At 41.2% G+C, this 52,921-nt stretch overlaps 2 protein-coding genes across 3 annotated transcripts; both read left to right on the forward strand.

The window, feature by feature from the left end:
* Nucleotides 1-2,966: 2,966 nt before the first annotated feature.
* On the forward strand, nucleotides 2,967-35,301 carry obscna (obscurin, cytoskeletal calmodulin and titin-interacting RhoGEF a; the record flags this gene model as incomplete). Its single annotated transcript, XM_030784375.1, is given in 73 exon segments — nucleotides 2,967-3,237; nucleotides 3,361-3,522; nucleotides 3,765-3,869; nucleotides 3,949-4,215; nucleotides 4,400-4,669; nucleotides 4,793-5,059; nucleotides 5,320-5,583; nucleotides 5,710-5,976; nucleotides 6,088-6,357; nucleotides 6,445-6,711; nucleotides 6,973-7,239; nucleotides 7,344-7,616; nucleotides 7,765-8,028; nucleotides 8,137-8,403; nucleotides 8,515-8,781; nucleotides 8,923-9,189; nucleotides 9,414-9,680; nucleotides 9,791-10,057; nucleotides 10,222-10,488; nucleotides 10,576-10,842; nucleotides 10,977-11,243; nucleotides 11,466-11,732; nucleotides 11,982-12,248; nucleotides 12,508-12,774; nucleotides 12,895-13,161; nucleotides 13,428-13,697; nucleotides 14,029-14,307; nucleotides 14,417-14,674; nucleotides 14,829-15,273; nucleotides 15,275-15,606; nucleotides 15,854-16,120; nucleotides 16,333-16,599; nucleotides 17,052-17,318; nucleotides 17,496-17,762; nucleotides 17,893-18,159; nucleotides 18,290-20,287; nucleotides 20,429-20,486; nucleotides 20,641-20,744; nucleotides 20,862-20,971; nucleotides 21,048-21,248; nucleotides 21,325-21,419; nucleotides 21,659-21,832; nucleotides 21,982-22,141; nucleotides 22,379-22,486; nucleotides 22,576-22,740; nucleotides 22,885-23,043; nucleotides 23,311-23,488; nucleotides 23,586-23,699; nucleotides 23,834-24,001; nucleotides 24,124-24,226; nucleotides 24,346-24,475; nucleotides 24,665-24,770; nucleotides 27,180-27,292; nucleotides 27,547-27,715; nucleotides 27,858-27,975; nucleotides 28,074-28,274; nucleotides 28,402-28,462; nucleotides 28,565-28,642; nucleotides 29,260-29,432; nucleotides 29,561-29,587; nucleotides 29,787-29,939; nucleotides 30,040-30,085; nucleotides 30,214-30,291; nucleotides 30,436-32,206; nucleotides 32,453-32,596; nucleotides 32,704-32,826; nucleotides 33,014-33,181; nucleotides 33,356-33,461; nucleotides 33,635-33,874; nucleotides 34,012-34,235; nucleotides 34,418-34,514; nucleotides 34,743-34,892; nucleotides 35,124-35,301. Coding segments are annotated over 73 exon segments (17,886 nt in total), but the record flags the coding sequence as incomplete, so codon positions are not given.
* A 1,954-nt stretch (nucleotides 35,302-37,255) lies between these two features.
* Nucleotides 37,256-42,566, forward strand: dmap1 (DNA methyltransferase 1 associated protein 1). Of its 2 annotated transcripts, none has more exons than XM_030784827.1 (10): nucleotides 37,256-37,354; nucleotides 37,743-37,834; nucleotides 37,920-38,130; nucleotides 38,260-38,418; nucleotides 38,593-38,760; nucleotides 39,156-39,341; nucleotides 40,241-40,312; nucleotides 40,963-41,035; nucleotides 41,424-41,707; nucleotides 41,967-42,566. In XM_030784827.1, exons 1-10 carry the CDS (start codon nucleotides 37,256-37,258, stop codon nucleotides 42,024-42,026), a joined length of 1,404 nt encoding a protein of 467 aa, XP_030640687.1. In that variant the 3' UTR covers nucleotides 42,027-42,566. The 2 variants fall into 2 exon arrangements, with proteins under 2 accessions (XP_030640687.1, XP_030640688.1); XM_030784828.1 differs by having other exon boundaries at nucleotides 37,935-38,130.
* Nucleotides 42,567-52,921: the final 10,355 nt, after the last annotated feature.

Here is a 52,921-nt window from a genome sequence, read left to right on the forward strand (position 1 = left end):
TGATGCTGGATAGACATTTCACTCTGACAAGCTTTACAGTGAAGTGAGGATTACTGCAGAGCTTCACAGTCTCTCTCACACATGTGCCCGTCAATCATACAGCATGAAAAGAACAACACTGAAGTCTCGTTTCCTCATCTAATACTTCAGAAGGAGAATTCAATTCAATTTTATTGTTATTAACACAATGTACAGACACATGTGTACATGAAAAGAGTGAAAATTATGAATAAACTTGAAACTAACATAAACTAATGAATGAATAAATAAACATAGCACTGTTTCGGGAGCCGCAAAAGCTGCTGCAACCTGTGCACTGCGAAACCGGAAGAAGAAGACCTCACAAGACACTTATATCCTAGCTGATAATCAGTTCTTTCAGACTGAATGTTCCTAGTTGATACTGAAATGCTGTTGTAATAATGTCTACAAGATGTGAAAGGGTCACATGATGGTTTTTTTTTTTTTTTTTTTGTGCTACCAGTATCCTTGATGAATTCACTGAATCCAAAGACAAGTCAAGATTGCTTTGATTTTTGGGCTTATCAGTCAAGCACATACATACTGCACCTAAAGCAGTCTGTGATCTTACTCTTTTGAGGCTTGAGAGTTTTCAGCAGGAGTCCTATACATCTTGTCATGTGACAGGTCCAATAACAGTGCTCGCTCTGGGCGCATTGCACACTTATATGGAGATTTAGTCAGAGGGTTGGGCCAGCGAGTGAAGCCATGGGGAAATGACACAGAGGATCCCCCTTAATCTCTCTTGACCTTTCAACTCAGGCCATCCTGGCGAGTCTCCCAGGAATATGGCTCAAAGTGAAAGAACTTCAGCTACCGTCGATTTTATGGAATGTGGGTCACCTCTAAATATGTACGTCTTTGGAAGAAAAAAACATGTCATTGTTGGCAAAAGCTTGACATGTGTTTGATACAACACCGATCTATCGGATTTACATTATTGCAAAAAGAGTTGTGATTCGCTTACAAGCCCTAAGTTGTGTCAAAAATGTTGAATTTCTCCACAGAAACAAAGCCATACCGAAGGGCTTTGATCTGATTTATTCCCTGATTTTGTGTTGAGTGTTCATTAACTGGCAGATTTGTGACATCTGCATCTGCGCACTCCCCAGAATGTGTGTTTTTTCTTTTATGTGAAGACAGTTTTCTTTAACTCTGATGTGCACAAATGAGATTACACATGAATACATTTTTTTCACTATTTCAGAGTAATAACTGAACATTATTATAGAAACATACAGAATACAGAAGCAAAATCTAATAAAAATGGGAAGTTGTTTTGATTTTAACTTCCTCAAATAATGATAACGGTGACTGTAGATGAGATTTGGCAGAGCCTACAGCAATGTTGCTGTCTTTATGTATAAATACATGAGGCTATTTTGGAGAAGAGAGTGTGAGGAGAGACATGTCAGCTGTTTGGCATTAGGCTTTACCAACATTGAAAAAAAGAAAAAAGTCCCCCAGGCGTCCGTTTCACGGGATGGGGATAGAACACTGACCTAGGCAGGCAAAACTCTGGCCAAACTTTTGTTGTTAATCTTTGGGGATTTGCATGAAAGAAGACAGAGCTTGGATAAACTTCTTATGTCTATAAGCATTTTGTTCTCATTATTTTCCCCAGTGAGAGGTGTCATTTTTGGATCTTTGTGTGAGGATGGTTTCAAATTCCCATGATTCAGCTGAGAACAGTAGGTGAGTAGAACTCAGGGTTGTAATTTTTCTTTTTTCCTTTCCTTTTTTTTAAGCCTAGAACAATTTGACAGAAATCAAACGATGTCTCCTGTATTTGTGTCAACGCTTGTCTTATTATTGATTTTTATGATTTCTGCTTTTCAAAGCATTTGTGTATTTAAGTTAACAATAAATAAATCAAGAATGGTTGACCGTTTACAGCTTTCGCAAGCTTTCACACAACCCGAATGGAATCAAAATTCACTTTTAGTGATATTTTCCTCTAGTGTTAATTGTTGAAACAGGAGGACTTCATTTTGTTGAGTTTGAGTCCACGTATTCATGAAATGACAGGATTTGATGGGCCATGACACATGAGTTCATTAAGCTCAGTGCAGCAAATGCGTTGCTATGGTGCTGATGTTATTATCCAATTACCATATAGAATGAGTAACTCAAAGCAGTTACTGAAAGCTCATTCATGTTTTTTTTTTTTTTTGCAAATAAAGAGCCTGCCTTGTAATATAGCAGAGTTGAACAATAACAGTCTGTCACATGAGAAGCTGAAAAAATTTTTAACTGCCAAGCCATGCAGACATCTCCATCAGTATTATTGAAGTTGCAGGTGCCAACTCTGTCCTTAATCTGTCCAAATCTTCCTAGAATGTTAGTGAGTGCTACAGCTGTAATCTAGAAGCAGTAGAATGACTTTTGTCCAAAAATAAACATCTGTTACATATTCTGTGCCTTTTGTTTTGCAACCGCTAGTAGTTGATTTGTTTCTACTACCATGGTTCTTGCTGAAAGTAGCATACGAGCTAATACAATTTACCACAATGAGAAACTGCTGGATATGTTACGTTAAAGTCATTTTATGGAGATGTTTTCAGGTTAAACAAGATGAAAGTGAATCTTAAACTCTTTTTTCAAAGTTCGGTGAAGCCCCATGGTGACTGAAGCAAACATTTTCTGACAGTCTGTGAGAGGCATCATGAATGGGAGACCAAACATGGAATGTAAGGATCACTTTGATTTCTATCCTGTCACATTTGTGCTTCCATACAGATTCCACTGCGAACTTAACTGAAAAGCATTTGTTCAATTTAAAATGAGTTAAATGAAATGAAATGAAATTATAATTGTCAGTTTTTGTTAATCAAGTTGTATCTATGTCCCCTCGTGTCATTTGATCAGTCCTAAGTGTGTAAGTGTGTACAACATGTTTAAAAAATCATTAATGACTTATATGCAAACACTTTTTTGTCTTCATTTCAGTGAAAAAGATCCAGGTAGTTAAGGGCCTTGAGGATATAACAGTGTCTGAGACAGAATCCTGCTCATTTGAGGTAGCCCTTAGCCATGCATATGTGCAGGGCCTATGGACCAAGGATGGAGTCAGGTTCAAATCAAAGCCTACCTGCCGTATTGGTGCACAGGGAAAAAGGCACACTCTCACCCTGACACGGGTCACTCTGGCTGACATGGGCTTGATCTGCTTCCAGGCTGATGGGATTCAAACCTCTGCTACTCTCACTGTCATAGGTATTAACAATCAATGACATCTTGGAGTTTTCTCTACAAAAAAAAAAAACATGAAAGTAGTCACTGAAAATAGTTCTCTTTTTGATTTTGCTGTCACCCACTGTTCATTATGTTCCTTTCCAGCCAGAGACATAAAGATCTTGAAAGAACTGTCTCATGTATGTGTAACTGAAAAGGAGAGTGCAACATTTGTGTGTGAGGTCAACTTTGATGATGTCGATGGAAAATGGTACAGGAACGATAGCAGACTAAAAAATGGGGACACTATTAAATTCAGAAAAGAGGGTGAGTGCGTTTTTCAAGTGAACATGCATGTAAAAGAACATGTATGTATAAAGATCTCTCATAATTTTGATGTAGATTTCAACATACGTTAAGAACAGCTCATGTGTGTATATTCATGATGACAAGATATTTTGCATTAAAGTTGGTTACCAACTGGGTAAGGTTCAGAGGGAAGGAAACAAATAATATCTGTAGTTACACACTCGTATAACATCACGGACATGTCTTCTTGCTAAATATAGGGAAAACTCATTCGCTGACCTTCAAGGCTGTCAAACCTGAAGATGCTGGTGAAATCAGATTCACAGCAGAGCGGGTTTCCTCAACAGCAATGTTAAGAGTGGAAGGTAATGGTCACACACAACTGTATCATTGTAGCTGATGCCTGCAAATATCATTCATGTTTGACTTAACTTGTTATTACAGAACTCCCAGTTCAGATAGTGAAGCCCCTCAAGGTTAAGATTGCCATGTACAAACATCGTGCCCTGCTGGAATGCCAGGTCTCCCGTGCAAATGCAGAAGTGACATGGTACAAAAATAGACGTGAAATCATGCCCAACAGGAAGTACCAAGTGCACAGTGATGGAGTCTATAGGCAGCTCACTATTGATGATGTAGGCTCATCTGATGAGGACATCTTCACCTGCGATGCTGTTGATGATAAAACATCCTGCCAACTACTGGTGGAGGGTGAGATACTCAACTCATATTTGATTAATCTGCAGAGGGGATTTCTATGTTCAAATGCTAGGGAACTGATTGTGGTCTGTGTGTTCTCTGGAACATTTATTGTGGCCAAAATTTGAAATAACTGTAACAAAAATCCTTTTGAGCAAGGGCGCTTATACAGCAGGAATGATGTCCATCCTTGCAGAGCAGGCCATCAGTATTGTGCATGGGTTGAAGTCAGTGGAGGTCATGGAGCCTAGCCCGGCCCGTTTCCAGGTGCACACCAGCATCAAGTGTGAGAGACCACCAAAGTGGACTCTGAATGGGGAACTCCTGATTCCCAGTCAGGAGGTCAGGATTGAGAGGGAAGGAACTCTGCACCGACTCACCTTTACCAACACCAACAGTAACATGTGTGGAACGGTGCAGTTCACTTCTGGCAAAAGTAAGTCAACTGCACAACTAACGGTTACAGGTAAGAACACAGCACTTTCAGACACACTGAGCCAGCTGAACATATTTAATATATTTTCTTCAGATTATTCAAGTAAGAATTGCTTTATGGTACATGTCTTGGGCCCGTATCCTACCTCTGCAGAGCGTCCATTGGTGGTTGTCCAGCCCATTGTGGATGTGGAGGCCAAAGAGAACAGCTCAGTTATTCTGAGCTGTGGGTTTGCCCCCTCACCTAGAGTGGTACGTTGGTTCAAAGGTAGAACCCTCTTACAGAACTCGAGCAAGTACATCATGAAGCAGGAGAAGAACAGTGCTCAGATGACCATCCAGGGCCTAAAGGCAGCTGATTCTGGAGAGTACAGCTGTGTAGCTGGGGGGTCAGAAAGCAAGGGCAGGGTCAGTGTGGAAGGTGAGGGATAATGTGGATTAAAAAGACATACAATGTGTATTGATTTAGTTAAAATGATTTGTAAAAACAGCAATTTCAACTGTCAGTTTGAATTACATGATGGATAAGACCACATGGCAAAAAATGCTCTACTAACACAAATTTGCTGTGAGACACAACTGGTTTCAAAGCATATTTTTTCAAGCATGGAAGAGCTGTTTTTTATGTGTTTTTTAACTTTTGTTTTGCTTATTGTGTAACTGATATGCTATGTACTACAGTAAAAAGACTGAAGATAGTAAGGCACCTGGACCATGTGGAAGTGGAAGAAGATGGCACAGCAGTGTTTACATGTGAACTGAACCATGAGTCTCCCAGTGTTCAGTGGCTTCTCAATGATAAAGTGCTTCACACTAATCACATCAATAAGATCCAGAGCAATGGAAAGGTGCATAGCCTCATCCTCAAACGCTTGCTCCCTCAGGAGAGCAGAATTACCTTCAAAACCATTGGGCTCAGTGAGTCCACTTTTCTTAGGGTCAAAGGTAAGGTTGTCATCAGCACTGAAAGGTACAATGGGATCTTTCGTGAGGACTTACTTTCTTAATTGATATGTCTCCTATGTAAAATGTCCACTGACTAAAAGGGGATGTTGTGTCTGTGTCTTTTAGAAAGACCAGCTGTATTCCTCCGGTCTTTGGAGGATGTGGTGGGGGAAGAACGTGGTAAAGCCTGCTTACAATGTGAAGTCTCTAAATCCAATGTATCCCCCATTTGGAGGAAAGATGGTACAGTCCTGAAAGCCACTGACAAGCTTGAGCTTCTCCACATGGGAAAGTCCCTGGCCCTGATCATTCATAAACTTAGCAAAGATGATGCAGGAGAATATACCTGTGATCTGGGAACCAGCCAGACTAAGGCCAAACTCACTGTTCGTGGTAAATCTTTTTTTTTTTTTTTCCCCATCATCATCATGTTGTTCTTGTTACTAAACTTAAGATAAGGGCTGCACTTTTAATATTTTGATCTTAATTCCATGTTCTGTCAAGACCTGCATATCACTATTACTAAGCGCCTGAGGACAACAACTGTCCTTGAGGGGGAGGACTGCACTTTTGAGTGTGTAGTGTCTCATGAGCTCATTGACGAGGCTTTATGGACCTTGAACAATCAACCTGTTATCAGCAATGGCCGGATTTTTGTTGCCAGTAAGGGTCGTAGATACATAATGATCATCCAAGATGTGATTGTGTCTGATGCCGGGGAAGTTGTATTCACCATAAAAGAACTAAGCTGTAGGACCATGCTATTCGTCAAAGGTAAGTGCTTAGCTCTTTTATGAGTTCTTGAGAGAGATCCATAGACCAAGTTGAATGACTTGGTCTTAATGTGTCTTTTCTTCTCAGAAAAGCCTGTGAGGGTGTTCAGGGATATGCTAAATGTTAAGGCAACTCCAGGAGAGGATGCAGAGCTTAGCTGTGAGATAACAAAGCCTGAGGCTACAGTAAAGTGGCTAAAAAATGGACGCTTCATAAGAGTGAGCCCAAAGTTTGAAATCAGCCAAAAGAACCACCTGGTAAGACTGATTGTCCACAATGCAACAGTCATGGACTCTGGAGAGTACTGCTGTGAGGCAGATGGGATTGCCACCAGAGCAAGGTTAGAAGTTAGAGGTAAGAAACTTTTCATCTGTTTCTTTGCATATTACCATTCAAATTTGGAAATGAAGATAATTTCAGCAATAACATAAGAGTTGGATTTACTTAATGGATTATTACACAGTCAGACTTTTCACAGTTTTCAAGAGTAAATATATAGTCCAGTCCCTTGAACACTATATTACGAGAAGGACACAATTTTAATTTCAATTGTAATAATAAATAGTATGTGTGATGTATTTAAAGTGGAAATCACAGAACCCTCGTACCATTTAGATCTACAGCACACATTCGCCAAGGAGCTACGGGATGTCTGTGCAGAGGAGAAGAGCATGGTGATTCTGGAGTGTGAGACTAGGCGGCCAGCCACAAAAGTGACCTGGCTGAAGGGTATGGTGGTTCTCAGTGCTGGCAAGAAATATTTGATGAAGCAGAAGGGAGTTGTTCTCTCGCTCACCATCTTCAGTTTGGAACGGAACGACAGTGATGTCTACACCTGTGATGTGGGAACGATGCAGAGCAGGGCCTTACTCACAGTACATGGTGAGATCAGAGAGAAAGAGCAAAATAGGACTACAAATCACAGAGTATCTGCCCTTGTTACATTTTCTGAAGTAATTTATTACATTTCTTGTTTGTTCCCACAGGGCAGAAAGTAATCATTCTGGATGAACTTGAGGACATCGAGTGTTTAGAGAGGGACACAGCAATCTTCAAGTGCAGAATATGTCCAAGTGACTACACTGATGTTAAATGGTATCTTGATGAGACCCAGCTCTACATCAATGACCTTAATGAGATCAAAATGATTCCAGGAGGATACCATACCCTTACCATCAAACATCTGGAACGCAAAGACACTGGCACCATCACCTTTGAAGCTGGAGACAAGAGATCTTATGCCTCACTATTAGTCAGAGGTAAGTGATGTCGGAAACAATGGCAAAGATTTAAAATGAGACCACTGACTTTCAGACATGTATAGAGGAATGTAAAATCTAACTGAAAAATCGGCCAGATTTGAACTTGGTAATCTCTGTGGAATCTGACCTAAGCCTATATTTATAGAGAGACGCCCCACAATTGTCAAAGCACTGGAGGACACAGAGGCAATTGAAGGAGGCAGTTTAGTACTGACATGCAAGACCTCCAAGCCATGCCACATCGTGTGGTATAAAGATGGGTGCTTAGTATGGTGTTCCTCTAAGTTCTTTGCAAGTCGCTCAGGAAATGAAGCAAAACTGACTATCCATGATATCAGAGAGTCTGATGCAGGAGTATATGAGTGCGACGCAGGGTCAGTGAGTACCAAGGCTACTGTCACAGTTAAAGGTATGGATCTATCTCTCTTGAATGTCATATGGAAATTCAGTGTGCAGATTCTGTCACGTGGCGTTGATTGGACATTGCTTTTTGAAACATTTGCTGTTCTTCTTTAAGCTGTACCTGCTGAGTTTACTAGAAAGCTCCAGAATCAGGATGCAAAAGAGGATGAGAGTGTGACATTGGCTTGTGAATTCTCCATACCTGGAATTCCATTCATATGGAGAAGAGGAGCAGAAACACTGAGATGTGGTGAGAAGTATCAAATGAAACAGAGGAAGTCTTACATCTCTCTTACGATCAACAATTTGAAGCCGGAGGATACGGGAAACTACACTTGCATTTGCCGGGACCAAAGAACAATGGGCACAGTCACAGTCCATGGTAAAGTGGAGTGGTAGGATTGGACTGTTCAAAACAATTTTTGGTAAGCAAAGTTTCAAAACAAAATTTGCAGAATTGTTTCAGACAACAGTCTTTATCTATTTCTTTCAGCTTCACCTATAACCTTCATAAAAGAGCTGAAGAATCAAGAGGCTGAGGAAGGGAAGAACGTGACACTACGTTGTGAGCTCTCCAAAGCTGGAGCTCCAGTGGAGTGGTGGAAAGGAGAGGAACTGCTGAAGTCTGGGGAAAAGTATCAGATGAGGCAAGTAGTATCTATAATGGAGCTGATTATCAGGAATGCACTGCCTGAGGACAGTGGCATCTATCGCTGTGTGTGCGGAGAACAGAGAACCTCAGCTACCATCAAAGTGAAAGGTAAACATCGTAAATATATTCAATTGCGAAATATCACAGATATGTTTAATTGTGAAACACAGTGTAATGGACAAACTGAGAGGGAATAAACTTTGAATCCTGGGGCACATGATTTAGCACCGTGTTTATGTGTTTCTTCAGCTCAGCCCATTACTTTCACACAAAAACTAAAAAACCAAGTTGGAGAAGAGGGTAATAGTATCACCCTCCGTTGTGAGCTTTCAAAAACTGGAGCTCCTGTGGAATGGAGAAAAGGAGAGGAGGTGCTCAAATCTGGAGAAAAGTATCAGATGAGACAAAGAGACTCTGTTTTGGAACTGAAGATCTTCGACCTGAGACGTGAGGACAACGGGGTCTACAGCTGTTCATGTGGCAGTCTTAAAACAGGAGCCAGTCTTACAGTTATCAGTAAGTGAACCATAGTATTACTGTAGTGATTACTCTATTTATTAATGAGCAGTGTTCTTGTACTCGGCATATTTTAGGAAAATGTTACATAATATTTTTAATCAATGGATGGGTTCACAACATTATTATGAAGCTTTTAACAAGGCTCAAAACAGAACAGAACAAACTACTTGTTAAAAAATAAGCAAATAAAAATTTTACCACTATTGCTCTCTGTTGTGCAGGTCAACCTGTGACATTTAAGGAAAGGCTGAAGAACCAGGTGGTAGAAGAGGGTAAGACTGTGACCCTGTGCTGTGAACTCTCCAAAGCTGGTGTTCTTGTGGAGTGGTGGAATGGAGAGGAGCAGTTACAGTCTGGAGAAAAATATCAGATGAGGCAGAGGGGTTCGACAGTCGAGCTGATTATTAGTGAAGTAGTTCCAGAGGACAGTGGAATATACAGATGTGTATATGGAGATCAGAAGACCAAAGCCACCATTAAAGTTGTTGGTAGGAATTGCATGCTTCAGTATACATTGTTCTGTAAGGCATGCCAAAATAATTCTTTTGCAAAATTCTCAAGCACAGCTGATTTAGTATGTCATAATATGGTCGTTCAGGTGTGCCTGCCACGTTCAAACAAAATTTGAAGAATCAGGAAGCCTTAGAGGGAAATAATGTGATCCTACGCTGTGAGCTCTCTAAAACTAGAGTTCCAGTGGAATGGTGGAAGGGTGACGAGCAGCTCATACCTGGAGGAAAGTACGAGATGAGACAGAGTAGAACGAGTGCAGAGATGGAAATTAAGAATGTTGTCCCAGAGGATGGTGGAGTGTACAGCTGTGTCACAGGAAACCAAAGGACTACAGCTGAAATTAAAGTTAAGGGTATGTTCAAAATTAATTTCAGTCAAGTACATGAAAGACTTCTTGTATCACCTCCGATTAACTTTCAGATAGCAAAATAAAATAGTACATATAACAGATGTCAGAGGACAATACATGTATCATAAAATTAACTTTGCCTGTTAATTATGTCCATGTTTCCACAGGTCTTCCAGTAACATTCAAACAAGAACTCCAGGATCAGATATCCAAAGAGGGGGGTAGTGCAGTGTTTAGCTGTGAGCTGTCCAAACCTGGGGCCCCTGTTGAATGGAGGAAAGGAAGAGTAATTCTGGGGTCTGGAGAAAAATATGAGATGAGACAAGATGGCAAGTTTACTAAACTTGTGATACATGACATTGGAGAAGACGACTCTGGAAAATATTCATGTAAAAGCAAGGATGCACAGTCCACTGCTGAACTTACAGTAGAGGGTAAGACCGTTCGTATTAGGAATTTGAAAAAAAAAAAAAAAGTACAGCTTCTTTGTGACATTGTTTTCATCTGCCCTTCATTTTTAGCACTCCCCGCCACTTTTAAACAAATGCTGAACGGCCAGAAAACTGAGGAGGGTAACAGCATAAATTTACGCTGTGTGCTGTCGAAAGCTGGCGTTCGTGTAGAGTGGCGAAAAGGAGAGGAAATACTAAGATCTGGGGAAAAGTATCAGCTGAGGCAGAAGGATGCATCTGCAGAGCTGTTCATTAGAAAAGCATTGCCTGAAGATAGTGGAGTGTATAGCTGTGTGTGTGGAGACCAGAAGACTGAAGCCACCGTAAAAGTCGATGGTAGGATGTGTTACTTTTTCCACGAAAGTGTCACTAAATGGGATTAATACACAGTGTGGTATATTCTGGTTACTAGATATTTTGGGGGTATCAGAGAGTCCTAAAGGGATGACTCTTGTCATGATTTTCCGCAGCTCTCCCTGTCACTTTCAAACAAGAACTGAAGAACCAAGAGGTTCAAGAGGGAAACAGTGTCACCTTACGCTGTGAGCTTTCAAAGGCAGGAGTAGCAGTTGACTGGTACAAGGGAGAGGAACTTCTCAACTCTGGAGAGAAGTATCAGATGAGACAAATGGGAGCTAAGATGGAACTGGTTATTAGAAAGGCAACCCCTGAGGATAGTGGAGCCTACAGTTGTGTGTTCACAGACCAGAAGACTGAAGCCACCATCAAAATCAATGGTATGGAGGCCGTTTGATGATGTAGAGCAGAGTGTATATCTTTATTTTGCCCATCTCTATATGCCACAGATTAGGTGAAGTCTTCCAGGTAGAATAGTGTCTTTAAGACTTAGCATGACTCTAACCTTGTATGTTTTTTTGAATTTCTGCTGCAGAGGATTTGGGCTAGTCAGCTGCCTGACATTTTATTCTGTTAATTAATGTAATCCCATATTTTCACAGCTCTCCCTGTGACTTTCAAACAAAATCTGAGGAGCCAAGAAGTTGTCGAAGGCAACTCTGTCACTTTGCGCTGTGAACTTTCCAAACCGGGAGCTGTAGTAAAGTGGTGGAAGGGCCAAGAGGCTCTGAGGCTTGATGAAAAGTACCAGATGAGAACTGAAGGAAGAACTGCTGAAATGCTCATTAAGTACTTGTCACTGGAGGACACTGGGAAGTACTGCTGTACCGTTGGAGACCAAAAGACAACTGCTGAAGTCAAAGTGAAAGGTTAGTTCCATTAGAACCATTTGTAATGGCCGTCATTTTTAAAATTTGCATTTTTTTCATTTCATTTCATTTTACTATTGCTCTTTGTTATTGCACATAGAAATTTTAAATGCCCCCCCCCCCCCCCCCCCCCCCCCCTAAATATGAATGAAATATAATATACATAAAGCACAGTGAATAACAACATTATGCTGAAATTCCCCCAAAGAGATTAATTCTTAATCATGAAAACTATGTGCCGGTCTCCAGCTCTTCCTGTCACATTCAAACGAGAGCTCCAAAACCAGGTATCCAAAGAGGGTAGCAGTGCAGAGTTTTGCTGCGAGCTCTCTAAACCTGGAGCTCCAGTTGAGTGGAGGAAAGGAAGAGTTGTTCTGAAGTCCGGGGACAAATACGAAATGAGGCAAGAGGGTAAATTCACCAAACTTGTAATACAGAACGTCGAAGAAAGTGACTCAGGAAAGTATACCTGTAAAAGTAAGGATTCTGAATCCACTGCAGATCTCACTGTCAAGGGTAAGACAGATTAGTTTTTATCAGAACAATTTAACTAATCTCACATAATGTTTTGAAGAAAATTGTTCTTTTGAATGAATTCTTTTGCAATGTGTGCAATATATTTGCCTTTCAAATAAACTCAGGTAATCTAATGGGAGAAACCTTTTTTGGTAGAATATTTTGTAAAGTACACAGTTGATTTGCAATTCGCCAAAGTTTGGTGAAGTTTCGTGACATACTGATGTGTATATCATTTGCTATTGGTGTCTATCCTTAGTTCCACCTATCACCTTCAAAGTCAAGCTGAAGAACCAAGAGGTGGAAGAGGAGAACACTATCAGCTTACTCTGTGAGCTCTCTAAGGCTGGAGTGCCAGTGGAATGGAGAAAAGGTGAGGAGCTTCTCAAGCCTGGAGTGAAGTATCAGATGAAGCAAAGGGATGCGACAATGGAGCTGATTATTAAGAGAGCCATGCCAGAGGACAGTGGGATCTATAGCTGTGTTTGTGGAGATCAGAAGACTAAAGCCACCATCAAAGTGACTGGTAAAATCAAGCTACTTATGATATCTGCATGCTCTGACATTGTCACTTAATCCATAGCAGCAACTTCAAAAATGTAATGAAACTTTTTTTTCTGTTGGGTGTCTTGCTCTTAACCTTCAGCTACACCAGTGACATTCAAGCAAAATCTGAAGAACCAAGAGGCACCTGAGGGCGGTGTTGTAGTCCTGCGCTGTGAGCTTTCTAAAGCTGGGGTTCCAGTGGACTGGTTGAAAGGTGAAGAATCACTTGCCTCTGGTGGCAAATACCTAATAAAACAGGAGGGACAGATTGCTGAGTTAAAAATAAAGAATGTTCTTCCTAAAGATGTTGGGGAATACAGCTGTGTAATTGGAGATCAAAAGACCACTGCTGAAGTGAATGTACGAGGTAAGTTTTATATTGTTTGCCTTGTTTTTCTGTTCATGTGCACATAACCAGTTACACGAAGCAAATTTTGCAAACTGAAATTGCTTGGATTACAAACTAAATTTCATGCAAAACTGAGGTATATGTAGTGGAGAAGATTATGAGGTAAAATTCTGTGTAACTTTAATGTGGAATTGTCTTCCTACTTCCTAGCAACTGAAAAATGCAACAAAGCTTATGTACTGCAATGACTGTGAGACACTGTTTTTTTTTTTTTTTTTTTGCAGCTGCTCCCTCTGTGTACTTTGAGAAGGAACTGGAAAATCAGGAGATGACTGAGGGCAACTCTGTCCTCTTCAGTTGCCTGCTCTCCAGCCCCAATGTCCCAGTGACGTGGAGGAAAGACTCAAATCTAATCACACAGGGTGGACGATTTACCTTGCAGCAGAAAGGCTCAACTCAGCAGCTAGAGATCAGAAGTGTGACAGCAGAGGATGCTGGTGTGTACACTTGCAGCACAAGGGGCAAGAAGACTTCGGCAACACTCAAAGTCATAGGTAAATTCTGCTTATCCCAATCATTCCTTCCCCAGTACATGGAGTTTTCTGACCATTAAAACTGAAACAGGAGGTGAGAGTTATTTTTATTGGTATGAACAGTTATGAAGCCGTGGACATAGGCAGAAATTTAACATTCAGCCTTTCTTGAGACCTGTCCAGCTGTGTAAGGTATTTGCTCACAAATCGTTTTCATAAGGCCAATATCTTTGTTTGTTTGAGTTTTGATTGAAATTAGGGGCTTGTTTATATAGCATACCTTTAGCAACAGTTCTTGCTCTTGTCCACAGCAGCGATATTCATTCTAATTTTGTTTATATCTCCCTCCCAGAGCGAGTGAGGATTGTGAGAGGACTAAGGGACATCACAGTTACAGCAGGGGAGGATGCCCACTTTGTATGTGAACTATCACATGAGGATATCAAAGATGGAGTGTGGTGGCTTGGCTCCAGCATCCTGCAGAAGAATGAGATGAATCAAATGAGCTGTCGAGGATGTGAACATCACCTGATCCTCACCATGACCACTGCAGAAGAGTCAGGAGTGGTCACTTTCACAGTGGGTGAAGAAAAGACATCTGCCCGTCTACGAGTCATGAGCAAACCCAAAGGTGAGACTGAGGACAGAGATAGCCTTAAGTTTGTTTTGGCTTTTAGTAAAATTACACAGGTGTTTCTGTTCAACTGTTTATTAATTGTGGCTCATTATCTCCTCTCTAGTGTTGATTGAGGAGAAATTGAAGGACACTGTCATTTATGAAGGTGAGACAGCCACCTTGTGCTGCATCACCTCTGATGACCGAACCCCTGTTACTTGGAAAAGGAACAATGTGACTCTCTTGGCTGGCGAGAAGTTTGAGCCACGTAAAGAGGGGAAGCGCAACCTTCTCCTGATTCATAGTGTAGGAAAAGAGGATGCTGGGCTGTATATGTGTGATACAGGAGATATGCAGTGTAGTGCTGCCCTTACTGTCAAAGGTAAAGAACAACACCTAGTTTCATTTTATTTTAGCTCTCCCTTGAAAGAGCTGTGTCAGTACATCAACCACACCTGAAATTTACTATATTTAAAGTAAAATACAGTAAATGCAGATTCTATTGTATATAAACATGACTCTTTTTTTTACCCTAGAACATCCTCCATTCTTCTGTGAGGAGCTCCAAAGCCAGGACAGAGAAGAGGGTGAATCTGCCTTCATGAGATGTGCGCTCTCGAAACCTCCCGTTCAAGTACAGTGGAAGAAAGGGATGGTGTTTCTGAAACCTGGGAAAAAATATGAGATGACACAGGAGGGTTGTGAACTTCAGCTTCAAATTCATGATCTTAACATTCAGGACACTGGTGTTTACAAATGCTGTGCGGATGGCCTGGAGACAGCAGCTTCTATTGTCGTTAAGGGTATGCATGTCTTACTGCGCTCTATCATATGGCTCTGTTTCGCAATAATGATTCAAAAGCATTATGGGTGTTGTGAGAGCAAAATAATATTTCCTACTTAATATTCAGAGATCATTCATCCAGTTCTAGTAACAGAGTAAGACCTTAACATATTGTTTCAATGTGTAGATTTACTTTGTTATATATTTAATTAGGATTTGTTACTGGGCTCTAGAGATTTTGCATAGTTCACTTTTTTTTCCAGAGCAACCCTTGTTTTTCTGTGAGAAGCTCCAAAGCCAGGAGTTTGAAGAGGGTGAAAGTGCTTTTCTGTGTTGTGAGCTCTCAAAACCCGGAGTTGCAGTGCAGTGGAGGAAAGGAGCAGTACTGCTGAAACCTGGCGAGAAATATAAGATGAAGCAGGAGGGTTGTGAATTACAGCTTCAAATCCACAATCTGAGTTGTCAAGATAGTGGTGTGTATAAATGCTGCGCGGGGGACCTGGAGACAACAGCGTCTATTACAGTAAAAGGTAAATCAACTCCACCCGAAAATGTACTTTTAAGAAAACAAATCAAAGACGATGTGTCTGCCATTATTTCCTTCTCGATTTACTGGAAATATCTCATCGTCATCATCAGTTTTATAGATTCTCATTTCAATCAATAGAACCAGTTCTATGGATTGATTTTCATCTTAAAACATAAAACGTGGGGTAAAAAAATGTCAAGAATTTTTGCCGAAAACATTGTCCGTGGCCGCTTTCCTTCTGTTTCCAGAGCAACCTCTCTTCTTCCGAGAAGAGCTTCAGAGCCAACAGGTAGAGGAGGGCGGGGCTGCTTTCCTATGCTGTGAGCTGTCGAAACCTGGAGTTGTGGTGCAATGGAAGAAAGGAGCATTGCTACTGAAGCCAGGGAAGAAGTATGAGATGAAACAGGAGGGCTGTGGACTTCAACTTCAAATCCATGATCTTACCAGTCAGGATAGTGGTGTTTACAAATGCTGTGTTGGTAGGCTGGTCACTACAGCTTCAGTTAAAGTCAAAGGTATATACAGTTTGCTGAACTAAATGAATTCTTCTTCACCGAATAGCAAATACAGTATAAACAATTCTATATATTCTTGTTGTTATCCAAAAGATAGTCTTGTCAAGTAAAACGGATGCTTTTATTCTTTTTGATATTTACACTGTCCAGTGAATAATGAGTCCCACAGGTGTTACACCATGATTGAAATATGATTGCTTTGTTGTTTCCAGAGCAACAACTTTTCTTCTGCAAAGATCTCCAAAGCCAAGAGATAGAGGAGGGTAAAACCGCCTCCCTGTGCTGTGCACTTTCTAAAGCTGGAGTTCCTGCCCAGTGGAAGAAAGGAACATTGCTTCTAAAGCCTGGGAAGAAATATGAAATGAAGCAGGACGGCTCTGAGCTTCAACTTCTGATCCATGATCTGAGCAGTCAAGACAGTGGTGTCTATAAATGTTGTGCAAGTGGTCAGGTATCCACAGCATCTATTGTAGTGAAAGGTATATATTGTATTTCCAAAATATTTGTCTATCTAGATGTAGGATTGTCACATTCACTCTACTTTTGCTGTTGCTCAAACAGTTTGATATGTTCAACTACTATATTGCTTGAAAGCTTACATTTTACTGAAATAATAAAACAGACTATTTTTCAGACAAATTCTTTCTTGCTTCTCTCCCCTGCTTTTACTTCAGATTAGATAAGTACATGGTATTCAACATCTATAAACACAATTTAGTTACTTACACCAGTGCATCTGATTGACGACATGTATACTTAAAATGAAGACTTGTTTTTTACAGCATACAAACTGTGAGTCAGTTGTGTTCTGACATATTATATCAGGCCATATGACTGTGTATCAGTGTATCATGACCTTTGCGTAAAAAACAGTATACTTTCACCTTACATTCACATTTTTTGGTATACTCGTTTCATTAATCTCTTTCAGAGAAACCTATGTTCTTCCAGAGAGAGCTCCAGAGCCTGGAGCTTGACGAGGGTGAGAGTGCTCTCCTGTGCTGTGAGATCTCAAAACCTGGAGCTGCAGTGCAGTGGAAGAAAGGATCGGTGCTACTGAAGCCTGGCAAAAAGTATGAGATGAAGCAGGAGGGTTGTGAACTTCAGCTTCAAATTTATGATCTGAATAGTCAGGACAGTGGTGTTTATAAATGCTGTGCTGAGAGTCTGGAGACAACAGCTTCTATTACTGTGAAAGGTATGAGGATTACATTTGATCTAACACTCTTTTTTTGCAAATGCACTCTTTCTGTGTAAATAGGACAACGTGAATTTGAGCACGTGTGAATAGAACAGTAGAAACATGGCGGCCCCATTTTTTACTAACTATTCAAAGAGATTTGGATATTGTATTCATTTCCTGTGCTTTTTCCAGAGCAACCCACATTCTTCCGAAAGGATCTCCAAAGCCAGGAATTTAATGAGGGCGAAAGTGCTTTCCTGCGCTGTGAGATTTCAAAACCTGGAGGTGCAGTGCAGTGGAAGAAAGGATCAGTGCCACTGAGGCCTGGCAAAAAGTATGAGATGAAGCAGGAGGGTTGTGAACTTCAGCTTCAAATCCATGATCTGAATAGTCAGGACAGTGGCGTTTATAAATGCTGTATTGGTGGCCTAGAGACAACAGCTTCTATTGCCATTAAAGGTATGTAGACTTTGAGAGAAACAAGGTATTCTTTATACGTGTGTTTTTTGTATGTGCACACAGGAAAACACAACATGGTTAAAGAAACACAGTTCAACAAGATATCATGTTTATTTCATGCTTTCTCCAGAGGAACCATTGGTCTTCTCTAAGGAGCTTCAGCATCAGGAGGTTGAGGAGGGTGAAAGTGCCTTACTTCACTGTGAGATCTCAAAACCTGGAGTTGCAGTGCAGTGGAAGAAAGGTGCAGAACTGCTGAAGCCTGGCAAGAAGTATGCAATGATGCAGGATGGCTGTGAACTTCATCTTCAAATTTATGACCTTAATATTCAGGACAGTGGTGTTTACAAATGCTGTGCAGTTGGACAGGAAACGACAGCATCGGTAGTAGTGCAAGGTACATGGATTCCTTTGATCAACAGCTGCACTGATTAAAGTACTGATTTTAATAATATGTTATTGCTTCAAATTGGATTTGCCTTATGCTAACCTGTTGCTTTGTACCATGTTTTGTTGTCATTTGGTAGCTCCACCAAGAAGCAAAAGTATTCCCCTGGTACCACCCCGTTCCAAAGGAAAGATTTCAAAGTCCAGGTCCATTTCTGATGAACAGGACATTGATTCTGAATCAAGGAAACAGGCTCTGACCATGGAACCAGCGGTGCAGACCATGACAGAGGCTAAAGAGGGTAAAAAACTGCACCTTGAAGAGAAAAAAATGAATGAAATTGAGATCAGGAAGAAAACCATAGTGAGACAAAATGTGAGTGATGAAACAGTCAAGGTGCCGAGTGAATCTAGTCTGCTCCCATCTCCTGCCCCAGATCCAGGAGACCAAAAAAGCATTAAGCCAGTTCCTCAAACAGTAACACATAAAGAGGCACATAAAAACCTTACCATCCAGCCTGAGGGGGTGATCACAGAGGATATTGACCATAGTGCTCCAAAAATGGATGTAAACTACCAGAAAAGAAGGATGTCAGTCACTCGAGAGGGAGAAATACCAGAGTTGTCCACCGAGCACAGCAAACAAGCTAAAGATCAAATAATAGCAGCTGATGTTGAGCAGAAAGCTCCTTGCATGGACACAAGTGCCCCTAAGGCTCCACCCCGCTCTAAAGGGAAGATATCACAGCCCAGTGCCCCTCATGGAAAACAAACCCCTGTTTTTGAGTCAAAGAAGGAATATGTAATCTGGGAACCATCTGTTAACACCATCTCAGAGGCATTGGAGGTGGACAGTTTGGAACTCGCTGAGAAGAAAACTGAGGAAATTGAGCACAAGAGAGCATTAGAAGCGCAAACTGTGACAGGTTATGACAAGCCAAATATGGCAAGTGACAGAAATCAGAAAAGTAGAAAAGAGGAGGAATTATTTAGTGGGGTTCTTTCCCCTGAGATCACGGTTTCAAGTGACTTGAAAAACAAGGAAAAGGCCGTCCATGAAGGAGAAATTGCCAATAAATTCGCTAACATCACCAGCACAACCAAGGATAAGATGCCACAGTATGCTGAGCAGAACATTTCAAACAGGGATGTAGAAGATCAGGAAAACAGGAAGGAAGAGATTCATAAAGATGAAGTTCCAGAAATAGAAACCAACCTCACCAATCAACATAAAGACGAGATGACAGAGGATATTGAGCAGAGAGTCACAGGTATGGATTTAAGTGTAAAGGATGAGCCAGTTACACAAGGAGTAAAACATGGGGAGACACATAAAATTGACACCATTCAACCTGAGGGGGCAGTCACAGAGGATATTGATCACAGTGCTCCAAAAATGGATGTTAACTACCAGAAAAGAAAAGCATCCGTCCTTGAGGGAACAGTTCCAAAGTTGTCCACCAAGTACAGGACACAAGCTCAAGAGCAGATACTAACAGGTGATGATGAGCAGGGAGCTGCATGCATGGACACAAGTGTCCCTATAGAAGTGATGCCTGAGGATACTGAACAGAAAGTCACAGGTATGGATCTAAGTGTGCAGGAAGAGTCAGAAATGCTTGAGGCAGCCATCAAGATCCAGGCTGCCTTCAAGGGTTACAAAACCCGCAAGGACATGCGGCCCGTCTTTAAGCAGGTTTTCAAGAACCAGACGGTTGGGATCAATGGCACTATTCGTCTTGAGTGCATTGTGGGGGGTAAGGTCAGTTTGGTGTGCTGGCTGAAGGATGGTGAAGAGATAAAGCCTGGGAAACAATATCACTTCAGCTACAATGAAGATGGTAGGTGCATACTTGTAATCACCAATGCTACTACCAAAGACACAGGGGTCTACACGTGTAAAGTGGACAACAAGTTTGGCACCATTAGCTACAATGGGAATGTAACAGTCAAATCTTCCCAGGAACCATCAGTTCAGAGCTCACAGAAACTAACACCAGACTCTGTCTCTGAGAATGAGACAGTTCTGAAATCAGACCTTGAAGGAGAGGCTCTGCGGCTGGTCTACAATCTACCTGTGGATGACACTTATAGCATGATCCAAGAGAAAAGGAAAAGTCTTATTTCAGCAAGTTCAGGTAAGTGATCACATCCGAAGAAAGAACTGTCCACAGCACAATGTAAATGAATTTCTATTAACAAAATTCCTGGACAGGATTTCTGATAAACTATGAGTTTGAATCCAACTTTCAGCAGATGATCTGTTTATCATTTTCTAGTCTCTTGTCCCTCTGATTATGACACTGCTCCTGATGTAGAACCAGGATATGTGTCTCGGTGAGTTTGACTTAATTGCTGAACCATAGTTATCTCAGTTCATGAATCAAACTTGCAGTATAATTAACAGGTGAATTCATTTAATTACCCATCCTATTTACAGAGATGATAATGCATTGTTTTGTGCATTTGCAATACTAATGTTTTCCCAAAGGGAGAAGGGAGTGGAAAAGACAAAAGCTAGCAGTCATATTTCAGAAGACCAAAGAAGTGTTGGCCCACTAACAGAAAAGACAGCTGCACAGTTGAAGGTCAAAGGTCAGTCAGGTTTTTTTTTTATTTGTTGTTTTTTTGCATCCATTGTCTAATGCTACAGCATTTGTTACTCTCTCTCTGTATTATGGATCTGAACATGTACATGTTTATTGATTGCAGGTGTTGAAATAATGCCCAGAACGCCTTCTCCCAAACATCCACACTCCCATAAGCTATCTGCCAAAATAGAGTCCCTATCTGAGTCAGATGGTGATGAGGAAAGAGGAGAGGTATATTGACTTACCCTATGCATATAATACCTTCAAGTTAACTGCATTTACTTGAAGGCCTTCTCTTGCTCTTTAGACGTTTGATATCTATGTGACCAAGGCCGACTGCCACCCCACTGGAGCCAACAAAGAAACATTTGTGCTGAAAGAGGGTCAGTATGTGGAAGTCCTAGACTCAGCCCATCCCGTGAGATGGTTGATCCGCACCAAACCAAGCAAAACCACCCCTTCCCGTCAAGGATGGGTATCTCCGGCTTACCTTGAGAAGAAAACGAAGGTATGATACTGCCCCAGAGTACATTTGTCCATTATCCATTTTTTATACTAACTGTTTCAATGATCTTCCCCTCAAGGAGCTGTTTTCATTGGCCCAAGAACAAGAGGGAAAAGACACTCCTGACAGAGGAAGGAAAAAGCCAACAAGGAATGAGTTCTGGGAAATTGTTAGGTGAGTCAGACTGACATTGAAAAATACGAAGAGGCTGTATTTGGTTGGAAAGCAGCATGGAAACAAAGTTAGTTGGCATCTGAAAAAAGGCAAAAAATCTCCAGTGTCCCAGGCATAATGATAATAATTGTAATTTTGCCTGCTTATAAGCATCTGTTTTTGTCTTATGTCTCTTTTTGCCCATGTGGCTGTTTTGTATTCGGTGCTCAAGCATCTAACTCCCCCTTGTCTCTTCTCAGCCAATTGATCAATGGTCTTCTCGACGGAGAAAAAGAATTTGTAGAGGAAATTAGCTTCTTCGTGGGTCACCACCTACAATACATCGAGACAGGCTCTCATGTTCCTCTCACTATCCTCAGTCAAAAAGAGTACATATTCCGCAATATCAGAGACATTGCCAACTTCCACAAAAGGTACAGATCAATTCAACTTATTATCCACTTTTCCGTTCAGTTTTCCAGTTCGTGGAATAATCCAGAAAAGACACTCATGCTCTTTAAACATTTACATGTGCTTTGTTGAATCTTCGTAAAAAAAACAACTGCTTTCCTCTATCTTACAGGCTTCTTCAACCCAAACTAAGGGAGTGCACCACAGATGATGATGTGGCTATGTGCTTTGTCAGCCATGCCTCAGACTTTGAGATGTATCTTCAGTACATGCTGAGTCAGTCACAAGCAGAAGCATACATCTCAGATAAAAACACACAGCATTTCTTCAAGGTATTGGCAAAATAGTACTTTCAAACTATCTAAAAGCAAAAAGTAATGGAAGTAGCTGGGGTTTACGACTGAGAGTAAATACATTTCTGTAACAGTGTTCGTTCCATGTCAGTTCATCTTGTCCTATTATACATAAGGATTGAAAGCTTAATGTTTATTCCAGGTAGTATAACATCAAGACAAAACATTAACATGATACCCTGGCCTCCTCATTTGTTCTCTGTCATTGTGCTTCAGCAATATGTAGACATTGAACTGAGCCATCTGAGATACAGAGTCTGCAGTGTCAGCACCTATTTACAGAGACCTTTGGAGAGAATACAAACATATAAGACCCTGCTCAAGGTTAGATCACAGCCCCTTGGTAATCATGAATCACAATAGTACACTGTTATATGAGAAGCAGTACTAAGTGTGGATTTATCCATTTGTAGGAGCTGATTAGAAACAAAGCTAAAAATGGCCAGAGTTGTTGTCTGCTCGAAGATGCCTTTTCAGTTGTGTCCAGCTTGCCCTGGCGTGCAGATAACTTGCTGCACATGTCCATGATAGAGAACTACCCTGCACCTCTACAAGCACTCGGAGAGCCAGTTCGTCAGGTACTCCATTTGTATTTCCGAAGTTATTAGCCTAGACTGTTTAGACCACTCCCAGCATATACCAGCGCCATCTGTAAGTAATGTTTAGTGTTCTGATTAATTACAACTATGAATTACCGATATGCTGGGTGTTTCACTCAACAGGGCACTTTTACTGTTTGGGAAGATTCTCCTGGAACCAAGTTATCCCTCAGAGGGCATCACCGCCATGTCTTTTTATTCAAAGACTGTGTCATTTTCTGCAAATTAAAGAGAGACCCGAGCACACATACAGAGGCTTATATATTCAAGACCAAAATGAAGGTACAATTTATGTTACATGCTGACGCCCAAACATTGTGCCAGATAATCAACTTCATAAGGGGAAAAAAGGGTTCAAATCGATCTAGTTTGCATTGCACTTTTGGCATTAGAACTTGTTACAAAGCAGCACAACAGATGCTTTGGCTCAACTTTTGTAGAGTATGTCCAGAATGTTGCTGGCAAGAACTAAAAAACAGCTGAAACACAGAATCAACAGAGCTAAGCAGATGCACCTGTGAGTACTTAGGTCTCTTGACTTTCTCATAGTTAAGCGATGTTGATGTGAAAGACACGGTGGAGGTGGATGACAGAGCTTTAGGGCTGTGGCATGAACATCGGGGCACAGTGAGGAAGATCACCTTGTTGGCTCGCTCCATTCTCCTCAAACTGTCCTGGCTGAAAGACTTCAGAGAGATACAGCAAAACAGCAAGCTCCCTGCCTGGAGTGAGTAATACTGACTTTATCAAAACATAATATGACATTAATGGTATAACTGAGTATAAGACTAATCAGTTGACTGGTTCACTGTTCGCATTTTCAGGCGCTCCATGCTTTGAACTACCTCTTGCTGACTCTACAACGAAGCTTGGACAGACTGTGAAACTTGCCTGCAAAGTCACTGGAGCTCCAAAACCAGTTGTAAACTGGTACAAAGGTGAATACATGCTATCTTATTGAAGACTTTACACAGAACTCTTGATTGAGTGATAATTGTAAGCTTGTTTTTGGAGTTGTGGAGAACACCTACATACAACCAAGTAAGACTCTCTGGCCTTTTGCTTTTCTTAGATGGTTTTGCGGTGAAGGATGATGAACATCATATAATTTCTGAGGGGAACACTGGTGCCTGCTATCTTGTCTTGACCAACAGCACCATAGAAGACTCGGGCCAGTACATGTGCTATGCTTCCAACCCCATGGGCAATGCCAGCACACTCGCTAAGATTGTGGTGAATGGTGTGTTTCTGTTAGAATCAGATTTGTTTGATGAGTTCAAGTGTATGGTGAAATGTTTAATGCAATGAAAAGGTGTAAAAGGAGTGAAAAGACCAGATCTCTAAAATATGCATACTTTGCAGTTCCTCCAAGCTTCACATCTAAACTGCAGAACACCCAGCTGGTGAACGGCCAGGACATGCAGTTTAGGTGCTCCACAGAAACGACTCCCTTCCCTAGAGTCAGGTATGCTTTGTGGCTTTGAAATATTAGTTTTTGGGGTTTTTTTATTCAATTATCACGTACATGTGTATTTACTTGTGTGGATTATTCGATAAGCTGATACGTTTTCATAATTTTTGCAGATGGTTTAAAAATGGCAAGCAGCTTGAGGATGGGAAGAAATATCAAATTCAGGGCGATGTATTTACTGGAGTTCTTGTGCTCACCATAAAGAATTCTGGAGAGGCAGACCTGGGTCAATATGAATGTGAGGTACTTGGAATACTACCCTCTGTGACTTTTCTACTCACAAAACGTGCCCCTTGTGGTAAAGGATTTGGTGTGGTATATAGTAGAGTATAAGTATCTGCTTCATGTGGCTGCTATTTGACTACTGGCTCACTTCGTGTGTCCTATATCTGCACATTTTTATGACCATGTTCTATATTCTTGACTCTGTAGCTCTGGAATGAGCATGGCAGTGCCAAGTGTAAAGCTACGCTGTGCTCTGCATCCACCACGGTGACGGACACAACCCTGGACCAATCAGAGCCCACTGCTACCCCAGGTAGGGATATACATACAAGAACAGGTAACTGCACTATGATGTTTTTTATTTTGAGGGTCGGCAGGGGTGTTAATGGTTATTACATGTATGTTAGTCTTAAACATTTTATAAATATTATTGAAGTAGATTTGGAAATAAAAGAGTAGGATATATGATATATTACTAGCATAGTCAATCTCCTTTGGGAAATAGTATAAATCAGAGTTTAGTTTCAAGAAATGAAACTGATTAATGACCACTATTTAACCTGTTGAATATTTCGTCTTTACTGTGTTTTTCTTCCTTTTTTGCTGAAATCTTGAACGTCACTAAGTGAAAATAAAGATTCCGCTCACTGAAGTGCTTTTCATGAAGTGAGATGCGATCGTCTTTTTTTGTGCGTGTGTGTGTGTTATGGCGTGGGGAGATCTTTAGTGGTCCCAAATTGGCTTGAAGGAGCACATACCACAATCACATCCTGTTCCCCATTTGCCTCTGGTCCAACATCAGTCATCCTCTCATGTTCAAATCAGGTTCTTTCATCCCCAGACACCCTCAATCTCATTCCATATGTCTAACCCTTTGGCATGGGGCCTGTAATCTGGAAGCCATGAACAACCGAGAGAACATACATATTAATGAAAAATACATTAATATATATTGAGTAATATTTGCTTGTTTTTTGTATGTGTTTTTTCATGTATTCAATTTCCCATGATTAACTGTGTTGGAAGAAATCAGTATGTGATCTTGGAAGGGTTTTAGAGTTGTTTAAAACCATGGAAGATTACCAAGAGCATTTCTTATGATCAAAGAAGCATGTACTCACCTATGTTTTCCTTCATTCCATCAAAAGCCCAGTATACTGACCACATATTCCTCCTTCGTCTGTGTTACATACAAATATTTGATTATTCATAGTGTAATACAATATAATCTTAAAATGCCATTTCTGTATACTTTTAAAGTATTACATGTCTTTTAGTGCATGCCATTGGTACAGAGAATGCTGTAGAATTCTTCATCATACCTAGATTTCCATACCTCCTCATCTATCAGAATGCACTTTATGCTACAGTTCACATGTGTGGCATAAGTGGTTCATCAGTGGCTTTTGGATACCTGTCAGTCATGTTCATTCACACATCCTCTTTGATCCCATACTCTCCATCCCACTTCCTTTTTAGTCCCAGAACAGGAGACTAAAGTGCCAATCAGAGCCATCATCATGTAAGTGTCCTATGTTCATGAATACAGAGACGCCCTGCTCTGTGCATGTTACTTCATCCTTCCCTTTTATATCTATGTCTGTCTCTTTCTGCCTGTCTCTCCATCTGTGTCTTTCTGTGTCTGTCTGTGTCTCTCTTTCTTTTCATCTCTTTATCTGTTTCTTTTGTCACCTGTGCATGCCAAGCTAACAGCACCATTCCTCTCAACTGAGCTGGTTATGTGCTTGGACTCAAGCGCTCCAGGAGGGCTCCACGCTGCTTGCCCTCCTATGCTACAGGCATATGTTTCTGTTTTGTGATGATATATGCTTTTTTTGCAATTGCAAAAATCTTGCGTTTTCATGCAAGACATTTGTGCTCCAGTTAAGCGTAAAGGTAAGCTCTCATTTTCCACCACTATTAATAGTTTAATTGTGTAGAGGACTTGTTCAGTAACATAGACCTCAGCACATATGAGGAGGTAAATTTAGTGAATTTAGTTCAGAGCAGAATATTTGACAAATCAGATCCTGCCAAGTGAATGTAACATTATAAATGTAATATTATTAATCTCTTTGTATTGCCACATTTAGGGTATGAAGATGTCCCAATAATGACAGAATAAATTTGTCTTGTATCAGACTACCTAAATGATTAGTCATGGGCAGATAATAGGGCCCAGTAGGCATACTGACAACTGAGAGATGGTAAGTAATCTTACTCTGCCTGCAGAGTCGAGCTCCGAAAGCTGGTCTGGTACCTTGGTCAAAAACTGGCTCCAGATGGACTTCAGTCCAACTTCCATCTGCAAATTGCTCCTCCAGCCTGGATACCCTGAGCAGTGAGTCTTTTATAGCAACCACGCTCAGAGTTTCTGTTTCATCACAAGATCACTTTAGATGAGCTGTTCAAAATCTATCCACCAAAAACCAGCATTATGATACTATATACCCCAAATAAAACGGTTTTCTAAGCAGAGCTGCCTCTGGTATTGGAGAAGCTCAGACTGATAACACAGTCATGGCAGGAGAGGCACTGAAGGATGTAGAAGAGGAATGGGCACAAGTAAAACCCGAGAAGAAACCACTGGTCTCGGATTCAGAGGAGGAAATTTCAACATGTAAATGTGTAGTTTGATGTGTGGTCCCAAACAATTACACCATTACAAATTACATTTGTAAAAAGACAAATTTCACTTAGTCACCATTTTGTGTTTCCTCAGGTCCACCCTGTGTTCATGTACCTACAGAGGACCTGTGTATCAGGCCTGGCCAGCCCGCAACATTTACTGCCATCATCACCGGTCAACCTACACCAGAGATTCACTGGTATAAGGTACATTATAGGTGTAGTTTACCACTATTGATGGCCTCTGTTCATAGCTAATGAATAATAATTTATAGAACACTTTGCTGAAGTAGTCAAAGCAATATGCGGATATCAGGCTTTATTTAAATACCACGGCCTGTAGTGTATTTGGAAAATACACTAGTTATTTTGAAATTTTGATTGATATGTTTATATGTCTTTTACTTCCCACAAATTGTTGTGAGGAACCTATTTAATATTTATCTCTCCTGTGATTGGAGGATGGGGTTGAAGTCTTAGCCAGTGAACATACAGAGGTAGTCCAGAAAGGGGCCCGCTGCTCTCTTACTTTGCTGGGCACGGACTGTGAGGACTCTGGCACCTACACTTGTTCAGCCAAGAACAGCTTAGGACAAGCATCCTGCCATGCCCAGCTCACAGTAAACACAGGTTAGAACTCACCATAGACCAAAAGCACCATTTGAACTTTTTGCCCTTGAAATTCATCACACTGATGAAACAACATGTATTTCACAATACAAAACAAAAAAAAAATTGCCTTCGGGTAATTTTTTGTAACACACTGGTCGAGCGATTGAGTTTTCATGATTTTGTCCAGTTTCAGAGGAGCTTGAAGAGGAAAGACAGGTAGAGTTAGGAAAAAGGCGGAAGCTGCACTCTGTCTATGATGTCCTTGAGGAGATCGGAAGGTAATACCAGCTATTTGGGAAGATGTGGTTGATTTTACGATAAGCTCTGATTTAGCTTCAGAAAATAAACCCATTCACTGTGTTTCGTCTGTGAATAGAGGCACGTTTGGGTTGGTGAAGAGAGTCACCCATAAGGCAACTGGAGAGGACTTTGCTGCTAAGTTTCTCCCCCTAAGGAGTAGCACCAGGACGAGGGCATTCCAGGAGAGAGATCTGCTGTCTCGCCTGGCCCATCGCAGGATCGCCTGTCTATTAGACGTTTTCTGCACTCGCCGCACACTGGTCCTTGTCATGGAAATGTACACTTCCCTTTTCTTTCAAACTTGTCGTTCATCTGTTTCATCTGTGTGATGGGCATGCTGTTCTTTAGAAATCTCCTCAATTTAGCTATTTATGTATCTTTGAAAATATCTTTTTACCGCATAGCTGCTCCAACCAAGGACTGCTTGATCACTTGTTATCAAAGGGGTCAGTCAAAGAGAGACAGGTATCAAATGAAATTCATTCTTACAATGGGAAATTTTATGTTAAGTTTTGTTAGCGTAGTGCAGCGTAAGGGATGTATGATACATTTGTTTGATTGCACCAGATCCAGCTGTATATTCAACAAATACTGGAGGGGATTGGTTACATCCACAGCATGAACATTCTACACCTGGATATCAAGGTAAGTGACTGTCAGCACGACTTAATGACCAAAACATTTAAATACACCACTAGTATGTCAATTCATACCTTAGAATTATTAAGTATATAAGTATATAATTACATATTGTATGGCACACTATATATGGTCCTTAATTAGAGATGATAGGATATTCACAGTAAATCTTGTTCAAATTTAATTGTACAAGAGTAACACCCAAAGCAAACAGTCAAACCCTAAAAAAGAAAACTCTTAATGATTTTAACTTCATAAATGGATAATAGTGCCAGACCTGAAAAGTAATATAATGAAAGTGAAAAGGATGCTGTCCATGGTGCTGATGTGTACCAGCTGCCCTATTTGTGTCTAAAAGTTGCTCCATATGGCCTGTTCCTGAAATCAGAATCCTTACAAAATGGTTTGCTATATTGCTTTAGGTCTAGAATGTACCGGCACACCAACTAAAGCATTTATGGTCACTCTACAAAAAGTCAATACTCAATACATCTTTTATGAGTTTGTAACATCCTGGTGAGAAGATCTAAGCCATCTGACAAATATTATAGATTAGGTAAAGTTTAAACACAGTATGTAACGATACATTTCCTTTGACTGAATTTTAAATTCTACCTCATCAGACAGACAACATTCTCATGGTATCTGCTGAGAAAGAGGAGGTCAAAATTTGTGACTTTGGATTTTGCCAAGAGATTGATATTTCCCGACACCAGTACAGCAAGTTTGGGACACCAGAATTTGTGGCCCCTGAGATTGTTCACCAGGAGCCTGTCACTGCAGCAACTGACATCTGGTAAATGAAACTTGGTGCATTTTGGTGACATCAACGAGAAATTCAAACAGCCAGACCATTATTTACATTTCATAAAATGTGATTTCTGCAGCTCAATGTAAACATGCATGTTTTATGTTTTTGTCTAGGTCTGTGGGTGTTGTGGCCTATTTGTGGTAAGCACTCATAACGTTTACATAGCCAATGATTGTAAGTGAATAGGTTCTGGCAGTCTATGAAAAAAGACAAATAAACACACACTTTTACAGGACGAATCTTTCTAGGGAACCTTTTCACAGCTCTCTGACACTTCTTTGTATCTTATTTTGTACATTTGGTAATGTACGTGGTACATCGCTGGCTTTGCCTTGGCAGCCTGACATGCCATTGTCCATTCTTTGGCGAGAATGACCGAGAGACACTCAGGAGAGTTGCAGAGGGAACACTGTACTGGGACATCCCTGAGGTCACCAGCAGGAGTAGTGAGGCGCAAGACTTCCTACACATAGTTTTGCAGCCAGACCCTGAGTAAGATGCATGCCTGTATTTGAGTGAGTGTGCATGAGTCACTATTGGAGTAGATCATATTATTTATGTTACTTAAATGACACTGTATCACTTTGCTCAGGATGCGCCCATCAGCCTCTGAGTGTCTGAGCCACGAATGGTTTCAGGTAGGTACTGTCTGAAGCTGCTTTACAGAATCTTTTAGGAGGTGGGGTTTGTGGTGTTGTCTGAAAGGAGTTTGGTCCATTTGATACTCATATCATTGGTGCAAGAATGTTTTCTGTGTTGTCCCCAGGATCAGTATAGAACTCAAGAACCAGATGATATCAACACGAAAAAACTAAAATCTTTTGTCTTGAGAAGAAAATGGCAGGTAAGTCAGTCGTTTACGACCAATTCCATTAAAGTTTTCATTTTACTTTCTTTCAGTCACACAATGGTCACACCACATCAAATTAATCATGAATACTCTTCTATATTTCTTGTCCTTGGCACCTGTCTTTTTTTTCTCTGGCAGCGCTCTCTGACCTGTCTGGGCTCTGTGCTGACTCTGAGGTCCATCCCTGAGCTTCTGGAGGCTCCCTTGTGTGAGATGTCTGTTACTGCACCAAGAGACACTCAGGAGCCCAGCAGCACCTCCCTCAGCAGTGGCTCCTCCTCAGAGTACGATGAGGCCGATGCTTGGGAGTTCTTCCAGCAGTGCAGTCAGGAGGAGGACGACGACTGGGAGGAAGAGGAGGAGGAAGAGGAAGAAGAAGATGACCCTTATTCACACAGGGCTCTGTCTCTGACACCTCTTGCAAACGTTAGCAGGGATCAAGAGGACATAGATTTGGGCAGAGACCAAACTCGGAGAGGTGCAGTAATGTTTCCTGCTGAAAGACAGTCAAGTGAGACGTCTACGCTCTCCCCAGAGCCAGTAACTAGGCAGCTGCAAGACAGCAGCCCATCTCTGTACCTATCTGAGGGGGATGAGGGTTTGACCGGAGAGACCCGCATCCCCAGAGGCAGCTTGATTAAGAGTACATTCTACAGCAGCTCTCAGCAGCTCTCTCCCATGTCAGCCCGACACATGATGCTGCGGGACAAGCTCCATACAAAGCGTCAGGATAGGGGCCGCAAGCCCCTGAGATCCAGCCTCTCAGGCCGTCTCAATGAGCCCCTCATAGAGTACGTGGAGGACTCAGCGGAGACGGACAGCAATCGCAACCAGAGGAGGGGATCTGTTCATTCTTCGATGCTGAAGTCATGCTCGTTTGATAGTGGGGTGAGTCTCACCCACTCCAATATAAAAACTCAGAGGAGGAGCAGGTCTTTGGATGAGTACTCACGACGTTCTCCAGGCCATACTGAGCGTAGAAAACTTGGGGATGATGATCAGGACTTAAGTCATAGAGATGATTTCACAGATGAAGAGGAAGAGAAAACTCCAGATATCTCTTCACGTAAGATGCCACAACCTATGGCTGTCCCAGAAAGAACAAGCCCAGTTGTTATGGCAAGAGTGAAGCCCAGGACTCATATGCATGGTGAGAGAGGACAGCCAATCGTCTCCAGGCATCAGATACATGAGAGCCACTCACATGTCATGGATGAGGAGGAAAACCCTCAGATGGAAGAGAACCTGGATGGCTCTCAGCTCTCTCTTGCAGAATCTTACGTACTTGAGCATGGTTCAGAAGCATCGAGCAGAGCTGGGTCTTTTGAGGAGCTCTCAGGAGTCCTCTCCCACTTGCGGAGACACTGCGAGGAGCTGTATGATGACCAAGAGGAGCTGTTGGTTGAGCCATCCTCTGGAAAGGCATCACCATACTCATTCCTGCAGGGCTCTGAAGATGAAGAAGAGGAGAGAATCTTTCAACCCCAGACCGTGAAAGAATCTCAGGCACCTTCAAGGCGCCATGACCTCAAGTCGGGAATAAGCAGTATATCCGTGGACAGGGTTGAGGTTCCTTTTAGACGAAGCTCCTCTGCAGTCCCAGATAAACCTCAGAGACCTGGCTCAGAGGCCAAAGAGATCCTGCAGCGGCATGCCTCAGCCCCGGCCTTGCAAGCCAAACCCCCCACAGGGAAATCTGCCAAATCTGGACTGATGAAAATATTCCGCAGGCAATCTTGGACAGGTCATTCGTACTCCCAACCAGAGAGCCCTGAGAAAAGGAAAACTGAGGGGACATCTTCACAACCAAGAACTCCTCTCCTGAGCCTGAGGAAGAAGATGAGAGCCTCAGCCTCCAGCCTCACTAAACTTTTTACCAGACAGTCCAGTAAAGAGGAGAAGAAAGGAGGTTAGCAAAAAATTATAAAGAATATGTGCTGATGGAAAAATATTAGTGAGTATTAATTCATTCAGTTGAGGTGAAAACAATGGATTTTTCAATCTATTATGGTAAAAACAGACAGATAGATAGATAGATAGATAGATAGATAGATAGATAGATAGATAGATAGATAGATAGATGGATGGATAGACACATTTCCATATTTTCTATATTACTCATGTTGTGTCATATGTATTCTCTTTGACCTTCCAGGTCCAATAGTGAAGAGCACCTCTCCAATTCCAACAGAGAAAAAAAGCCACACGGCTACCTCGACTTCAGGAACCACAGCTGGAAGCCCACAGAAGAAGACCAAATTGTTTTCCCTTAAAGTGCCTATCTTCAAAAAGACAAAAGGTATGAAGAAGTGGAGAGAAGGGGTAAATGAGATGACTTTCCGTATGAAGGTTTGTGTGTGTCAGTGTCTTTCAATTGTCTTTCTTGTTTTCTGTGTGCTTCTCCAGAGTTGCCACCTCGACCCTCCAGACCAGATGTCATTCAGCTGGCAGATGGTGGAGCTCTTTTGTTGTGGAAACCCATACCGTCCAGTGACCTAGTGGCTTACTGCATACAATACAATGTTAATGGTAAGAAACCAAAAAACAAAGGTTTTACTGCAAAAAAATAAAAATAAACAAGCCCAAAGAATGCAACATTTCTTGCTTGGCTGACCACCTTTCCGCCATGTTTATTACTAAAGAGTAATAAACAGACACTTTGTATTAAGATTGTGTTGTGTTGTGTTGTGTTGTGTTGTGTTCCACTCATTATCAGGAGGGGAGTGGAAATCACTGTCAGAGAACATAACAGATACCTGCTACACAGTCAGCCCCTTACCCAGAGGCCCAGGGTATGTCTTCAGAGTATCCTGCATCACCAAAACAGGCCCTGAAGCTTTCAGTGACCCCTCACTGCCTGTCTTTATGGGAACATCTTACGAAGGCAAGGAATGATGAACATGGAATGATAATATGGCTAGTTTAGCAACAGGTTCTCCTGAAAAGAAGCAGGAAATTCAAAAGTATAATGAGGCACTGAGCCATAAGTGGAACAAATCTTCTTAGCTAACCTGCAGCTAAGCCATATTTTACGTGACAGGTCCTTTACTTCTTGCAGACTCCCACATTCCTCTCATTCAAAAGGAATCGGTTGGGTCAAAGTTCACAGTGCTGATCGGGCCAGGCCCTCGGAAAGCTTACACTTTCCTCTCCGAGATCAACAGGTAGGGGGCTGTCTATTTCTATTTCTTATACATTTGCTTATGTCCCATGAAGACCTCCTAACTTCGCCTACCTTTAAACTGCCAGTCAGCTACTGGAGATGTAGGAAGAATAATAAAAAATACAAGCAAAAGATAACTGAATCTTACAGGACAGTCTTGTGTTTTGGGCACAGGGGTCGTTTCAGTGTGGTGATGCAGTGTCAGGAAGGCAGGAACCAGCAACTGCTGGCTGCAAAGGTGACACCTTTCAAACCCGAGCAGAGGCAGTTGGTACTGAGGGAGTATCAGCTATTGCGGAGGCTGAACCACCCCCATCTGGTGCGCCTCCATACTGCTGTTCTCACCCCTGAGTGTCTGGTCCTGATTGAGGAGCTGTGCTCTGGTCGAGAGCTTCTCTACAATTTAGCGGAAAGGCAAGCACTCTGCCTATGAATCCTGAGCTGTATAGTACTCAACATCTTATGAATTTGTCTGTCCGTGTCCTAGAAGATTTGACTAAAACACTCCAATACAGAAATATGAGATTTACTTTTACTTTTTTGTTCCTTAGGGATCTGTATGCTGAGATGCATGTGAGTGAGCTGCTGAAGCAGATTCTGGGTGGAGTGGACTATCTGCATAGCCGTCGCATAGTTCACCTGGACCTCAAATCAGACAACATGCTGGTGACTGATCGTAACATAGTGAAAATTGTAGATTTTGGTTCTGCTCAAACATTTACCCCAGGACAGACACTGAACATCGAACACATCAAAGAACTAACCGAGAACAAAGGTAAAGTCAGTAAAAGTAATTCTGCAGTAATTTATTAAACATTTTTGTTTTAGACTGTAATGCTGAGTATAACGCCAAAATTCTCTCTACCCAGACACCTTTAGAGTCTCTAATCGATTTGATTTAATTAATTAAAATTAATTTATGAAGGATATCTTTTATCTATCTGTTATGTTTGTCAGTTTACATTGTCCTTCCCAAAGCTCCTGAAATCTTGGAAGGTCAAGGAGTTGGACCCGAAACAGATATCTGGGCTGTTGGTGTTTTAGCTTTTACTATGTGAGTACATTTTCAATTAATTTTACTAAACTGCATATTATTGGTAATTATTATTTTATTATTGTGAATCGTGTACATCTGAGCAGCAAAAGCAGACAGCTATCTTGGCAAATGTAGTACATCTTTGTGTTGTCATTTTTTTCTTTCTTTACTTCTAGACTCACCCCTCTTTTTAAAACTAAACTTCTTTGCTCATTTCATGTATTATTTCATATTCATTTTCCTAAGGCTGAGCGCAGATAGTCCATTTCATGCAGACCTGAACTGGGAGAGGGATCGCAACATCAAGAAAGGCAAGATCCAGTTTGGTCGATGCTATCCAGGACTGTCTGAGGGTGCCATCAACTTTATGAAAAATGCCTTGAACTGCAAAGCCTGGTAAAACACTCAAAAACGTCAACTCTTTACTGCCACATTTAAATTGTACTTATAATGTACAATAGTTACACATCCACCAGCTGCATGTTTAGTCCCTAGCAACTTATTACCAATTTTTTTTTAATTGGTTTCTTTTTTTGTTAAATGTGAAACTACATCAAGCTTTGGGGTTAATGAATCCTCATCAACAATGAAGGTATTTTAACGAGCTTTCCATGGTTATTTGTTTAGGGGAAGACCATCTGCTGCAGAATGCCTCCAGAATGCTTGGATCCAAGGGGAGCGTTCGCCGTCCAGTCACAGAGACTCTGTTGTCTGCTTCTCCACAGACAAGCTACAGGCATATCTTAGGGAGAGGGAAGTCAAGCGTAATCACGTGCGCACCAAAATAAAACTCCCTTTCTCCTAAATAAGACTGTGCAAAACATTTATCAGTATTTATCAGCAAGCCAACAGAGTTCTCCTTACGATGAAATTCATCCAAAGAAACTTAAAAAAAAAAAGCCTGTTGTCGAAAAAATGGGAAAACAGTGTATGTTCTTGAACTCAGATATTAGCCAGTAGTTTCAGACACTTTACACAGTAACTGGATTGCAGAGGTATGGTTTTTCTTACAAGTGAAAATGATGTTTTATGAAGAGTTTCTTACTTTTTATGGTCATGTTATTTAACTTTTCTGTATGTACCTTAACACTATAGAAATATGTGTCATGTACATATAGATCCATATGGTATGTTTGTGGTGGTATTTAGTAATATTTATACTTAAGGCTTAACAAATATATAATAAATCAGCATGCATTAAATCTCCTAGTTCTCAAGAACTGTTTTAACAGTACATTTAACATGCTTACTGGTGTTAAAACTTACCAAATAAAATTTTACAGTATTCAGTAATAACGTTATCATATTATATTATAATTACTTATTTCTGATTCATCTGTTAATAATAAACATCACATCTATATCAGGAAAATTTTCTTTTGATTGCACTGCATGATTTCTTGTTTTTCTAAAAAAAAAAAAAAAAATGCAATGGGCGGTGAAGCATTAAAATGTTAGACACAGCTTGTTTAAGCAACAAAAGTATAAGCAACAAAAGTGATACATTTGAGCACTGAACAGTTTCTTTTCTGCATATAAGGGTTTTTTGAAAAGATGTGCTTTTTCTTCTGAACATGGAGTGGACAGAGCAAATAATGTTGTAATGATAAAATGATTAAAAAAAAAAAACTTATTGTATCTTTATATGTTCCCTGTAGTATTGTAGATTTTATGTAGCTGAATAAACAGCTGGAAAACAAACGGACTCGTGGAAAGTAAAATTGGGTGTACTGTATTGCAATGTATTGCATTTGGAAGCGTTAATGCTCGTCTCCGACAATACAGCTGGCAAACTCCAAGCCAGTAGATGGCGAGCATCGCAATTAGTATGCAGGAACATATCCCGACACAAAGGAGAAGAATTTCTCCGGCGTTTCATTGTGAGACGCGCTAGCTTGTTAGCTAGCATTGTATTTTACTAATAATCTCGGCTTGGCTTCTCTAATCAAAAAGGTACGTGTATCTGTCAAGAGTACGTAAAAGTAAGAGTAAGTCAGTGGTATTGATAAATAAGTTCTTTTGGAATCACAAACAAGTATGTCTTAAGACAAGAAGCGACGTAGCGATTCCCGCCTAGCTCGATTTGCTGGCTAGCTAGGAGGGATGAAGCGATACATGCGGATAGCCCATATAGCTGTATCCTATCCTGGCTAACTAGCGTAGTTAACAGTACTCCAGTTGATTAACCAGAGGGAGTTTGGAGGTTTCGTTCATTATTAGTGGTTCAGGTCTTTGGTTCTTGAAGAACATTCAAGAAGCTCCACAGTCTTCCGAAGCGACTGGCAAGGCTTGTCAAATACATGCCGAAGCAAAGAAAGCATCGTAACGGCAAATGAACGGATAAACTAACCTAACCAGTCAGTGCTAGTTTGTAAATGTTAGCTTGCATTTAATAACAGAGAAATTTCTTTATCTAGTTTATTTATTTCCACACGCTGTTGTCGTATTGAGAACTGTCAATCACCAGTTTGTCGTTGGTGTCTCAGGTTTGTCTTAGGATGTTTCTGAGCATTCGCGATGTGATGTTGGTATCAATCAGAATGCTGTATCTACCTGTGTTATCAGTGTCAGGGCACCAAAATCGCAACGTTCCAAGTCCTCGAGTCGTATATTAGTAATTTTTTTCCAGGAACGGGTTTCAGGGCTGTTGCCCACCAGCTGAAAGACGCGTCTGTTATCAAACACAGTTATTCATGACTCACACACTCTACCCAAACAAAACTGAATTAGCCTAAGTTCAGTGTTCTGTGTTTCAGACCATGGCAACGGGCGCTGATGTGAGAGATATTCTAGAGTTGGGAGGAGGAGACAATGATGCAGGGCCAATCAGCAAAAAAGATATCATCAATTCAGACAAGGTAAGATTTTACTTATCCACTCATACACAGAACTGTAGAAATGGGCTAAACTCTCAGCCAACTGCTGCAGATACTTTGTTACCTTGACTGTTGCGCTCTTACAGTACTCTTTAAGTCTTGTATTGAGAACCAGTACACAAGAATGAATATGATGCACTAGACAGATACTGACTACTAACATTACAAAAATGTCATCTTTAATTGTGTATTGATAACTATGGCAGACATGTCTAGTATCCCTTTACATACGAAATTAAGAGACATGTTCTCTCCATGTTTGTAACCTTGATCCATGTCTATGTTGTCAGTAGTTAATAATGCGTCGTTCAGGTTATATTCTCTGTTTTTATCATTAAATAATCTAAAATCATTCTTCTGCTTCTCTTAGAAAAAAGCCAAAAAGGCCACAGAGACATTGACTTTCAAGAGACCTGAGGGCATGCATAGAGAAGTCTATGCCTTGCTTTACTCAGACAAGAAGTAAGAGAGGACTTTTTCGACCTAACTGAGAGTTTTCATGACAGTTTAAATATTTCTACACTATCTGACTTTTTAAATAATGCAGCTTGTTGTCTTGCAGAGATGCTCCTCCCCTCCTACCAAGTGATACAACTCAGGGCTACAGGACAGTGAAAGCCAAGCTGGGCTGTAAGAGAGTGCGGCCATGGAAGTGGATGCCCTTCACAAATCCGGCTAGGCGCGATGGAGCTATTTTCCACCACTGGAGAAGGGTTGCAGAAGAGGGCAAGGACTACCCCTTTGCCCGTTTCAATAAGGTAAGGAGAGGAAGCAAAAGAGAGTGAGTTTAAAGAAAAAACTAAAGGGTTTATTTTTGTGGACTTTACATGTTATTTCTGTTTACTACGGTCGTTGCTGTTGTTGTAACGTGTTGTGCTTGTTTCAAGACTGTTCAGGTGCCTGTGTACTCGGAGCAGGAATACCAGATGTATCTCCACGACGACGGGTGGACCAAAGCTGAGACAGATCACTTGTTTGACCTGTGTAAACGCTTCGACCTGCGTTTCATCGTCATTCACGACCGCTACGACCACCAGCAGTACAGAGTAACCATGCCTATTTTAATAATCAAGACAAACCATGTTTCTATTTGTTCCTCTAAACCTGTCAGTGAGCCAAAACTATGATGCAGATAAGAGCCTCAACATACACTGCTTTCAGCATTTTTTTTTTTTTTTATCTGGCTGCATTATGATGATTTGTGATTTTTTTTTTCTTAGAAACGGTCGGTGGAGGACCTGAAGGAGCGTTACTACAACATTTGTGGCAAACTCACAAAGGTCCGGGCGGTCACAGGGAGCGAACCCAAGATTTACATATTCGATGCAGGTCATGAAAGAAGAAGGAAGGAGCAGCTAGAGAGACTGTTCAATCGTACCCCAGAACAGGTGAGAGAGAAAAAAAAAACAAGTCCTTTTGACATGTCTGAGGTGATTTGAATCGCTGATATTCAGTGCAGCGTGTAGTGAGATTTTTTGATTTGTGGGGAACTTTGGTAAAATAAGACTTAACATGTTTACTATGTAGATGACCTCTAGGTGGCAGCCAATCCTCATATTTCTTTTCTGTTCAGGTTTTTTGGACGTGGTTGCTATAAGGTCCAGATGTCTAAAGTATTGTGGGCTTGTGATTTTGTGGTCCTGAAAACACTTTTTTTTTTCTTTTCACTTCTGAACCTTCTCTGTTGAGCTCGTTCATGGGTGCTTACATACTGTATATTCCTGTAAACCTGGCTATGAGCCCTCAATTTCACCCACAACGCAATTCTTTGTTTCTCCTGCAGGTGGCAGAAGAGGAATACCTGATTCAGGAGCTGAGGAAGATTGAAACCCGTAAAAAAGAAAGAGAAAAGAAAGCTCAAGACCTGCAGAAACTCATCACAGCAGCAGACACCACCACAGAGATGCGCCGAGCTGAACGCAAAGCCACTAAGAAGAAGCTGCCGCAGAAACGAGAGACAGAGAAACCGGTAATGGCCTCTGACTCTCTCTCTCCCTCTCTCCCTCTCTCTCTCTCTCTCTCTCTCCCTCTCTCTCTCTCTCTCTCTCTCTCTCTCTCTCCCTCTCTCTCTCTCTCTCTCACTCTCTCTCTCCCTCCCTCTCTCTCTCCCTCTCTCTCTCTCTCTCTCTCTCTCTCTTTTACTCGTGGACACAATGTTGCCAGCTCAACTGCAATGTGTCCCCTGGTAAAAATAATACCTGATGTCTGGGACAGTGCACGCTCATTCACCAGGGTCATTAGGGTTATCATCCTGTGTCTGCGCTGGAATTAAATGATTAATATTGGGCATTCAAATTAAAAGTTGAAATAATACAACTTCAGATCTTACGTTAACCATTCCCCGGTGCACCCTCAAATTTCACATAGTCAGGGAAGATCGGTTTCCTGAATTTCCTTTCTTTGCTTGCCTTTATCTTTAACTACACAATAAGAACCAAAGTAGATAGGAATACATTCTCGTTGCGACAGGGTTTTCTCGTTGAGGAGATGAGAAAGTCATTTAGGCGTTCAGTAAATGGCAAGTTTAGAATGGAGTTGTTATTTTTCTGATCGTAACACAGTGCTGTGGGTTAGACATTTTGTTTAATTTTTTTTGCTTGTTTCAGGGATAAAATGTGCAGCCACATGTCTTTATTTTAGATTGAAGTCTTCACTGAAACTTTGGAGAGAGAGAGAGGGAACTCTGTTTTGTGTAGAGCTCAGAAACTTCTTAAAAAAAACGTTCTCATGTATTTCCCTGTCTTCCTTTGTTCGTGTTGATATTTGTGTAAAAATGTATGAATGTCTCTGAACACAGTGTGCTCAGGGTAAGTGTAAGCCAACTTCTTTACTCACCTGTCTGTCTGACTCCCTGTCTCACTCATGCAGACTGTTCCTGAGACTGCAGGAATCAAATTCCCAGACTTCAAATCTGCTGGGGTCACACTGCGTAGCCAGAGGGTAAGTCAGGCTAAACAGTTCGAGAGAACTGCCTCACGAGTCAAGCAAAGCAACTTTCTACATATGAGGAGTCAAAGGATAAATGTGATCCTCTCTATGCTAGAGACACACGGAGTGTGTTTACCGCTCCTCATTAGCCAAAGCTTGATTTATACTGTCACAAGCAGACGAATATTACCATAGAAACAGATTCATCTTTAAGAGTGATGAGGCCAGGTTGTTCTCTATGCAAAAGACATTAAAACTGGGCAAGAAGTGTGTGTGTGTGTGTGTGTGACTCAGATGTTGCCGGTGATTTGTGTACCAGAGCCTGGTAGATAAACACAGTTTGATCTGCCCCTGTGAAGTGCATTTCATGGGTATTAAGTGTGAGAGATTAGGTTACTTGTAGCCAATTTCTCTCATTTCTTTCCAGTGAGCAGTCGTTTGAGATTTAAGGTGCTAATGTTCTTAACGTAATACTGACACCTCATGGAATTCATATCTCGCAGTATTGGCTCCTGGAGGTGCAGTTTAACGATTTGCTGCAAAGGGGGGAAAAGTCTAGATTGAAAGCTTATCAGTAAACATTGACTTCTCATTACTTGTTGTTGGATGGTGTGAATTGTGTGGGTGTTTTTTTTGTGTGTGTGTGTGCGCGTGTGTTTCAGATGAAGCTACCCAGCTCAGTTGGACAGAAGAAGATTAAAGCCATTGAACAGATCCTAACAGAACAGGGAGTAGGTCAGTATACTCCACTGCTGAGTCTGACATTCATTTAAGCAATTTGATTGGCCTGTCCCTGAATCCTTAAATCTTCTCTTTCCTCTTTACTTTTCTTGATAGGTAGGTACATGATAATAAAGAAGTCTAATGAACTTTGTTTTGAGTTACATTTTGTTAAATTGCTTGTCTAAATTTCCTATACCCCCCCCCCCCCCCCCCCCCCCCGGTACAAGTAATATCTGATGTCTGGGACAGTATGCACTCATCCACTTGGGTCATTAGGGTTTTTTGTCCTGTGTTTTTCTATAAAGTTGTTTTTAGTGTATGTTAAGTCATTAGAGCCTATCTGTCTGAGGTTATTCAAAGGGCTTTCTCTCACCGAACTCTCTCGCCGTGTATGCGGTAGATCTGAACCCTATGCCGACAGAGGATATCGTGCAGATGTTTAACGAGCTGCGGAGCGATCTGGTCCTGGTGTACGAGCTGAAGCAGGCGCACGCAAACTGCGAGTACGAGCAGCAGATGCTGCGGCACCGCTACGACGCTTTGCTGAAGGCGGGCGGAGCAGCCACGCCCCAAGGAGAGGGCGTCACGCCCGACGGGCAGGTGTGGCCCGGCGCCGATGACATCAAGACAGAGGCCAAGGAGCAGATCATTGACGTGGTCGGAGCTCCTCTCACACCTAATTCAGTAAGTCACGCTGAGGGAGTCTCTCAGAGTTATCCGAGTTTCGCACACACGAGTCGAAACTAAGTGAGATGATGTCGGAAATATTCTTTACGGGAACGTAAAGGAAAATCTCAGTGGTCAACACGCTTTTGAGTGTTAACCTGTTGAGCCTCTGGTACCAGACGGTGAGGATTAAACTGTGTTGTTCACTCATACACCCTCTGCATGTTTAAAAATGAGCAAGAATATGACTCTGACCTTTTTGTCCTCGTCCTCGCAGCGGAAACGCAGAGAATCGGCCTCCAGCTCCTCATCCATCAAAAAGGTGAAGAAGCCCTGATGTGGATGGATTTTAAAAATCACTTGGACGTATCGTGAAAGGTGGAAAGGTCTCTCAAATCTTGATTAGCGCTTCGCACATCCAACTAGGGACTGCAGGATGGAGTTTGGAAGAGAAGTCATCCATCACTCCCAGGGCAAATGATCAGGCCTTGCAAGGGGGGGGGGGGACCTCCTAAATACAGCCCACACCCACACTCTGTCCACCCTCCTCATCTCTTTAGCCCCTCTTCTTCCTCTTCTTCACTCTGTCCCTTACGTCTGCCGGACTCCACCGTCACCGTGACACAGACCACCACTGACATCCCAATCCATTATTCTCCTTCCACCTCCGTCCCGCCGCTGCGCCCCTGGCCCAGATGAAGCCAGATGAACTGTAAATTGCCCCGGGAGAGCTAATCGGCTCATAGAAACAAGAAAGAAAGTAAGAGAGAAGGAACGAGAGAGAGGACTTCCTGTCTGACTGCTTCAGAGTAAGAGCACAAAGGCAAGCAATGAGGAAAGGCTCGAAATGTGTCGCTGGAATGGGTGTTTTTTTCTGTTGTTGCTGTCATTGTTGTTGTTGTTGTTGTTGATTTTTTTTAAGGGGTTTTTTTTTGTTTTGTTTTGGTTTTTTTGTACAATATGTGTGCTTCTGTCACTGGTGTGGCATCTTGTCCCATCAGGCTCTGATGACGAGTTGATTCACAGACCTGGCGCTTCACCCCATACAGGCTGTGTCACTTTACGTGTCATTTAGAGTGTGTTCTGTCCCTGGTCCGTGTGCCTGCAGAATGGACAGCTCAAATGGATGGGACGAGCAGGTCTGCCATCTCAATTTACTGACCCCCCACCACACACCCCCCCCACACACCCCACCCCCCCACCCTCTGGTACATTTAGCCCCTCACCTTACAAAAAAATTCTTCTAAAAATCGAATAAATGTTGTGTTTTTTTTTTTCCAACTCGGCTCTCGCCTTTTCATTCATCTCGGGGATTAGTGAAGTGTTGGACTTTAGGTACATCTCCGCACTGATTTTCATTTGAAAAATCTCTACCTTCGCCACAGGTGCCTTCAAGTTCCGTATGTCTGTTTTTCGTGAGCTGTCGTTGGCTGCGTTTCACACTAAAATCTGATTTTAGATCAGTTTCACCCTGATTACTTTAAAGTGACCTGCCCATAATTTCTAACTACATGTCAATTATGTCATTTAGTCCAATTAGAAATTCATTTGTATGCAAATTTGGATCAAGCACGGTGTGGGTTGGTGTGACAGCATATAGGCTAACATTGGATAATCTGCTCTATAAAATAGCTAAGGCTATAATCATGACAGTCATTTTGAATTTATGTTCAAATTATTGCTCAAGATAATATTTGCCTTTTATGGATAACCACTATGTTTTTTTTCTTATTACTTTTGCTCATTATGTTTGTAATAGAATACCATTATTATTTCAGCTTATCATGTGTTGTTAAGTGACTTATTTGAGAATTCTAGCCGCTGTTTTTCTTTTTTGACAGCGAAATTTGATGTCTTCTTGAATAGTTAAGAAACACAATAAGTAGTGAGCCCTGAGTATGAAGCACTTTGCTTTCTGTTGACAGCCAGTGCTTCATACTCAGGGACAGTGGGAGGATCATGCGTGAGGTATCGGATGAACCAGCACAGGCTCCGTGTCTTCCCTCCGGAAGCGGGACGCATACTTACCTATCCGTTTTATTAGCGCGCCCCGTGCTCACTCCGAGATGCCGGGAGGCTATAAATTAGCTGTCAAGCAGAAGCATCAATAACGGCGTGACAGGACCAGGCCGTGTTGGCTCCCTTACTCATCACGACTTCATAAATTGATGACGATAACGCCATTTCCAGTAAATTGATTACAGTATTGGACATGACAGGGTGCATTTATAACTGATATGTCATTTCTTTTCGCTGACTGATTAATTTGTCTGCTGATTTAGAGTAAGGGGCGCTCTGATAACGTGCTGCGGAAGCAGTATGATGCTCAAAACACACGCTGGCATTTCAGGTTGCAATTGTCAAATCACTGGCACCTATGTTAATCACATTTATTTTGAATTACTGTCAGTCTGTTGGCAGAGGAAGAGGAAATTGTGAGGCATTTTTGGCTGTTTGCATTTTGTGAAGTGGAATCTCTTTTAATTGGTTAATTGAGCACACAATGACTTGAATTGCTCTTCAAGTGAAGAGTGTGAAAGCACATACAATGAACCAGGATCCAAATGCTTCCTCGACATTGCATTTTTTTTTTAACCATGAGCCAATTTCTAGGGTGTAGCTGACTAACTGAATGAGCTCGTTAGATTAACAACAACCCAATATGTGATGAGAGGGCTTGTCACATAGCATTTTATATCACTCAGCCTTTCACTGGTCGCACAAGGAAACTGGTATTTGTAAATGTTGGTTTTAAAATAGCATTAATTACATTGATCATATATTATACACCTGATATTTGCTTATCCTGTCCTTTGGAATTATAAATAGTATTATTTATACCTTGAACATTAAAGCCGAAAGAAACAGAATGGTTTTTTTTTTGTAAATGTAGTCAAGTGTCAGGAAAAATGTGTTTCTTTGCTTAAAAATGTGAATAACATGAAAACATATTATTCATGTTTTAACTGACATTAAACATTACACACAACTTGTTCATCTGTACCCCAAAACCATATTTAGACTTTTACAAATGTGACAAATTAGACCAAAATCACAATTTCAGAAGTTGAGTTATATTTCAAAGTAAATTTTCTACTGAAGGAAATTGAAATGAGTATGTGTCTGTGCTGTTATTTTTACACTAAAGTTGATTTAAAGTGAAAGGCCAGACCCATAAGAAAGTGGACTAAGTCTCCATAGGAAGAATCCAATTACAGACTCTAAAAAATGAACAAAACAAGGCCCATATTGTGTTTTACCCGCCATCATTTTTTGTTGCATCTCGTTCAGTTGTTGCTGGGCAGAAGCTGTTCCCGCATCAGAATACACAGAATCACAGAGAGTTGCATCAACAAAAACAAGAGGCAGACTGTTCCTACTAACTTGATCCTTTTCATCCAGACAAAGGATATAGGGGGGGCCTTGTCAAATCAAACAGAAGGGTCAAAGGTTCTAAAGGTGAAGTCTACCATAAAAGGTCAGGGACAAATCCTTTTAAATCTTTTGAAGACGTAGAAGTCAAACTTGGATTATTATTTTTTTTTTTAGCATAGCAGATGATAAAGATAAAAGTGCACAGAACTGTCTCTCACACAGAACTGTCTCTCACACATTGCTTAGCCTTTTGTCAAAGCTTCGGTATTGTATTGATATCCAGTGTTCATCAGTTTTGCTGTCAAACTTGTCTTTTTTGACTTCATCTGAGCAAAACAGATTATTATCATAAGATGAACAAAACTCATTTGCCTTCCCGTGTTCACCAGGTCTATATTAGAACGCCTAATCTTGGGAGTCTAGTATTTAAACATGATCTGGTATTTAAACATGGTCTCAAAAGAGACATCTAATTCTCAAGAAAGGCTTTGTTAAAAGGAAACAAACCTGTGAGAAAAAATGAACACTGATACTGTCAGTCTTGCTGTGAAATGACTTGACGTGAGTCAGTACCAGCTTGAAGAATTTTTACATTCCTTTTAGACACAGGTACATGGGGAGTACCGTTGGTAATCAACATTTGTAATTGTTACCCAAACATACTTCAATTAAAGCAAGTAACAGTCAAACCAGCATTTCAAGTGGATATATGGATATACAAGCTGATATATTCATACATTCAAACCATCCTCAGATCTTCAGATATTCAAATTACAATCTTCATCTAACTTCCCTTGTCTTCATGGGATTTTTCTCACCAAAATCGTTTTAAGTTGTTTTATTTACTAATTAGGATAAATTTATTCATTTCAGTCTCTTATAAATTAACACAAGAAATGTTTTTGCTTGCTGACTAAAGTTATAATACTTCTAAAAATTCCTTATGGTTGAGGATAATTGAGTAAGACAACAATGATATCTGTAGGAGCAACCAGCTGGGATCTGCTGAGAGGGAAACAGCTGAAAAAGAGTGGTAAAATGGATTCTTGGTGTCTATATTTCATGTTGAAAATTGGCTCGTAAATCCAGCCATATGATCTATGGAAGCCGTCGTCTTTAGAAAAAACCTCAGTAAGTGTGTAATTTCTCCCTTGACAGAACACAGTCGAAAGGCGATCCTTCTTTCCCCCGCTCTCTCCCCCTCTGTCCTCCTCCATTCAGTGTAGAACTGCACTCCAGCTGGATTAATGCCTTCCTCCATCTCTCCCTCTCTCTCTCTCTCTCTCTCTCTCTCTGTCTCTCTCTCTCTCTCTGTCTTTCTCAGTTTTTAACATATTCACAAGACAACACCATCTCAATGCGGCATATAAATTTATCACGCTTGTTACTGTAAGAGTAATGTTCCCATCTCTTAAATTTTGGACATTTTGGAAGGGTGAATGTTGTGTTGTATTGAATGAGGGTGGTTGCACCCGAGTTACCACAGAAAGAGTTAGTGGCATGGAAAGAGTTAGCGTGCATATTAATGGTCTTAGGTCTGAACTGAAAGTTGGCGGCTCGTACGGGATCATTGCTTCTCAAGCTATGTGTAAATGATCAAGACTCCCTGACTTCTCTGCACTGCTTTTTTGGGCATGTGTGTTTGACATGTAGAGATGTAAAGGTAGTGGTAGGCTGCAGAGGGCACAGGAACGGGTGGTTTATTATCCAGAGCTGGAGACGATGACGTGGAACGAGATCTCTTTATCAGAGGCAGTGGGCTGGAGGGAGGCCTTTTAATCATGACCTAAGAGGTGTGAAGGGTGTTTATCATAATTGAACTCTCTCCAGGCTAATTGTGGCTGTACGTCACTGTCTCAGGGTAGGGTCTGCTCAGGTGATGGTGCTCACCCCCGGCAAGAACATGATGGAATACACGCTAAAGAGCAGACATATCTTGCTGCTCAACAGAAAGAGACAAAAACCACGGTATAAATTGGGCTCTCCTCTCTTAACTTGAACCGTAGTGATTTAAATTTAGACAGGCAAGGAGAGAGTGATAAAAACGATTATAATGATGATAACTGCAATGTCTATGTTCCAATGTGCTTTCTTGACACAAGATATTTCATATGACACAAGATATTTCATTGCAATGCACTACCAAGATGAAGATGATCTTCAAGATCCGTTTCATTGCTGAAAATCTCATAATCTGAGAAAAGTTGTCCTCTTCCTCCTTCACCATGAAAGGCACCTCCAAAAGAAAAAAAAAATCTTGATATATAAGGTCTCCTTGATTACATAAGACCCCGTGGTGCCGAGTATAGAGGTGCTCTAACATTCTGCTGGAGCATATGTTAATCCCTCTGGCTGTTAGTGTCTAGGTTTGGACAGAATAACTCATTGCCACTTCTTTTCAGCTAAAAGATGAGGTTATGTTCCCAATCACCCAGTTACGAGTTGAGCTCGTGGTCGTTTATTGGCCCCTCTGTTCATTTTGGAGGGTGTTTCCACATTCGTGCCCTAAAGACAGCAGATCGAGAGAACAGAGTGTGATTAAACGAGGGCCTTTTTATTCTCTAGGGGAGTCTCGTCGTTCACTCTCTGGGACACCTTGGTAAGAACATGTTGGAAGGTATTAAAATACAGAGTACTACTTCTTTGGACAGTTTATTTCATTCCACGGTACAAACCATCCTAAGATAGCAAAGAAGAGAGGAAATGGGACATTTCTAACATCTACTTAAAAATGCACAGTTATATTTTGTACTAGGTTGTCTGGTTTTTTTGGGGATAAAATTTCAAAACACATTAGTTAAGCAGGTACTCATAATAAAGGTGGGTCTTATCTACTTCATGAGAAAAAGGTGTATAAATTAATTTGCACAAGCTTTGACTGTTTCACTTAAGATTTAGAGATTCTGTTTTATTGGATCCTGCATTATAAATTAGGTTTAAATCTTCCGCATATCAGCGCATAGTACAGTTAGAAACTGGGACAACACTCTGATGTGATAACCCAATGATTTGATTTTTCCTCAATCAAGTGGTGTGTCGTTGAGATAATGTCCACCGGAGGAGTTGTTTCTACCCAGTTCCCCAGTCCGCAAGCCGCCGCCAGTGAACTGTAGAACGGATGCCTGTGTCCCTGCACCATTGCCTTGGCCACCTTTTGACCAGCGACTGCCTCAATTACCTAACTGACTTTTCATTAGACACTGCAGCTGATCCCACAGCTGAAAATCACTGATGCGAAGAGAGAGTGGTGAGGAGAAGTGGAGGCTGGAACAAACACTCTTCACGCACTTCCCAAAGCTTCTGCCAACTGAAAGTTTTAGGGGAACCGTCACAGTTCAATCTTCCACTGATCCACAAGAACTGAAGCAGTTTTTTGGGGGGGGAGTCTGCCATTAAAGGCCCTGGAGAGTATGTTTAGAGATTGCACCAGGATATGCTGAGGGAGGTTATCAAGGGGCTAATCCGAGGGAAAGCAGCAGCTTAGAGGGATTCGAGCTGGAGATGTCTCTTAGCCCTCACACTTGACAGACTTCTCTCTCAGTGCTGTCGGTTCTAGTTATTCACGATACCAGAGATTATGGGGGAGAGTGGGATTTGAAATATGCAAAGGGGGAAAAACACTGAAATTTATGCTGAGTAACTTAGTTGAAATATTCATGCCATTCCCTCCTTTAAAAAAAAAAAAATTCAAAAATAAATCAAGCTGTAGTTCCAATATGACTGCTGTTGAAAAGCGTTCGACAGTTACTACAGTCGTTCCTGACCAGGAAACACGTTTGTTTTCTCCTCAAGTCTCTGGTTGCTATTCTAGAAAAGTGGCTTAGCTGTCATTCTGCAAACAGCTAACAGCTTTTAACAGCACAGGTGAGGATAAGGGCCCCTTGGGTCTGCTTTATTAATTCGACACTAAGGGGCCACTTCCAGTGTAATTTTCACTCATTCTGGGGCGGAAGAAAATCAATGGTTTCAGTGGAAGCTGTAAAGTGCAGGGTTAATTACAGCAGAAGGAGCCGAGTTGGAAATGGGAACATTTAGAATGGAGCACAGATGATCTGTGCTGCAGACTCTTTGTCTGATTTACTGTAGATTCTGTGGTTACATGCGTTTAAAAGGTTATTTGTTCCTTAGAGGTTGGTAGAAATCAGTTCTGTATTAAATGCAGTTAAGATTACTGTTTTCTTATTTGTTTACACTACGCAAAGCCTGTTCTGTTAACATCTTCTACTTGAGTATATCTTGAAGGAACCTCTTTATCTGTTTTGCTTAACATATATATATATATATTTTACATTTCTTGTTAGTAAAGTATTTCTAATGAAACAGAGTAGTGAATATTTCCAGAGCCAATTTAAAGTACTCTTAATTACCAGGTTTTAAAACATTCGTCTCATTTTATGGGGGAGACAAAGAGGGACGTCAGCGTTAGGATTTAAGAAAGCCTCATCAAGTCCTTATTAGGTGGAGATGAGATTGGCTTAATAATGTTTAATATAAGGGCAATCACACATTTAATGCAAAAGCCCCTTTTGGCACACGGCATGGAAATGAGTCAATTACATATTCATTATCAGAACTCTGGGGCTAAGAGGTGGTGTGTGATATGCATGAAGTGTTTGTCTTGATCACGCCCTGTTTAAAAGGCACTAATAAAACACTAAACCTGTTAACTATTTATACAGGGAAATTTATGCAAGATCGGGGGCTTGTTAGTTGTGGTCTACAAATTAAGAAATAATTAAGCAATATCTGTTTGACATTGTATCATAAATCAAAAATAATTGAACCGAACTCACACTCTCCCAAAATGAGGTGACCGGATGACGCTGACTTGAATAAGACTGACAACAAGCTGCATTCACAACCTTTGTTACATCTCACTTACGTAGTTTTTATGCCAAAAGGTGGAATAAGCCACCGTAAAAAATTTGTTTTTTTACTGCACTGTCGTCTTTCTGGAAAGAGGGATGGCGCTATGGTGATGGTTTTTTTCGTTTGTTTGTTTGTTTTTTTGTGCATCAGTGTGAGTGTTTGTAAGAAATAGTATAGGCTTGTAAGAAATAGTGTCGCCCTGTTTGAATGAAGGAACCCTCTTCTTTCTTTTTCTCTCTCTCTCTCTCTCTCTCTCTCTCTCTCTCTTTTTTCCTTTTACCTCTCTGTCACTGCCTCACACAATTACAGCCTCTGATTGCTATCAGCCAAGGTTGGGAGGCTCACAAATTAGGGGATAAATAGGATTTCCTACATGCCAAATGGCAAAGGCCAGAGAATGGTAATGAAAAACTATACATCACAATCAGCTCGACAATCCTATTCATACAGCCATGCGTTACGCTCACTCTTCATAATAACGCCGAAATGACAGTTGTAGCTGTAAGGCACGGACGATACGCTTTGTGTGCCTCAGCCCGCCCCCTCCTCCTAACTTTGCACCCCTCATCTCGTTCTTCCTCTTCTGCTGAGGCTTTGGCTCCACATTCATTTTGTGATCCCGTGTTATTTTTTCAGGCTCTCTGTGTACAGTTCATTTGTTTGTCTTGTTTTTATGGAAAGAGGTCTCTGTGGTGTTGGTGAATGAATATCCTGGGGGTTTTTTGGTTTTTTTTTTTAAATGCATTCTCAGTTTTAATGTTATCTGAAGCTTTTACATGATTTGAAATTGAAAAAATCTATCTATCTATCTATCTATCTATCTATCTATCTATCTATCTATCTATCTATCTGTCTGTCTGTCTGTCTATCTGTCCGTCTGTCTGTCTGTCGGTCTGTCTGTCTGTCTTTATTTTTCTATGAATCTAAAATATTTTTCAGAACTGTAATTTTATGCACCAAGAATGAGCCTGTGATGCACTGAGAGCTTTCGCACTTACCAGAGAAAGAAGTCCTCAACTGCACACAGTATCAGGTCCCTGCTTTAGCACTTACCAGAGAAAGAAAAGTCCTTAGTCCTATACACAGTGTCAGGTCCCTGCTTGTTGGTTTAAGTCATTCCAAAAATACTCAAAGACACTTTTACCCCCCAAAATACCTATCTTATATATTATGCTCATATATGCTCAGTTTTATTTCTGACACAAGATACCCTGGGTTTTCTATCTCACTGTTAATGCCAGAGCAGAAAACTTTAAGACACTTTACCACTGCCACCCTTGCTGAAGAACATACTTTCTCTCATAGATGAGCACTCATTTACCTCCACAATCAGGCGAAAGAGAACCAATCTGCAGCCCCTAATTCACACACATGGGCTGTCAGACAGCTGCAGGGCTGAATCTCCAGACCGGCCCTACCCACTCAGACCACAATTACCTGGGTAAAAATGGGAATTGCGAGTCTACTTAACTTCGGCAACGTGGAGGAAATGAAATCAATTAGAATGCACAGCGATCCTAATGCAAACTTGGTCTCTTGTCCATTCATTGACAGCACCTTATTGTATTCCATGGAGACAACGTCGGGGTACTTAACATTTCACCAGCGGAAAGTTTTATTTGACTTATGGCTACACACATAGAAGTGAATTGAATCAAGAGCCTTTTTAGCATCCTCTTGTCATCTGTGAGATCAATCTCTACCCATCCAAACCCATAAAGTGAAAAGGGAAGTGCACGCACACACACACACACACACACACACACACACACACACACACACACACACACACACACACACACACACAAATGCAATCTCTCACCAAGGTGACAGGCAAGCAAGCAATGTTTTGATCAATACCATGTGGACTAGGCTACTGGAATCAGCAACAGGAAAGCAAAAGAAAAAAAACCCCAAAAACTATAAAACACACACACACACACACACACACACACACACACACACACACACACACAAACAAACAAAACAAAACAAAAAAAAACAATGAGCTATCAGATTGACGCTGTCTTCTCTTTTCTGTTCCCGACAGCCTTGCTACAATAGATTGGCTGCAGAATCTGATGGCACAGAACAAAAAAAAGAGAGATAAAACAGAGATTGCTAATGCGCTGCGATCAGGCATTTTAATCTGTCAAAGCACAGGGATTTGGTGAAAACCATTATCATGTGCTCCCCTTTCCTGATAAGGCTGCTTATCTGACCACTGGGAGGGGTTTGAACAAATGCATTGGAGGGCACAGCATGTATGTTTGTGTGTTTGTTTGTGTGCGTGTGTCTGTGTGTGCACACATGCACTTTAGTGTGCAAATGCACATCTTTGTGCGCTGAGCGAAAGCATAAAAACAGATGAAAATCGATGAAATGAAAATCGTATGTTTTTATATTTCAGATAAATGAATGGGGAACGCCACTCAAATCACTGTTCTTTTCTCGTACCACAAGAAGAGAACACAGCCTATTGTCAAGTAAGTAAAATTTGAAAATAGGCTATGTTAAGGCAGAAATTGAGGCAGAAAACACTTTCAGCTACCTGTGAGCCTTCGAAATATGATCAAATAAGCAAAAAAATCTTAACATCTTAATAGTAATAAAATTATACATAACAAAACTTTCAAATCAAAACAAACACTCTGTGTGGAACACATGATCAACCAGAGCACATTGTTTTTGCAGGTCAGTGTAGGATACAGTATGTCTCAGTACATTTTTATTCCATCACCAGTTTAGCAAGCATAGCGTGTGTGTGTGTGTGTGTGTGTGTGTGGGTATGGCAGAGCAGTGGGCTGACCGAGTGTAATGGACTGAAGGAGGGTAATGTGTGTTAGGGAATGAGCCTCTTCTTGCTGGGTGTGTCTGACTGTGGTGTTCATCATGTTGTCCTGCCTGCGAACAGGCCAATCCATCAGCTCCCTCCCGCTCATCCATCATCACAACGTCCCATCCTCGCTGCTGGATCATGAGAGGGGG

The sequence above is a fragment of the Chanos chanos genome, chromosome 9 (genome assembly GCF_902362185.1).
Source record: "Chanos chanos chromosome 9, fChaCha1.1, whole genome shotgun sequence".
Taxonomy (NCBI): Eukaryota; Metazoa; Chordata; class Actinopteri; order Gonorynchiformes; family Chanidae; genus Chanos; species Chanos chanos.

Excerpts from the sequence above, each read along its gene's own strand:
- dmap1 (XM_030784827.1), top strand. The coding sequence starts at position 37,256 with ATGGCAACGGGCGCTGATGTGAGAGATATTCTAGAGTTGGGAGGAGGA. Across the intron at positions 38,419-38,592 it reads ACGACCACCAGCAGTACAGA|AAACGGTCGGTGGAGGACCT; the intron begins GTAACCATGCCT and ends TTTTTTTCTTAG. Across the intron at positions 40,313-40,962 it reads TCACACTGCGTAGCCAGAGG|ATGAAGCTACCCAGCTCAGT; the intron begins GTAAGTCAGGCT and ends CGTGTGTTTCAG.